Source organism: Symphalangus syndactylus, chromosome Y, assembly GCF_028878055.3.
Source record: "Symphalangus syndactylus isolate Jambi chromosome Y, NHGRI_mSymSyn1-v2.1_pri, whole genome shotgun sequence".
Lineage (NCBI taxonomy): Eukaryota > Metazoa > Chordata > Mammalia > Primates > Hylobatidae > Symphalangus > Symphalangus syndactylus.
In genome coordinates, this window is record NC_072448.2 from 9,209,265 (window position 1) to 9,281,353 (window position 72,089).

The 72,089-nt window shown below is 39.0% G+C and overlaps 1 protein-coding gene across 6 annotated transcripts; it reads left to right on the plus strand.

Annotated features, from left to right (window-relative positions):
- The first annotated feature begins 1,543 nt into the window (after window positions 1–1,543).
- Window positions 1,544–54,740, plus strand: ZFY (zinc finger protein Y-linked). Of its 6 annotated transcripts, XR_008655058.2 has the most exons (9): window positions 1,544–4,435; window positions 25,484–25,572; window positions 32,960–33,532; window positions 47,379–47,528; window positions 47,794–47,937; window positions 48,942–49,091; window positions 50,195–50,335; window positions 51,062–53,177; window positions 53,286–54,740. XR_008655058.2 is itself a non-coding variant. In XM_055269559.2 (8 exons), the coding sequence occupies exons 2-8, from the start codon at window positions 25,512–25,514 to the stop codon at window positions 52,243–52,245; spliced, it is 2,403 nt and encodes an 800-aa protein (XP_055125534.1). In that variant the 5' UTR covers window positions 1,544–4,435; window positions 25,484–25,511; the 3' UTR covers window positions 52,246–54,740. The 6 variants fall into 6 exon arrangements, 5 of the variants coding, with proteins under 5 accessions (XP_055125534.1, XP_055125533.1, XP_055125535.1 ...); XM_055269559.2 differs by having other exon boundaries at window positions 51,062–54,740; XM_055269558.2 differs by having other exon boundaries at window positions 1,544–4,111; window positions 51,062–54,740.
- Window positions 54,741–72,089: the final 17,349 nt, after the last annotated feature.

Sequence of the window (72,089 nt, forward strand, 5' to 3'; positions counted from 1 at the left end):
ACCCTTTCAAGGGAATTTCAAAACTATTTCCACGCCGGACGCAGTGGCTCATGCCTGTAATCCCTGCACTTTGGGAGGCTGACACGGGTGGATCACGAGTTCAGGAGATCAAGACTATCCTGGCTAACACGGTGAAACCCCATCTCTACTAAAAATACAAACAAACAAACAAACAAAAAAACATTAGCCGGGCGTGGTGGCAGGCACCTGTAGTTCCAGCTACTCAGGAGGCTGAGGCAGGAGAACGGCATGAACCCGGGAGGTGGAGCTTGCAGTGAGCCAAGATCGTGCCATGGCACTCCAGCCTGGGTGACAGAGTGAGACCCCATCTAAAACAACAACAACAAAAAACTATTTTCATATAACCATAAATACTGCCTTTTGCATTCTTATTTTTCCACAGGTTTTCCACACTGGAGTTTTCTGCAGGCTACATGACATGTGATAAGAAAACAGACTGAAAAAGGGAATACATCTATAAGGAGAAAATTGCTATCACTGTTTTTGGTTGGGAAAAACATTTGTATGAGCTAAACATGTTATTCTTTTCATAATCAGACATTCTTCTCATAAGTGTGGGTTCTCTACCATTCCTCAAAGGTGGTAATTTTTTGAAATATGTTATTGTGGATTCATGATTTTGGATATATCCAATGCATATAAGTGCATTGCAATAAAATGGTATTTTGATACCCATCATTAGCCAGTACAAGCCTCTTCAAACTGGATCACATTTTTTGACACACCCTAGTAATGATGTATTTTGTATGTGTGAAGATGCATTTTGAGCGACCAGAGGGTATTCTGGGCTGAAATGTGTCCTTCCCCAGATTATAACTCCAAGTACCTACAACTGTGCCTGCATTTGCAGAGAGGTAATTAAGGTAAAATGAGGTCATATGGGTGATCTCTAATCCAGTATGACTAGTGTCCTTACAAGAGAGTCAGACATAGACACAGAGCGAAGATCAGGTGAAGACAGTGATAAGCCTGCCATCACTAAAAGCCAACTAGAAAGGCCTTAGAATAAACCAAACCTGTCAATACTTTGATCTTGGACCTGGGGCTTCTGAAATTATAAGAAAATGAATTTCTGTTGGTTAAACCACTCAGTGTGGTATTTTCTTATGGCCTCCATAGCAGCCTAACACACTTAGTTCTATAAAACTTTTTGAGATGTTTTAGATACAATGCCTTTAAATTTTGGTTCCGTAAAGCTTTTTGAGACATTTTAGATAACATGCTTTTACATTTTGGTATATAAATTAATTCTGTACTATTGAAGTGTCTCTGTTTTCTCAAAAACTAGCATCATCTTTTTTTTGGTAAATTCCTTCGTAGTAATGGAAAGTAAAATTCTTTTTTTTTTTCTGCTTCATTTTCTTTTGGAAAAAGATACAAAGACCTTGTACTGTGTCTTGCTTATGCAATTGTAGCTACTTTATGCAATTGTAGCTACTTTATTAAAACCTTCATCTTTGTGAGCTGGTTAGTTACGTTCGAAGCTGAGACATATTAGCAACTGTGAACAACAGATACATTTTATCAGTAATAAAAGTTTATTTGCTTTGCAGCGAGTTATTTTGTATTCACCATATACTTTTGAAATATTATCTCATCATTGTCCCTATATAAATTTTCCCTCTGTTGTTTCTTTGAGAAAATAAAAAGATGTAATATAGTTGACTTCATCGGTAGAGTCATTTATAATCTTTCTTGGACAGTAATACTTTTCTTATATGACAACTACAATTAGACCATCCTATCCTTGTCTCTTAAAGAAAGTTAACATTATGAATGAAAAGTAATGTCAAAAGCTGTTTAGTTTCATTATCTAAACTACCTCTGATCTTTTCGATTAGGAAACATCTTTTTTCCTTTATATTCCTTAGCTGTTCTTTCTGAAATGCTTTACATATTGGTAATTTTCGTAATAATACTAGGATTTTTGATAAGCATGTATTACCAATAATGTTTACTTTGTTTTTTGTGTTCTGACCACGTTGCTTACAGTTGAATGAATGACATGCGACCCCATAACATTAAATGAAGGCCTTTGGAAAATATTTGATTTACAGCTGTAATTCCAGTGCTTTGGGAGGCCATGGCTGTTACATTGAACTGGAGAATTCAAGGCTAAGTGAGCTACGAAGGTGCCACTGCACTCCAGCCTGCGTGGCAGAGCCAGATACCATCTCTAAAAACTTGAACGTTATGAGTATTTTGAAATTATGTTAATTACGTATAAATTAGGCTAGTTCTTTACTGAAAAACATTGTAAAAATACTTTTCTTTCCACAAAACACATTGTCTTAACTTGATGAAAATTTCTCAAACAAGACTTTTTAAAAATTTATTTACTTAAATACAGGATCTTGCTCTGTCATAAACGCTGGAGTGTGGTACCACAATCATAGCCCAAATAGGCTTAAGCCTCCCCATAGCTGGGACTATAGGCGTGTACCACCACACCCAGCTCTTTTCAATTTTTTTGTACAGATGGATCGCCATGTTTTCCAGGCTTGTCTCCAACTATCAGCTGAGCACAAGCTGATTTCATCTGAGCCTTCCAAAGTGTTTTGGAATTACAGGGGTGAGCTGCCTCTCATTTATCATTTTTGAAACAAAATGTAACGACTTGAGAAAAAAAGGTCAAACCAATGGTTTGAAAAGAGAATTGCTATCCAGCACTTATCTCCTTGTATCAACTATGTACCATTGGTTTTCCTTTACTAAAGCATTTTATGATTTTTAGGTGTCTCAGTTAAGGACAAGATGATTTCTGTGAATTTTAAAAATAGGTATGCCAGAAAACTAAAATACCTGGCCTCTACATTTAGAGATTACTGGCTCTGGCTCGCAGGCTGCATGCAGTGGCTTGATCACAGCTGTCCGCCTGTATCTGCTGGCCTCAAGCGGTACTCCAGCCTTGGCCTCCCAAAGCGCTCAGAGGTGAGTGACCGCGATAGGAATGTTTAACTTTTTAGTAGCAACTTTTAAACACAGTTTGGGTCCCAAGTTTAATGGGAAATTAGAGTGCATAAAAACGTAAAGTAATGAAAACGCACAATACACGTTTTTGGAGTTCATCAGTACTATCTGTTTAATAAAATGCATTTTCCTCTCAGTCTGTAAAGCCTTTTTAAACTTTAAGAGGATAATGTTGTAAGAAGACAATCCCAAAACCAATTGTTAGTTTACATTTTTTAAAGGATGTGCATAATTCATTGTTCATGAGACAATTACACAAAACTAACATTTCAAGGATGCCAAAAGATGAAATACTGCCATAAAGATCATATACTAGACACTACAAATCTTGGTCAAAATACCTACGTTAACGTAAAAAAAAATCAAATGGCTTAGTAATTGATCTAGGATAATCCTCCCCTCCTCTTGCCTGTACACTGTGGCAAGTCCATTTACTTTTTTTTTTTAAAGCCAAAGCAGGAGACAGCAGGGAATGCTGTATCTATGTATCTGCTTTCCTCCCCAACCCTAGGAATAAAGTAAACACGTTTACTGCGGGCGGGAGTCTAAGGGCCTGCAAACAATGAGATCTGTCGCCTTGGCTAGGACTGGCGCCGGGAGGCGATAGATCTCGGGAGAGCCTGGGGCAGGGTGTGAGAGATTACGAATCCGAGGTCCACCGGAGATGTCAGGGGGTGGCCTGGCCCCGTGCGGGGCAGCTTGCCTGTACGCAACCGACTGAGGCAGTGGTGCGCGAGTAGTGGTGACGGTGACGGCGGGAGCGCGGAGGAAAGGAACGTTGTGACGGAAACTCCAGCTGCCGGAGACCCCACCGCAGTGAGGTCACTGGACTCCCCGGTCTCGGGGCGTGACCGGCGCCGACCCGGGGCACCGAAAGGCCCACCGGGCGGAGGTGGCCCAACTACCATCCCGCATTTTCCTGGGTCTCTCTCCCGGGCGGCGACGTGACGTGCTGACGGCGGGCCCGTGCCGGGGAGCTGGGCCGCTTTTTGTCAGCTCCGAGCTCGGCCCCTCCTCCCTCCCTCCGCCCGCCCTACCAGCCGGAGGCCGGCCCAGTGCTGCAGAGAAAGGCCGGCCTGCAACACCCGCCGCTGTCGCCGACCGCCCGCACATCCGTCGGGTGAGTCCCGTGTGCCCCCGCGGCCGCGGGGCCTAGTGCGCGCGCAGTAACTTGGTGGTGGCGTGGTCGGCGTCACGTAGGGCGCCCTCCCCGGCTAGGCCGGCCGTCGTGGCGCTCTGTGCCGAACAGGCCCCGAGGAGGCCGCAGTTAGGCCTAGGGATTATCCGGCTACCCTGAGCGGCTGCGGAGGTGCGCTCCGTAAGCGGGTAGGGGTGGGAAAAGTTCGCCCGGTTGTCCGGAAGCCGGTTGATGGACCTGGGGTCGACGCCACTGCAGACGCAGAGCACGGCACGGGGGCGAGGAGGCGAAGGCTGCAGGCGTGAGGTGAAGGCCGCAGGCCTGCTGGGCCTATTTTCGCTATGTAAATATCCGCGAGGGGAGGAGGGACGGGGGGGCAAGATGGCGGATGCTAGGCGCCTGCTGCTGGGGAGTATTTAGAGTGTTGTCGGGAGGCGGAGCCGCCATTTTGAAGGCGGTATCTGGAAAAAAATTCCGTTATGATCCTTGAGCCGGGGATGGGGAAAAGGGCGGCGGCGGTAGTCCAGCCTCCCGCGCGACGGCGTGTCTGCGCGACGGGGCGTGCTCTTTCCCTTGGCGGCCCTTGCCTGTGTCGCCTTATGCGCGCTTACGTTCCAGACGCCTGCGGCAGCGCCACCTTTCGGCCTTCCCCTCACAGCCCATCCTTGGCTGGGTGCAGTGTCGGCTACGCTTTAGGTGACATGCCGCAGGCGTCCGTTCGGGCGTGGGAGTCATTTCGCCCCTTAGCGCTCCCGGCTCTGTGCCCTTCCGAGAGTCGATAGCCACCCGTCTCGGCAGGTGGCAGTTCGGGCACCTGGGCTCACAAGAGCACATAAATTCCAGAAAATTTTATTTTCCCCGAATTAAAGTCATTATGTGGCTGTTCAGGGACCTTCAATGCGCTTGTTTTTCAACCATCATTGCCTCCTCGAGGATTTGAAAAATAGAAGTGGAATTTATTATGAAAAGAGTTGTTAGGCACTCGTCCAATAGACAATACAGTACAAATTATACAGCACGAGGGCAGAGGAGTAAAATTTCCCCAAGGCGACTTTTCCCATTTATGTGGAAACACTTTTTTGATGAGCTGTATTTAAACGAGCTAATTTTTAGTCTGTGTACTTTTTTTGAGTAAGAGATGGAAAATAGGCAGAAGAGGTATTTTTCTTTTTGAAAGACAATTCATGCATTACTTGGAGGTTCCATGATGACATTGAGATTTTATTTGAAATTTCTTATGCAGTTTCATTTTCAAAATACTTTTGTTAGCATTTTGTACAACTTTGCTGGCAAATTGGAGCACAGTAATGTGAGCGCTGGACAGTGCTAGGTGCTAAGAAAGATTTAAAAGGCTCTTAATGCAGAACGTGACTGCAAAAAGTTTGCTGGGGGCATTTCACAGGAAGGCGAGGTTTCGGTTTGCAAAATTGGGAAAGGATTCCTGAAGTAGATGGGGTTTAGCTAGGGTGAGGAAAGGGAGTAGGAGAAATCATTACAAGAATGGAATGTCTGTAGAAAATGCAAATATTTACGGTTTGGCTGGAGTGGATAATATAGATAGGAAAGGGATACAAATTTAGGCTGTAAAAGGTAGATTCTGAAATACGTTGGTGGCACACCTGAGTTTATGCTGAGCTCTGGCTGCAGCTGTTACAAAAGTTTAAAGGTTGAGAAGCATTGAGAGCTAATAGTAAATTGTTAAGTGTTTTCGGTACTGGATAGATGATCAAGAAGGTAGCTGTTTTTTGGCCAGGTGCGGTAACTCACCCCTGTAATCTCACCACTTTGGGAGGCTGAAACGCGCGGATCACCCGAGGTCAGGAGTTCGAATCCAGCTCGAGACCGATATGGGGAAACCCCGTCTCTCCTAAAAACACAAAAAAACTAGCAAAGCATGATGGCGCGCGCCTGTAATCCCAGGTACTTGGAAGGTGGAGGTTGCAGTGAGGCGATATCGCACCACTGCACTCCAGCCTGGGGAACGAGAGAGAGTCTGTCTCAAGAAAAAAAAAAAGAATGTAGCTATTTTTTGAATTAGTCTTTGCTAGATTGCGGCTTTATTTTTGCATCGAAAGTTTACCAAATAATCTTTTGCTCGTATTATATTTAAAATTGTAAGCAAAATTGTATTTACTGTGGTTGAAAAATACAGGAAATCAGTCTGAGAGGTATGTTTAGAAAAGCAGTTTTCAGAAATGCAGTAGCCTTCAGGTGGCTTTATGAAACTTTGCCCTTCTTCTTGGGGAAGGTAATCCTCTGATGAAAATAGTCTTCAGGTAAGCAAGCTTTAAAATTCGCTGTTCACTTTACGTGTGAGGGTCCTAGTTGCAGTAGTTTCAGAGAACATGTACAGCAGTACTTCTTTCCTAGATGTTTACTAAATAAAAGGCAGGTTTTGAGTTTTCCCAGACTGCAGCACATCAGAACTCTGATGATTCAAAGAAGTCTGAAGGGAACTAGAGATTGCTGTTTTACAAAAGTGTAGCAGTATATTGCAGGAGGTAGTCAAAGCAACATTTTTTTTTTTTTTAAACAGAGTCTCGCTCTGTTACCCAGGCTGGAGTGCAGTGGCGCGATCTCGGCTCACGGCAAGCTCCGCCTCCCGGGTTCACGCCATTTTCCTGCCTCAGCCTCCAAAGTAGCTGGGACTACAGGCGCCCGCCACCACACCCGGCTAATTTTTTTGTATTTTTAGTAGAAATGGGGTTTCACGGTGTTAGCCAGAATGGTCTCCCTCTCCTGACCTCGTGATGTACCCGCCTCGGCCCCACAAAGTGCGGGGATTACAGGCGTGAGCCACCGCGCCCGGCCGTCGAAGCAAATTTTTAATGCAATCTAGTTGTTGACTTGCTAAGGGTCAACATAAACTGTAGAGGTAGTTGCCTTATGTCTTGACAGCTGAAGAGCTGTAAAGAAGATAGAACTGTATCTTGTACAGTACAGCAGCTGTAGATGTTCTAGTACATCAGCAGTGGATGTGCAAAAAGAATATAGGCAAGTGCATAGTTTTAAAGGATTTATAAGGAAATTAAGTATAAAATATTTTTTTGCCTGATGGGATAGACCTTGATGATCTGCTAGCCATTTTTTTTTTTTTTTTTTTTTTTTTGAGGCAGAGTCTCCTTCTGTCACCCAGCCTGGTTTGCGTTGTTGGTATCAGCTCACTGCCACCTCCGCCTCCTGGGTTCAAGCGATTCTCCTGCCTCAGCCTTCCAAGTAGCTGGGACTACAGTTGTGTGCCACCGTACCCAGGTTTTTGTAGTTTTGGTAGAAATGGGGTTTCACCATGTTGGTCAGGCTGGTCTTGACCTCCTGACCTCAGATGATCCACTCGCCTTGGCTTCCTGAAGTGCTGGGATTACAGGCGTGAACCACTGTGCCCGACCTCTGCTAGCCAATTATCTTGGATAAATGAGTTGTTAGTTTTTAATTTATGTGTATTTTTCAAATAGATGCCCCTTAACTTTTTTTTAAAAAGCATACAGTGCTTTTTTATATATGTATATAAATGACTCTGACTTTGTTACATTTGTATTGTCACTAATTGATATCCTTTGAATTGTTGGATTTGTGCATTCTGGCAATTGCAAACCTTTTTAGATTCTTAAATTCTTCAACCCCTGCATATGACTTTCTTACTTAATTGAGAAAGATAGATGACCATATGATACAAATGTTTGATCTCATTCATTTCATACTTTTTCTTTATTTCTTCCTACACTTTCTTTTGCCGGTGGAAGAAGTGCTGCTTTCAAAGTCCGTTTTCTCTGCTGACCCTTTTCCCTACTCTCTGCCTGCCCCTCCCTTTCTATAAATATTCATAGGTATGCTTATTTTACAAAAACCTTATCTGTCTTCTCTTTAGTTTCACTAATACTTTTATTTCTATTCTTCCCGCTTCTAAATCTGGTATTTCTCAACATGTGAAGCTGTTCCACAGCAGGTAATTGGTGTGTCACATGAAAGTGTACTGCATTTCAGAAACTCTCTGTGCTTTGTCTGCTCTGGTTATTTTCCTAACCTAAATATGGAATTTAACTTGAGATTAATTACGTGTTTTATCCAAACTTCTTCCCTGGCATCACTATCTCTTATTCTCACTCATAAAATTTCTCATCTAGCATTTACAGTTACCTACTGAACATCTCCATCCTGACCTCTTATTAACAGTCCATATTCAATATTGCTGAAACCAAATTTATCTGGCACATAGTAGGTGCCTGGTAACGTGCAGTGAACCTCTTTTGCCCTAGAGTCCCTAAAATAATTCCTGATTTTTGCTTTCTTTCTTTTCCAAACACTACTGTTTTACCAGGCTTTCTTTCATCCCTGTCACTTAGAGCAGTGTAGATATCTTTAATTAACATTTAATCTGTTGTATTCTAAATGTAGGTTTATACTTTTGTTTTCATCCATAACTTTTGAAGCCCTTAATTATAGTAGATGGTTTTTATCTTGATTTGCTCCCCTAACAGAGTGATTTGGCAGGTAAACATTATTCCAAAAAAAATTATTTGAATAATTTAATGCAGAGATTTATATGGAGTTGAATGGTCCTCCAGTTGAAATTAAGGAGCCAAGTAATGTTCTTGAATTGTGTAAGTGTTAAGGTTCATTTTTTGAAGGCAGCAGATGAAAACAGGATTCTCAGGAACATGTTTCCGCCATTGCTTTCACAATTTACCTTGACTGAGAGCCCATTCTTTTTCTTACTAAATTGTTTTAAACATGGTATTTTCATAAATACGGCTTTCTTATTTAGCTATAAAATGAAATAAAGAAGAGTTACTAGATTATAACCAAATCCTGCTTTATTGAAAGAGGAATTTGAATCTAGGAGAGGCACAAAGGAATCTACGTCAGTGGCTTTAAAAAATTAATTAGTTAATATATTAAACATGTAAATTATAAAATCTTCTGTCCTCAGTAAGCAAGTACAATCTGTTGTAACAGATTGTAACAAATATTAGTCTTTCATACTTGTTTCATATCTTTTTTTATTTAAAGAAATGGAATTCTGCAGGTCATTTTAAAGAGTTGCCTTCAGTGCTTCCCAATCCTGCTGCTTTTTCCCTAGACTGGTTTCCTTGTGTATGTTTTAACTTTAGAAAGGTATCTTATAGTATGTGTCATTTTGTGTATTTTTTATCACTCAACAGTGAGGTTTTGAGTTTCTTTCATGTTACCCGTGGATCTGATATTTTAGTTAGCAAAAGTTGGTCTAGGAACCCGTGGGGATATTTGATACCTTTTCAGATGTCTGTGAGAGGAAAACAATTTTTTAAAAAATACCAAGAAGCTATTTACCTTTTTTACTCTTATTAGCCTGTGAATGTAGTGTACGGTAGAGTTTTCAGGAGTTTCAGATGTTTCAGAAAGTTGAATGCAGAAGCAGATAGAGGAATCCACCTGTTTTATTTTAAGCCAGGCATTAAAAATATTAACAAAAAAATTGTAATTTGGAAAGTGCTTTTAATACAGTGTTATTTATCTTAATATTAATGGTTTATTAGTTTCAAGTGAATAAACATAAACTTTTCCTAAAATTACTAGGCATTAACTTTTAAAATGGTATATATTGATAATAAAACTTCCTTAAACAAAAGCTCTTTGAGAACTCTCAAATTTTTTAATTGTAAAGGAGTCCTAAGGTGAAAAAGTTTGGGAAATCATTAATCTGAATTTATTTATATTCTATTATAGTTTATAAATATACTGTGGCCTGTTTATTCATTACAAGGAATCAGTTAGATTTTCAGTCTTTTGCAATTTTGAAACAATGTGCCCATGAACATCATTGTACATGATTAACTTCTCTTGGGTTTAAGTGAAATTGGTAATCTGAAGTGTATGTGCATTGTCAACTTTACTGGAATTACCAAATTTTTTCCACATTGGTTGTATCTAGTTGATAGTAAGTTTTCTATTAGAATGTTTCTCCATATCATTACCAATGATTTTTTTTTTTTTTTTGAGGCAAGAGTCTCTCTCTGTTGCCCAGGCTGGAGTGCAGTGGTACAATCTTGGCTCACTGCAACGTTTGCCTCCTGGATTCAAGCAGTTCTTGTGCATCAGCCTCCAGAATAGCTGGGACTACAGGCACGTGCCAGCACACCTGGCTTATTTATTTGTTTATTTAGTAGAGGCAGGGTTTTGTCATACTGGCCAGGCTGGTCTCGAACTCTTGACTTCAGGTGATCTGTCTGTCTTGGCCTCACAAAGTGCTGGGATTACAGGCGTGAGCCACCGTACCTGGCTCCAAAGATTTGACAGTTTAATTTTTGAGGGTTTTAGAGATGGAATAATACCCAGTTGTTTTAATTTTGCATTTATCATGTTTCTAGTGAGGTTGAGCTTCCCCACTTGCCCACCCTCTCCCAATATAAACTGTGTGTGTGTGTGTGTGTGTGTGTGTGTGTATCTCACTGTTTCATATGCTGGAGTGTGGTGGAGTGGTCACAACTCATTGCGGCCTTGACCTCTTGGGTTCAAGCAAACCCTTTGCTTCAGCCTCCTGAAGAGCTGGGCCCAGGTGCACCCGACTACACTGGTTAATTTTTTGATTGTTATTTTTCATAGACACCGGTCTTGAACTCCTGGGCTGAAGCACTCTTCCTGCTTTAGCTTCCCAGACTGTTGGAACTACAGGTGTGAGCCACCATGCCTGGCCTGGGGCTTCTTTTAACGTTCTTTTGGGTATATTTTGTTGAGTAGGATGCAGTTTGAGGTAATCCTTTTAGTGTTTTCATATACAGGTTGGAATTTTTGTGTCTGCAATACATTTTCCTGTTAAAAAGGACATAAAGATGCTGTCTTCTATTTGTTTTTAAAACTGATTTAAAGTTTTGTGTTTTACAAAAATATGTAGGGCATGAATCTTGGATATCTTTTGTATTTTTTACAGAATTGCAATTTATTTTTCTTCATATGGCTTTATTTCGTTTAGCTTTTCTCTCCATTGATATGTAATGCAGTTTATGTGGTATATCAGATTCCTTTATGTATTTATGCATTTTTAGTTTCTCTATTTTGTTTTCAGTGTTTTATTTGCTTCTCTGTTTGCTGTCTTTTAAAACTGACTTTATAATCAAATGTTGATATGTATATTTTGTTTAGAATTGTTTTAGCTTTCTTTTCTTTTTTAAAATTGAGATGGAGTCTTGCTCTGTTACTAGGCTGTAGTGTAGTGGCACTATCTAAACTCACTTCAGTCTCCACTTCCCAGGCTCAAGTGATCCTCCCATGTCAGCCTCCTGATTGTTTTAGTTGTTTTTCTTCTACTCATTTTAGGGTTTTTCAGTTTTCGTAGGCTGGGTACAGTGGCTCATGCTTGTAATCCCAGCAGTTTGGGAGGCTGAGGCTGGCAGGTCACCTGAGGTCTGGTGTTTGAGACCAGCCTGGCCAACATAGTAAAACACAGTCTCTACTAAAAATACAAAAATTAACCAGATGTGGTGGCAGGTGCCTGTAATCTCAGCTATGGGAGAGGCTGAGGCAGAAGAATTGCTTGAACCTGTTATGCAGAGAGGTTGCAGAGAGGTTGCAGTGAGCCGAGATCGTGTCACTGCATTCCAGTCTGGGCAACAGGGAGACTCCATCTCAAAAAAAAAAAAAAAAATCCTGGTAAAACTTTCAAGTTTTGTATATGTATCACATTTATAGAATATGTATATACACAGAGACACACATGGTTTTGGTGAATTTAGTACATAATCATAAATACTTCTTGTGTGCTAGCACTATTCTTTTTTGAGATGGAATCTCACTCTATCACCCAGGCTGGAGTGCCATGGCCCAATTTCGGGTCATTGCAACCTCCCGGGTTCAAACGATTCTTCTGCCCCAGCCTCCGAAGTAGCTGGGATTACAGGCACCTGCCATCATGCCTGGCGAATTTTTGTGTTTTTGTAGAGATGGGGTTTTACCATGTTGGCCAGCTGGTCTTGAACTCCTGACCTCAGGTGATCCGCCTGCCTTGGTCTCCCACAGTGCTGGGATTACAGGTGTGAGCCACCGCACCCGGCCACTAGCTCTGTTCTTGAGGTTTATTAATATATTAGCCCATTTAATCTATGTATCACTCCCTAAGGTAAAATGTTTTATACCTTTTTTTTTTTTTTAAATATGAGAGAGGGTCTTGCTCTTACCAGGCTGGAGTGCACTGATGCATGATTATGGCTCACTTCACTCTTGGACTTCTGGGTTCAAGTGATCCTCTTACTTCAGCCTCCCAAGTAGTTGGAACTACAGGCACAAACCACCGTGCACACCCAGCGAGTTTTTTATTTTTTATAGAAATGGGGACTGACTGTATTGCCCAGGCAGGCTCTGAACTCCTGGGTTGCAGTGATCCTCCCATCTCTGCCTTCCAAAGTGCTAGGATTACAAGTGTGAGTGAGCCACCTTCCCTAGCTTTATACTGTATTTCTGATAAGAAAGTCTATAGGCCATGATATTATATATACATATAATTAAGTGCTGGAGTAGGTTTTGAATTTGACCATCTAGGTCCACTGTCCATATATACACAATATGTGTGTGTGTGGAAATTTATGGGGTACAAGTACATACACATATTGCATGGCATATACATAGATGCATTTGTTATATATATAGAAATGTATACATAGAGATGGTAGAGTAGCTATCTCCTAAGTAACATACATTACACCCATTAAGTAATCTCTCATTATCCAACTCGCTTCCACCCCTTTACCCTTCTGAGTCTCTAGTGTCAAGTCCATCTGTACACATTAGTTAGCTCCCACTTATGAGATAACATGGCATTTGTCTTTCTGTACCTGGTGTATTTCACTTAAGATAATAGCCTTCAGTTTCACCCATGTTGCTGCAAAAGACATGATTTCATTCTTTTTTTAATAGCTGACTAGTATTCTGTTGTGTATATATACCACTGTTTTTTTTTTTTTTTCTTTTGAGACAGAGTCCCACTGTCTTGCACAGGCTGGAGTCCTGTGGCATGATCATAGCTCACTGCAGCCTTGACTTCCTGGGCTCAAGTGATCCTCCCACCTCAGCCTTCTGTGCAGCTTTGAGTATAGGTGTACACCACCATGTCCAGATAATTTTTATATATTTTTGTAGAGATGGGGTCTTACTATGTTGCTCAGACTGGTCTTGAATTCCTGAACTTAAGTGATCCTCCCACCTCAGCCTCCTTTGTAGCAGGGAGTATAGGACACTCACCATGACTGGCTAATTTTTTTTTTTCTTTTTTGAGACCGGGTCTCACTCTCACCCAGGCTGAAGTGCAGTGTTGCTCATTGCAACCTCCACCTCTCAGGTTCAAGCGATTCTCGTGCCTCAGCCTCCCAGGTTTAGTCCCAGCACCTGCAGCTGGGACTACAGGTGCACCTCACCATGCCTAGTTAGTTTTTGTATTTTTGGTAGAGATGAGTTTTCACCATGTTGGCAAGTCTGGTCTTGAACTCTTGGCCTCAAATGACCAGGCTGTCAGCCTCCCAAAGTGCTGAGATTACAGATATAAGCCACTGTGCCTGGGCCTAATTTTTGTATTTCCTTTTTTGTAGGGATAGGGGTGTCACTATGTTGCTCAGGTTGGTCTTGAACTCCTAAGCTCAAGCGATCCACCTTGGCCTCCAAAATTGTTGGGATTACAGGTGTGAGCCAACGTGCCTGGCTAATTTTTCTTCCCTTTTTTTTTTTTAATTTTTATTTTTTAAATATGGAACGCTGCATGAATTTGCAGTTTCTTTGTTTCCTTTTTTTGTTTGTTTTTTTTGGAGACAGGGCCTCTCTTCTGTTACCTAGGCTGTAGTGCCAGGGCTAGTTATTTATTTATTTTTTTTGAGACAGGGTCTCACTTCTGTTATCCAGGCTGGAGTGTGGTGCCTGATCATGGCTCACTGCAGCCTTCACTTCCTGGGCTCACATGATCCTTTCACCTCAGCCTCCCCAGTAGCTGGGACTGCAGGTGCACACCCCCATTCCTGTGTAAATTTTTTTTTTTTTTTAGTTTACTTTTTGGTAGAGGCAGGGTTTCACTATGTTACCCAAGCTGGCCTTGAACTCTTGGGTCCAGGTGATCCTCCTGTCTCAGCCTTCAAAAGTCTTGGGATTACAGACATGAGCCATGGCCTCCAGCTGTGCCACATTTTCTTTCTGCATTCATTCATTGATGAACACATAGGTTGTTTCCATGTGTTTGCTACAGTGAGTAGCTCTATGATAAATATAGTTCTTTGAGAAATCTCTTTACAGTTTTCCACTGGGGTTGTACTAACATACTATACCTACAATATGTTATATTGCTTTTTATAGAGATCTTGGAAGATTTTGGATAACTATACCAAGATGTTGTGTGACTTTTGTTGCCATTATGAATAACAGTTTCAAAAAGTTATACTTACCGGTTGTTGTAATTTATAATAGAAATCCTATTGACTTTCAGCAACCTTGCTGCAAATCCCATGATCATATTTCATAGATTCTGAGATGTATAAATCTTCATATTTTAGCACTTCTAAAATCAGAATGTATTTTACCATGGTTAGAGTCCTATAATCAGTTTTCCAATTTATAAGTTGTTCATTTTGTCATCACTTCAAATGAATTGCATCCATTTTTGGCACTAATCAGGTTGCTGATACGTGCCAAACAGTGTAACTGTAAATAAAATAAATTTCCTTTGGATAAATTGAAGCAGATATTTATTTATTTATTTATTTATTTATTTATTTATTTATTTATTTATTTGGAGAAGGAGTCTCACTCTGTTGCCCAGGCTGGAGTACAGTGGCGTGATCTCAGCTCACTGCAATGTCCGCTTCCTGGATTCAGGCTGTTCTCCTGCCTCAGCTTCCTGAGTGGCTAGGATTGCAGGCGTGCACCACCATGCCTGGTTAATTATATATATTTTATATATTTTTAGTAGAGACGGGTTTTCACTAGGCTGTTTTTGAACTCCTGACCTCGTGATCTGCCTGCCTCAGCCTCCCAAAGTGCTGGGATTACAGGCATGAGCCACTGTGCCTGGCTGAAGGAAATGGCCAGAGGCAGTTTTGATTGGCCCTTGGTTCAGTCAGAGGTTAATTGGTTATATGTTGAGTACAAATATGTTGTAATGTATTTATTACATATTTTCTAATTTTGGAGAGCAGTTCCTTACCATATATTAGCGTGATTCAGTTGAGGGAAAAAGATGAAACAGACTTTTGTCAAATGGTAAAGTACTAGCATCAGAACTTGCAAAGTAGTTGTCTTTGACTTGAAATAATATTCTAGAGATGATAATTTAGTATGCTTCATCATTACCACTGTTGTTATCAAGATGACTCTATTGTTAGAAAGATAAGGACATTGAACAGCAGTGAATAGAAAAGTGAGTGAGAGTAGCACTCTGAATTCAAATAAATTTTATCAATACCCTGAGCCAATTTCCTTTGGATGTTATTTTCCTTTCTATGTATGCGTAAGAGTGGTGTATGATTTTTAAAAACTGTGTGAATAAATCTAAAAGAACTTGAGTATATCAATTTACTTGGCAATGTTTGTTCTTAGTGGTATATAAAGGCTTATCCTACAATTGTGAGCATGTAGACATAGTGAGATTCAGCAGTAATAACGATGATTTTTTTACATTTTTTGTATAATTATATTATCTGGGAAGAGTGATGTTAGATTTCTTTTCCAGTGGTCCAGATTTTTTAAAAGAAGTGTTTCCAGTGTTATATCCTTAAATACTGATGTTAAAAAGTTTTCTTGGGAAGATATTCTTTAAGCTTCCTTCCATTCACAATTTGACAGTTTTTTTTTTTTAAATGAAAGGGAGTTGAATTTTTAAGATAACTTTGGTTACATCTGTTGATTTTCCCCTTTAATTTATTAATGTGCTTAATTGCATTAACAGAGTTTCTAACTTTAAACATTCTTTGAATCACCTGGATGTTTAATATTTACATTGCCTTATTGTAGTCCTATCTGCATAGTCTCATAGATGCTAATAGAATAGAAACAAAATTACAGTCCTGTAATTTTTTTTTTTTTCACAGTTTGATAAGGTTATGTTAAACTCATGTAATGAGGGTTTCTCTCTTTCTGGACACAGGTTGCCTACTAAAAAGGGATTCGTTGTTTCTTAGAAGTTAGATAGAATTTCCTTGTATATTTACTTGTTCTTGGAGTCTTTTTATGAATTTTTATTTATTTTTTTTTTTGAGGTGGAGTCTTGTTCTGTTGCCCAGGCTGCAGTCAGTGGTGCAGTCTTGGCTCACTGCCACCTTTGCCTCCCGGGTTCAAGCAATTCTCCTGCCTCAGCCTCCTGAGTAGCCAGGATTACAGGCATGGGCCACAATGCCCAGCTAATTTTGTATTTTTAGTAGACACGGGGTTTCTTCATGTTGGTCATGCTGGTGTTGAACTCCCGGCATCAGGTGATCTGTCCGCCTTGGTCTCCCCTTAAAGTGCTGGATTATAGATGTGAGCCACCATGCCTGGCCGTGAATATTTTTTTGACATTCGATATATTGAAAGTTTCTTTCATGGTGATATGTCTTTGGCTTTTCTTGAGTAGGTTCTTGTTGCTTATGAAGAATTTTTAATGTCCTAGAAATATATTTATAAATATGATATAAATATTTATAGTTTTATCTTATGACTTATAAAACATGTATAATTCTATCAGTTTGCTTCCTTTTTTCTGCTAACCTTTTTACATTTTGCCATTTTTCTTGCCAAATACGAATTCGATTATATTTTTTAAGCAATTTTTTTGTTGATGCTTTTTGTCTATCTTTTGTTTCCTTTTGCTTGAGTTTATTATGCCTTTTTTTTTCAGTTTTCTGTGTGTGTGTATGTAGGAGGCTTAGCACATTTGTATTTAATTTCACTTTTTACAATATATGCAATTAAAGCCGTTCCCCTCCACTCCCCTCTTTTGACTCAGCATTTCACTGCGTTGCCTAGGCTGAAGTGGAGTAGTATGATGTCGGCTTACTGCAACCTGTGCCTCCAGGTCCAAGCAATTCTTGTGCCTGAGCTTCCCAAGTAGTTGCATGCCATCAAACCCGGCTAATTTTTTATGTGTTTTTAGTAGAGATGAGGTTTAACCATATTGGCCAGGACCATGTTGTTCAGGCTGGTCTCGAACGCCTGACCTCAAGTGATCCTCCCACCTTAGCTTCCAAAGTGCTGGGATTAGAGGTGTGAGCCACTGCACCTGGCCTCTATAGGTATTTTACTTGTTACCCCTGAATTATTTAAGTTTTTCCCTATGTTTTCAAATGTATGTATTTATTGGGCTGTATTTTTTAGGTGCCTGTGTTTAGGACTATTACATATTATGTCACTATTTTCTTTTTAACATTAAGACATGATGTATTTCAACACTGATGGTGATTCTTGTCTTAAAATGTGTTTTGGTTAATTTCTGGCTTTTTTGTTTGTTAATATGCCTTTTTAAAAAATCTTTTTGTACCTCTTATAAAAATTATATAATTTTTTAAAAACTAAAGAGTATGTAATGGTTTTAATTTTAATCTCCTATTAACAAAGGCATGCAAGGAAGATTTTTTTTTTGAGAGCTGGGATCTCACTATGTTGCCCAGGCTGGTCTTGAACTCCTGGGCTCAAGCAATCCAACCACCTTGGCCTCCCAAAGTGCTGGGATTATAGACATGAGCCAACCTGGCTGGCCACAAGGAGGATTTTAAACATAACCTGTTGAGTGAGTATCATTTCCAGGTGTGTTTAATCTCTTATTTAGGAAATCTTTTTAAATCTCTTTCCATTGTATTTTATGTTATCTGTTTGCCAATATTTCATATGAGTTCCCATCTCTTTTCTGGCTTTTTATTGTACTGGATGATTTTATCTCACCATCTTTTTAAACAACAGCTTATAAATAAATTGTTTCTACTTAATGTCGTTTCAGTTATTTTGTTTTAATGTTAAACCCAGTTACTTGATTTCAGGCAGTAGAAAGATGATCAGTGTGTTTATTTTCTATTTAAACTTCTACTTGAAGACAGGGTTTGGTGGCCAGGAAAAAAAGGGAAGTTTAACATTTGCTTTATCATAAAAAGATTGGTTGAGTGGAGTAGCAGATAAGAAAAAAAAAGGTGAATTTTTAAAATAAGTAGGATATATTAAGTTAAAAATATGTGGGCCAAGCGCAGTGGCCCCCACCTGTTATTCCCAGCACTTTGGGAGTCTGAGACAGCTGGATCATCTGAGGTTGGAGTTTGAAACCACCCTGGCCAAACATGCTGGAACCCTAGCTCTACTAAAAAAAAAAAAAAAAAAAAAAAGTAGCTGAGCTTGGTGGCGGGCACCTGTAATCCCAGCTACTCGGGAGGCTGAGGCAAGAGAATTGCTTGGAACCTGGGGAGTGGAGGTTGCAGTGAGCCGAGATTGCACCCGTGCCAGTGCACTCCAGCCTGGGCAAAAACAGTGAGACTCCATCTCAAAAAAAAAAAAAAAAAATTGAGGAAAGTCAGATAGAAGTTAAAAGCATTACAGTGGTATCAAAGAAATGTGTATAACATGTCATATTAATGTTTTCTGAGTATTTTGATATGGAAGAAAATTGGACTATAGAAAATCAGGATAAAACTTTTAAAATATGATGCAAAGTAGCTTGAGATTTTATTTCTATAGATGAAATAAAAATTATGAATTTGTTTCATCTTCCAAAAATCAGATTTAATTGTAATCCTGTGTACTAATTATTTGAATGAACAGAATGAATTAAATGGTGGATTCAGTTTTGGCTGACAGAATTGTGTGATAGTACAGTAATGGTATTTTCGCTGAAATGCACTGCATGATAATAAAGAAAATATACTCAAGGGCTTTGTCAGTTTTCTAAGAGCTGTTGCAGGTCTTGATATTCACATAATTCTCCTTTGGAAAGAAATAACTTCCGAGCTTACAGTTGTGTTTTTCTTTCTACAGTTGTAATTTCTTTCTACAGTTATAAAGGGAGATCTATATTTAAGCCAATGGCCATGACTGTGATTGAACTTTTTTTTTCACTTTCACCAGTTTTTTATACATATATTGTAGGATTTACATTTTTCATCTTACAACATAATTGCTTTGTAATTACTTTGTATTGTTGTCATGTTGCTGTATTTGCCATTCAGACTGATTAACAAAGACAATGTGTTGAGTGGGAAGCAGTTACAGTTTATAAAGGGAGGACTTTGCATTTTTTAGTTGAGTAATCTCCAGTTTTTCTTATTCACCTATCTTGTTAAACTATTACTTATTTTTAAACATACAATGTAGACATTTAAAGGATGAGATTTTAAAATATATAAAAACAAAAGTTTTGATTTTTGTCTTTTTACATCCATTCCCTAAATGTGTTCAAGTACTACTTTAGAGACTAGTAACATGCTAAATATGTTTATTCTTAGGACTTTTGTTTTCCTCTCCAACCATAAAACTCTTGAGACTAAGATAATGAACATTCAGATAACTTAAAAGTAGACTAAATGAAGATATTGTGAAACAAGTGAAACTAGACAATAGGGAATTAAAAGATTAAAAAATAAGTAGTTGAAATTTATATGAGGAGTAAAATGGAATGAAGTCCCAGATTATGATACAGAGTACTGAGACAAACAATAGACTTGGTGGTTTGACACCATAAATGAAAGATGTTCTTTTGCCACAGTGTGTCATTGAGCAGACTTCTTAGCATTTTAAGCTTCAATTTCCTTAATTGGAAAATAGGATTGGTCATATCTACTAGTTATGGTGAATTAAATAGATGGTTTATACAAAGGGCTTAACAGATTTTTGCATCTAACAAATTATGCCACCTTTTAAAAAATGGGTGAAGTTAGAATAAATTAAAACAAACATGGACACAAGTTAAAAAGACTAACATTTGACTTTTATTTCTGACTTTATTAAAGAAGCCTATAGCAGGCTAACATCCAATGCTTTGAAGTAAATGTAATGAAACAATCTATCTTTCTCATAAATTCATATATTAAATCTAAGAGGACCTAAATTAAAGAATAGATATGGAGTAGAAAAGTTAATATTTTAAAGATGCTATTTCTTTTCAGATTTATCAGTATAGATTGATATAGTTCCAGTCAAAATCTGATAGGGTTGCTTCAAAAATTTAAATATATGACAGATAAATAGAAATATAACAATAGATCACATAACAATATAAACACACATAACATTACATCAGTGAGGTGAAACTTGATAGAGAGATGTATGAAATGCACAAGCAGACTTTCCAGAAAAAACACATTAGATATAAATGTTTATTTTTTTTCAATAAGGGGGTTAGAAGTTATTATTTTTTCTTTTTTTGAGACAGAGTCTTAAAAAGCTTCATAGCTTACTGCAGGCTTAAACTCCTAGGCTCAAGCAATCCTCTGTCCTCATCCTTCTTGATGGCTGGGACTACAGGGGCGTGCCACCACACCCAACTAATTTTTTTTTTTCTTTTTTTAGTATAGAAAAAGTTTCACTGTGTTGCCTGAGCTGGTATTGAACTCCTGGCCTCAAGCAATCCTCTTGCCTTTGCTGTTTCAAGTGTGAGCCACCATGCGCAGTCACATTTTTTTTTCCTTTTTTTGAGACAGTCTAGTTCTATTGCCCAGGCTAGAGTACAGTGACAAGATTATAGCTCACTGCAGCCTCAACTTCCTGGGCTCAAGCAGTTGTCCCACCTCAACCCCCCAGATAACTGACTACGGCCACCCACTATCATGATTGGTTAATTTTTATATTTTTCGTAAAGATGGGGTTTCACCATGTTGGACAGGCTGGTTTTAAATTCCTGGGTTCAGGCATTCCACCTGCCTTAGCCACCCAGAGTGCTAGGATTACTGGGGTGAGCCACGGCACCCAACTTGGCCAAAAAATTAAAGTCTGTGATGCTTATTAGTTTTTGGGAAATAGGTACTCTCACGTTACTTGTGAAAGTTAATAAATGTTTTTTTTTTTGAGACGGACTCTCGCTTTTTCACCCAGGCTGGAGTGCAGTGGCTCAATCTCGGCTCACTGCAAGCTCCGCCTTATTTTAGCAATATTGCTAGCTGTGATGGCTTACATTTGTAATCCCAGTACTTTGGAGGCAGAGGCAGGCAGTTACTTTGAGGCCAGGGTTGGAAGACCAGCTTGGTCAATCTATTGAGACCCTCATGTCTACAAAAAAAAAAAAAAAAAGTCAAGCATGTTGGTAAGTGCCTGTAGTCTCAGCTACTCTGGAGACTGAGATGAGAGGATTGCTTGAGTGTGGGAGGTCGAGGCAGTAGTGAGTCATGATCACACCAGTGCACTCTATCCTGGGTGACAGAGCAAGACCCTGTCTCAAAAAAGAAAAAACCCATATATATACATATACACACACACACATACACACACTTACACATACACACACACACACATATATATGTTTGTAGAATGCTTTTCTACTTTACATTGGTTTATTTCTCCTTTTTTGGTTTACTAGCTATTAGTTGTTTTCTCATCTTCATACCACTGTAGCTAGGACTGAAGGCATGCACCACCACATCTGGCTAATTTTGCAGTTTTTTATAGAGACAGCATCTTGCTCTGTCACCTAGGCTCGAGTGCAGTGGTGTAATCATAGCTCACTGTCATGGCTACATGACCTCTCAGGCTCAAATGATCCTCCCCTGCCTCAGCTTCCCAAGTAGCTGGGACCACAGGTGCACCATGACATCCAGCTAATTTTTAAATTTTTTTGTAGTGAAGGGATCCAACTATTTGCCTAGGTCTCTCAGAATGCTGGGATTACAGGATTAAGCCACTACACCTGGCCTAAATTATTTTTCAGAGTGGATCCTCTGGATCATTCCGCTTATTTGTCTTCCAATTCATCTGATCTCTAAGCTTGGTTCTTACTACAACGGCATGGGAAATTACTGTTAAATCATGGGAACTTATCTTTCACCTTACTTATCAAAATTGTGATAATATTATTACCATTAAGAGCATGGTTTCGTTCTGGTTATAGGAACAAATTGGCAGTTGTAACCCAAGAAAACTTACTAATGTAAAGGTGTGGTCATCTTTACAGTGAAGGGCAAAAAAACCTTTTTTGCCTCTGTCAGTTTTCGCCATGATAAAATAGGACAATAATCACTCAAATGTGTTGTTGAAGAATGATTGCTCACTATAGTGAAGATTGGATTGGTGGGCAGCCCTTATCATAGGCTCAAGTACATAGTAGGGATATGTATATGACGTAAAATTATACCTAACCCCCTTTCATTCAAGATTTTGAGTTTGTAGCTGTTGTGCTGAATAGAGTCCTAGAATACAGCAGTTAGTGGTTGGTTTCTCACTTGTTTGAGCTCTTTGCTTCTCTTTATTGCCTATTTCAGAATGATTAAACCAGAATTTAGCTATCTGTGGCATACATGTCTGGTTACATAAATGAGACACTAGTACTACCTCCCTAGGTCACTGATAGCGACATTTTCCTGCATTTATAAATATTTGTAAATATTAGCAGTTATTGACCCTGCTAATGACAGTTGACTAGGTATAGCTTCACTTTTTCAAGACCTTACCTCCTAGAAAACTCTAGGATGTTGAGTGCCAGGGTAAAAACATAAAGATTGTTTGAAGAATGACATGCTGTCCAGCTAGGTTGCAAAGTTGAGTAATAACAGTAAATAAGTCATGTGGTAACTTGGGCTAATAACGTGGAGGTCACTGAATATTGGAGAACTGCTCCTTAGTAAGGGAGTGATCAAAGCAGTGCTTCAAGAAGACTCATCTGGCTACAGATTGTAGGAATGCCTTGTTAGTTGGAATTACAAGACCCCCTTCTTATAATAGTTTTCCTAGTCATTTGTTTTGGAAGTGTTACAAAGGCCATTTCAGAAGCTATTTTCATTTCTAGGGATCAGAAAATAGGGAGCTTAGAGTGGTTGGTGATAATGGGAATACAAGCAGGGCAAACATGACAGAGAAATTGTGGAGAAGAAATTGACAAGATCTGAGAAACCAACTGTCAGGGAAGGAGGAAAAGGCCAGTGATTGTGTCAGGAGAAATCTGGGTTTTAATTTTTGAAGATGCTCAGTAAACGGTCTGATGGAGATGTTAGGTCCTTCTCAGTGTGTGGATTTTGGGGATCATCTTCATGTAAGTGGTCATTAAAAACTGTGGAAATAAATGAGAAAGTAATACAGATGAAAGCTGAATGCGAAACCTTGGGCAAGACTATAGTAGCCATCAGTTAAGAAGGTGAGAAGAGAACTAGGATATCATATAAAGAAAGAGGAAGGAGGGAGTTTCAAAATTAAAGGAACTGATCATATATCAGACTCTAACAGACAGGCTAAGGAAGATGAATACCTGAAACAGGAAAGTTATTCTACAAGTTGATCTTTTTTTTTTTTTTTTGAGATGGAGTCTTGCTCTGTTACCCAGGCTGGAGTGCAGTGGCGTGATCTTGGCTCACAGCAAGCTCCGTCTCCCGGGTTCACGCCATTCTCCTGCCTCAGCCTTCCGAGTAGCTGGGACTGCAGATGCCCGTCACAACGCCCGGCTAATTTTTTGTGTTTTTAGTAGAGACGGGGTTTCACTGTGTTCGCCCCAATGGTTTCGATCTCCTGACCTTGTGATCCACCCGCCTCAGCCTTCTAAAGTGCTGGGATTACAGGCATGAGCCACCATGCCTGGCCCACAAGTTGATCTTTTATTAGAACTAATGAAATTGCTGTTCTTAGGAAAATTAGAAGATCAATAATCCAACAAATCACATTTATTGTATCATTAATTGCCTTAATTTCATGTGGTTTTCTTTAATTATGCAGAGAAGATTAGTGTGCATTTATAATTTTATTATTAGATTTTTTTTAAGAGGGGAAAAATTAATAAAACCAGAGATCATCTAGGTAGAGGGAGCAGTGACAATTTATTTAGAGCAGGTGCTTTCTTTCTTTTTTTGTGGTTGACTAAATATTACTGTAGTCATCATGGCCTTTTTATATGAAGCAGTTTGAATGTCATAAAACACACTTTCTTTAAATTGAGTAGATCTGTCTCAGAGGTGTCACTTTGGAAATCCATTTGTTTCTCACTTGCATATTGCCTTAATTATCATATAGTTTAATATTTGAAAATTGACACACATAAGTGACCATAATACGTGCTAAAAATAGAGTAAGGGAGCTGGACATAGTGGCATGTGCTATTAGTCCTAGCTGTTTGGGAGGCTGAAGTAAGAGGATTACCTGAGCCTAGGAGTTGGAGGCTACAGTAAGCTATGATCATGTCACTGCACTCCAGTCTGGGTGACAAGATGAGACCCTGTCTCTAAGGAGAGAGAATGGGGAGGGCTTTTAAGCTACACAGAAATCTGAAGAGTGCTTATAATTATTAGGAATTTTGAGTTTTTTACCATTTTGTTAATTTACTGTAGAAAGACTGGAGACTGTATTAAATATAGAGATGTAATACAGTCTTGCAGCAAAAACCTACAGAATGTGTTAAAGTTGAGACTTAAAAGAATCATGGGGGCCAGACACAATAACATTCCTGTAATCCCAGTACTTTGTGAGGCTGAGGTGGGAGGATTGCTCAAGCTCAGGACTTTGACACCAGCTTGGGCAACATAGTTAGACCTTGTCTATACAAAAAAAATTTTAAAAATCAGCCAGGTTCGGTGGCACACGCTTGTAGTCTCAACTAGTTGGGTGAGGGGTGAGTGTTGCTTGAGCCTGGGAAGTTGAGGCTGCAGTGAACTGTGCCATTTACAGTTTAGTCTGTATGACAGAGCCAGAGACCCTGTTTACAAAAAAAAAAAAAAAATCATGGGGGTTACTGATAGAAGGCAAGAGGGAGTCATCTGGTGTGTAAGAAATGTTCTGTATCTTAATATAAATAAGGCAAATGCCAGTTAACACTTATGTACTTAATATAAATAATGCAAATTCCAGTTAACACTTACGTAAAAATTTGTCATGCTAAATACTTAAGCATTGTGAATTTTAGGTAAGATAATTGAACTTTTTAAAAAGTCTAAAAAAGCCAGGTATGGTGGCCTGTAGTCCTACCCACTCAGTAGTCTGAGGGGGGAAGAATTACTTGATCCCTGGAATACCAAGCTAGTGTGAGGAACGTAGCAAGACCCAGTGTCTTTAAAAAACAAAAAGAAACACTGTCCGTCTGTTTGATTTGATCTACCTGCCCTTTCCTGTCTTGTTGCAGCCCATGTATCACTGGAAATCAATTTGTTCCCTTTAATTTTACATGGATAGGTTATCGAAAAATAATTTCAGCATTTCAGAAATGTGAACATCATGACATTTTAATATGTGACATAAAAATTAATGTTTGGTATACTTTATTCCCTGGTTTAGGAGCTGTGACTAATGAGAATTAAAGGCCATGGATGAAGATGAATTTGAATTGCAGCCTCAAGAGCCAAACTCATTTTTTGATGGAATAGGTATTACTATTTCTTGGGTTGTTTCACTTCCCATCTGCCAGCTTTTGAATTACTTATCAAAATTGCAGAATATGATGTTAATTCATATTTAAGTACTTAGGTCCATACTTAGGTCCTGTCAGAATCTCATAGCCAACTCATAATCTTGTTAGTTAAGCCATCAATATCAAAATATTACTGTTACCCTTCAGTTATTCCAATTTTTCCAGTTATGCAACTAAGTCCTGCTAGTTCTCCCTTTGAAATGTTTTCTGTTTGTGCTAGTTATCTATTTTTCCATTGATAAATTTCAGCAAATTTACTAATCTAAAACAGGACAAATTTATCTCAGAGTTCTATGGGTCAGAAATGTGGCTCAACTGAATTCTGTGTGTAGAATTATACAAGATTAAAATTAAGATGTTGGCCAGGTATGGTGGCTCACATTTGTAATCTCATTGCTTTGGAAGGCTCAATTGTGAGGATTGCTCGAGATCGGGAATTAGAGACCATCCTGGGTGGTGGGCAACACAACGGAAACCTGTGTCTACAGAAAAAAAAATTTTTTTTAATTAGCTGAGCATGGTGGTGCATACCTCTAGTTCTAGCTGCTCTGGAGGCTGAGGTAGGAGGATTGCTTGACCAGAAGTTAAAGGCTGTGGTGAGCTATAATGGCACAGCTGTATCCTAGCCTGGGTAACAGAACAAGACAGTGTCTCAAAAAAAAAATAAATAAAAAATAATAGTCAAGCTATCTGCAGAGCTGGAGGCTCTTGACTTCCAGGAATATCCATACTTTAGCCAAATTTAGTTTCTTTTTGTTGTACAATGGAGATACTGTTGTTCCCTACAGTTCATCATCCAGGGCCATTTTTTGCTTCCAGAGCCTGCCCACATTTCCTCTCATGCTTTGCATGGTGGTTTCCTGAAGCAACAGTGAGTGGAGTCCGTCTGATGCTTTTAATCTTTCTGATCTTTGATAATTGCCCAATTTTAAGTTCATAATCTTAATTATACCTGAAAAATCTCTTTTGCCATATCATGTAACGTATTTTCAAGATTTACAAGGATTAGGGTATGGACATCTTTGTGGGACCATTCTCCCTGCCACCTTGCACCCTGGTTCTCAAATATGTCTCTGGCAAATGTAAAATAACATCCACCCTCTCTTAAGGTTCCCGGTCCAAAAAAAAAAAAAAAAAATGTTATCTGAAATTAATCAGCTCAGAAGTCCTAAGTATCATTTAAATCAGATGTTTATAATTCTCTGGGTATCAGTCATTAAGTGCAACTACTGGGACACAATTCCTCTTTATCTGCTTCCCAACCTACAGTGGTAGGACAGTTTGGGATATTCTAGTTCAAACAGGGTGACATGAAAGGTAAGAAAGAAATTTGTCTAAAGAAATTTTGAAATGCAGCTGGACAAACTCCCATTAGGTTTCAAGACCTGGGAATAATCCTTTTTGGCCTGTGGCTCTGCCCTTTGAGTCTTCCTTGCTATTTTCTTCAAAGATAGCAGGTATTTGCAGCTGAATAGTTTTATTTCCTGCTTCCTACCTCTGCAATTCTGGCAGTCCAACCGTCTTCGTTATATTAATTCTGTGTCCCTTTCAGTTTAAGCTAGCAGTGCTTCTTTTGAAAAAAATTTTGTGTGTGTCATGGGGATTTATTGTATTAGGCAAGAGGCTAATATATTTTTTTTCTGAGATTATCCTATGTCTGTTTTTGACTTCTGCTAAAATGATTGAAGTCCAGTATCCTTAGATTTCTTAGAAGTGCTGGGTATGTGTAAGTCACACTTTTACTTGCTTGAAAAAGACTTAGTTCTCTGGCCTTTTGATCTTTCCCTTTCCTTTCCCTCCACTTCCTTTCCTTTTTCTTTTTACCTTACCTTACCTTACTTTACTTTACCTTACCTTACCTTTCCTTACCCCTTGCCTTTTCTTTTCCTTTCTTCTATCTTTTTCTTTCACCTTGGCCTTTCCCTTTCTTTCCTTTTTCCTTAACTTTTACTTTTCTTATTTAATGATCGGGTGCCTGAAGGAATCTTTTGTTCTTTCTGAGGTTTCATGGAATAGTTGAGAATCACATACTGTTTTTTTCTCTCTCTCTAAATCAGCAGTCCCCACCCTTTTGAGTACCAGGGACTGGTTTCATGGAAGACAATTTTTCCAGGGACCTGGGAGTAGGGGGGTTTGAAGGATAGTTACTAGATGAATCAAGTGTATTACATTTATTGTGCATTTTATTTGATTATTACGTGTAATATATAATGAAACAATTATACAGTTCACCATAATTTAGAATCAGTGGGAGCCCTGAGCTTGTTTTCCTGAAACTGTACCATCCCATCTGGGGGTGATGGGAGGCAGTGACAGATCATCAGGCACTAGATTCTTATAAGGAACATGCAACCTAGATCTCTCACATGTGCAGTTTACAGTACGGTTTGCATTCCTATGAGAGTGTAATGTTGCTTGTGACCTGAGAGGAGGCGAGAGCTCAGGCAGTGATGCCGGTGATGGGAAGTGGCTGTAAATACAGACGAGGCTTTGCCCTGACAAGAATCTCCTTAATTTAACCTTCCCTTTCAGCTCCCGAGATGGACAGAAAACTTCTCATTTTGTCATGTTTTCCTATCTTTTTGTTTAATAAATCTTCCAACTATTCATTTTTCTCACTGAATTTTACTCTAAGCAGTAAGTAGAAACAAGACCACTTGTCCAACACTTTGCTGAACTCTTCTGAGCTAAAGAGTTCATTTTTACAAGTTGTTTTTTCCACGTAACCGAGGGAGACAATTTTGCTAAGTGGTCTGTCATAAGTTTTGCTTTCCACATAACCCAGGGAGACAATTTTGCTAAGTGGTCTGTCTTTTTATGTAACAAAGCTCTTCCTTCCTTCAGTTAGAAACTCACTTTTAAGCCCTTACAAGCAGTGTTACAAAACTCTAGATTTCTACTAGCAGTCATACATGACTTAGGTATTCTCTGAGTCCATGTAGGATTTCTCTGCCTTGATCCCTTCTCCCTCTGGATTCTCATTGGCAGAGTTGTTACTGGTTTTTTGTTGTTGTTTTTGAGATAGGGTCTCACTGTGTCACCAGGGCTGAAGGGCAGTGACATGATTATGGCTCCTCACTGCAGCCTCAACCTCCTGGGCTCAAGTGATTCACCCGCCTCAGCCTCCTGAGTAGCTAGAACTATAGGCACACACCACCATGCCTAGGGAATTTTTTTTAATAGAGATGAGATTTTGCTGTGCTGCTCAGGCTGATCTTGAATTCCTGAGCTCAGGCCATCCTCCCACCTCAGCCTCCCAAAGTGTTGCGATTACAGGCATGAGCCACTGTGCCTGGCCTGTTATTTTTAACATTCATGTTTTTACTTATTGGTTTATTTAAGGAAATCTAGGCTTTTTCCCACTTGACAGCATCTAAGCTTTTCATTCTCTAAAAAAATTTTTTTTTTTTTCATTTTCCTAAGAGCTGGAATTTCTCTTTATTCTTATGAGAAATTTTACAGCCTGCACCTATCCAACTGCAAAGCCACTTTACATTTTTAGGTATTTGTATAAGCAGCTCTCCACTTCTCGACACCAAAATCTGAAATTATTTCTGTTACTGCAAAGAAAATTACCACAAACTCAGAAGTTCAAAACAAATTTTATTGTCTCACAGTTTCTGTAGGTCAGAATTCTGTCATGGTACGGCTAGTTTCATAAGGTATTGCCAGAGTTTTGTTCCTTTCTGGTGAATCCAGTTTCATTGTTCTCTGCATGCATCCAATTTGAGGTTATTCAGGTCATTGGTTGAATGCAGTTTGTTTTAGCTATAGGACTCAAGTCGCCATTTCTGTGCTGGTTGTGAGCTAACAGGCTAGTCTTTGCTCCTTTTGACAAAATCTGTGTTGTTTCTCATGCTTTCCATGTGGCTGCTGTAGGCAAGGCTAATTCGATCCTTCTCATACATAAAATCTCTCCAATTTCTGATTCTGCTTCAACTTTCCAACTCCAGACATAAAAAGCCCTCTGCTTTAAGTTTTATCTGAGCAGATTGGGCTTAACAAATTACTCTTAAAGTTCATGACCTTAATTTTATCTGCACTGCCCATGTGGTGTAAGTCATAACATAATGTATTCGTAAGTTCCAGTGATTAGAGAATAAATATCTTGGGGATTTGGTTGGTGGGGGATATGGTGGGGTGTAGATTGTCTGGGGTGCTGAAAGAAGTCTGCTTATGACACTGCTTTTTCTTCATGCTAGTTCCTACCATATAGGCCCTATTATCTCCTTTTTTTTTAATTTCTTTTGAGACAGAGTCTCGCTCTGTTGCCCAGGCTAGAGTGCCACTCCCCGTCTAATTTTTTTGTATTTTCAGTAGAGACAGGGTTTCACCGTGGTCTTGATCTCCTGACCTTGTGATCTGCCCGCCTTGGCCTCCCAAAGTGCTGAGATTACAAGCGTGAGCCACCGCGCCCGGCCTTATTATCTCATTCTTTTTTTTTTTTTTTTTTTGAGACGGAGTCTCGCTCTGTCGCCCAGGCTGGAGTGCAGTGGCGCGATCTCGGCTCACTGCAAGCTCCGCCTCCCAGGTTCACACCATTCTCCTGCCTCAGCCTCTCCGAGTAGCTGGGACTACAGTCGCCTGCCACCACGCCTGGCTAATTTTTTTTGTATTTTTAGTAGAGACGGGGTTTCACCGTGGTCTCGATCTCCTGACCTCGTGATCCGCCCGCCTCGGCCTCCCAAAGTGCTGGGATTACAAGTGTGAGCCACCGCGCCCGGCCTATCTCATTCTTAACTGATAATATTAAGACTGTTTTCTCACTCTTGGTTTCTTTCTTTCACCTACCACAGTGGTAAAATATTCAATCCTGAAAAACATGTGGATCATACCTTTCCATTGCCCAGGAAATAAAGTATAAATCCCAGGACCTCTGGAATTGATCCTGTTCTAAGTCTTGTAGCCTTTTCACATATTCACAAAAGGAGCCTCTATATCAGGCAGATGCATCCTTACCTCATTTCCAAAACTGCAAAAAGAAAATTATACCTAAACAAGAGGGGAAAAAAAGTATTCTCAATTTCAGATTGCTCATGGTTCTAAATACATAATACTGTAATTAAACTAGATTTTATTTTTCTGTTTCATACTCTCGTAAGTTAAAATTTTATGATTTTATTAACTGAATTTTAAATGAACATTGCCATGTATTAGCAGTAGTAATTAACTTTACCAAGAAATGTAAGGAATTTTAAATATACCTTCTAAATTTTGTGTGTGTGCATGTATTTCCTAAGCAATTTAGGATATTCATTTAACTCACCATTAGGTACTTTCAGGTTGTTAATGGTAAATGCAAACCTATAATTCTTTCTTTCTCTGGAACATAGTGAAATATAATTATTTTGGGAGGCCACAGCAAGAGGGTTGCTCGTGGCCAGGTTTTTAACACCAGTCTGCACTACCCTTTCAAATTTTTTTTTTGAAAGAGAGGGACTAAGTTCTTAGGGAAAAACTCAGTATTTTTTAGTGTAATCTTGCCACAATCAAGCCTGAGTCAGGGCTAAATAGTAGATTGAAGGGCTATTAAATTTTAGCCTTGATTGTTAACACTTGAAATGGTATTTTTTTTAAATTTAAGGAAGTCATGTAATCTGCCCAAGCTTCCATTTTCATATGCGTAATAATAATGAAACATCTGATTACATTTTTTCAGGACACTTATCATGCATTCGCATTTGGTCACTATAGTCCTGTGAGGTGTGCATGACAGGTACCACTGACCTCATTTTACTGTTGAGGAAACTGAACTCAGAGGTTAGATGACTTGGTCCAAGGTCACAAAACTAAGAAGTATCTACACTTTGCCCTCTGATTTAGACCATTATAACCAGTGCTGTTGCCACTAAATGCTATCAAATTTATATCTGTGCAATGGGGATTACACCGTTCTATTGCTGTCTATTATTATGAACATAGAAAACAAATGAGTAGAAAACATTTTGTAGAAGATGTATAGAAATAAAAGCAAACATTCTTTCAGCATATAATTTAAGTAGGTTTTAACTACCTTAAAGACTTCCTGAAATGTCTATTGTTGCTTCGCCCTTGGTAGTCATTTTTGTTGAAGGAGCTGTGTGTTTATTTGAGGGCATTGCCAGAGGTACACAATCATTGAGTTGTGCACCCACTTGGACTCAGCTTACTCTGAGTTACAATCAGAAACACTAATCAGATAAATAGGTTTTTTTCTTTCCTTTTTTTTTTTTTTTTTTTTTTAAGGATAATCCAGTGAGGTAGTGGGAGTGGAGAAGGAAAAAGAGAAATCTTAACTGCTTGTGATACGTGAATAGCTTTTAATTTGTCATCCATGTTTGCTTTTCTCTGTGCACTAGTAGCCATAATGCCTGATTTGTTTCATATTAGGTTATATTTTTGTTAAAGATGTATGAATTCTCTTCCTATTTGTGGTGTTCATTTAGAATAATATTTACTGAGCATGATGTGCTGTGCAAGTTGTGTGATCTTGGTTAAGTCGTTTAATCTCAGTGGGCTTTAACTGGCTCTCACCCATCTACCTTCATTGCTTAACTGCACCCAGCACTAGAAAATGCTTGTATATGTTCTGAGGAACGACCTTGGGATTTGGGGTTAGTGGGAACAGGAGGAGGATAGATGGAGGTGGAATACCCTGGCAAAATTAGGGCAGACCCCACTCCAACCGTCCCCACCCTTCACCACCCAGCCCAGCTGCACTTTTATTCATTTTATCTATCCATAGAAATCTCCAAACCTAATGTCTTTCCTCTCTTTATTCCTCTCTTAATTTCTACCCTGATTCTTTTGTCTTAGATTCAAAGAATGACTTTCTAATTACCAAAGTTATAGTGGATATTGATGGGATATTGCATGAGGACAAAGTGGGAAGATTATAAGGGCTGAAAGAGAAAAAAGTAAGAGTAAAAAAGAAATATGTAGGTATAATGAAAAAAAGAAAAGTAATGTGCTAAGAAAGGAGATGATGGAAGAAAAATGAATGAAACATGTAATGAAGAAATAGTATGTTTGTTTTCTGAATTTGTTGCTTAACTTACATAAAAATCTGAAGATTTTATTTTAGTGGGATGAGAAATTTTTTATCTTGATGTTTTAAAAGTATTTCATGAATAGTTTTTTTCTGTCATTGCCCCAAGGTTTTTTTATTTCTCTGTTATTTTCTTGTTAGTTGATTAGGGTTGAGTAAAATAACTTTTCATGTTAAAAATTTCTGTTTGTTAAGTGAATCAAAAATGGATTCATATTGTCTCAATGTTTGAGGAACACCAAGGAGATTAAATAAAAACTATATTTAGTCATGTATACTTACCTGAGATTTGTCATTTTAATTTTTATTTTTTAAGGAGCTGATGCTACACACATGGATGGTGATCAGATTGTTGTGGAAGTACAAGAAGCAGTTTTTGTTTCTAATATTGTGGATTCAGACATAACTGTGCATAACTTTGTTCCTGATGACCCAGACTCAGTTGTAATCCAAGATGTTATTGAAGATGTTGTCATAGAGGAGGATGTTCAGTGCTCAGATATCTTAGAAGAGGCAGATGTATCTGAAAATGTCATCATTCCTGAGCAAGTGCTGGACTCAGATGTAACTGAAGAAGTTTCTTTACCACACTGCACAGTCCCAGATGATGTTTTAGCTTCTGACATTACTTCAACCTCAATGTCTATGCCAGAACATGTTTTAACGAGTGAATCCATGCATGTGTGTGACATTGGACATGTTGAACATGTGGTACATGATAGTGTAGTGGAAGCAGAAATCATTACTGATCCTCTGACCAGTGACATAGTTTCAGAAGAAGTATTGGTAGCAGACTGTGCCCCTGAAGCAATCATAGATGCCAGCGGGATCTCAGTGGACCAGCAAGATAATGACAAAGCCAACTGTGAGGACTACCTAATGATTTCGTGTAAGTCATGGGGTACAGTGATTTTAAGCAATGTTTTTGAAACCTGTACTTTCTAACATAAATAATGGTGAAATTTTATTGAGTTTAACTTCTGTAAAGTTAAAGTAGAAATCATAAACCTACATGCATTGTTGCTTAGTTTGCATCCCAGAAGATGAACCATAATTAAGTGACATGGTACAGAAGAGAGTTATTTCTATATTAGGATAGAAAAGAAAGATGAGGAGAATAAGAAATGAAAATAACAGAATTGAGTCTTACGAAATCATACAAAGTATGATTGGTCTGTTACTCACCTTCAGATTTATCCCTGAGACTTATAATCAGTTTTTTTAAAGTCTTTTTATTGTGTAGTCATTTCACTTTCCCATTTTTTTCTACCTTATTGTCCCTTTTCCCTTTAAAGTAATGATTTTTTTGTTGTTGTTTAATTCAATATTGGCTTTGGAGTTAAATCTAGTGAATTCCCTGAAATACAGTGGTCTCACCAACACCATCAACAGCTAATTTATTTAGGTTTCAAATGGATTTCAAATTTTACATCGTACTAGTTTTATGTTCTGTTCACTAATCCTCATGGGATGCTGGCTTTCTTGATTGTGTTTATAACTTTGTCAACCAGAACATGATTGGACATACTTTTGCTTATGCAGCAGCTGCTATAGTCATTCCGTTAGTAGAATCCCTGACTATGTGTCTCTAATATTTTAATTTCAATATCTAGGTATATTTTCTACGTTAATACGGTGACAACTTACAGAATCATTGTGTCATTTACCTGCTGATTTAAATAATTTAGTTATCCTAATTGACCAGTTCATTACTATGGTCTTTGGAATGAAGTTTTATAGTATAGATTTAGTTTAGAGCATTCCTATTAACATTAAATACCACCTACACTCCTCTTCCTATGTCTTCGAGCATAGCACAGCAAAAGAGTTGTACAGGCATTTTCATGGGCACAGGGAGAGTAGGCATTTACCTCTTATATGATCAAGTATACCATTATGGCCTAGTTTTCTGTTAATGATAATTTTCTACCTCCCTCTGAACCTGTTGAATGATTTTAAAGAGCCTCATTCAACTGATTTAATAAACATTTATTTCTGTGTGTAAAAACTTATTCTATGAAGTGTTTAAATATTTAAGATTAATAATTTACAGTTTTTGACCTTCAGTTTATAACCTGGTGTGCCAAAAAAAAGGGGGAATAAGGTGGTGTTTAGCTCTTTGAAAATGTAATAATCAATATTTTTATATGCTGAATTTATCTAGCTATTTCAATTTTTTTTTTTTTTTTGCTAGCTCTTGTTTCTTCTAGAAAAAATATCTCCTCTAATGCTGCATTTGTAATTAAAAATCCTGTAGGGCTGGTGGTAAGGGGATATATTTAGGGTTGACAGGTTTTTCATAAAGTATATAAAGGAAGTACGGTCTGATTTCATATTAATATAGTGAATACTTGAGATGTTGTCGTTGACAGTAAGCTTTAATGCTTTCCGTAATGTCACGAGAGATGGTAATATCTTTTTTTTTTTTTTTTTTTTGAGACGGAGTCTCGCTCTGTCACCCAGGCTGGAGTGCAGTGGCGCGGTCTCGGCTCACTGCAAGCTCCGCCTCCCGGGTTCACGCCATTCTCCTGCCTCAGCCTCTCTGAGTAGCTGGGACTACAGGCGCCCGCCACCACGCCCGGCTAATTTTTTGTATTTTTAGTAGAGACGGGGTTTCACCGTGGTCTCGATCTCCTGACCTCGTGATCCGCCCGCCTCGGCCTCCCAAAGTGCTGGGATTACAAGTGTGAAACACTGCCCCCGGCCGGTAATATCTTTTAAATTCTTTAATATAGTTATTTAATACATAAAGGTTTTAAAACATTACACTTTACAATTAAAAATATGTTACTGGATTTAAGAGCTTATTAATTTTTATGATTTTAGTGGCAGGTTTTTTCTCCTCTGAAAATCTCATTTAAAATGATGAGAGAGTCCTCTATGGTATCACAGTAGTATATCTGCACAAAAGTGCTCACTGTTACACCCTAAGTGCTATTGAGATCAACATGACTTTTTATATACTCTTTACAGTGTAGATGTTACCATTGGCTTTTAAGTTGATTATATCATCCTTAAGGACAGGTCCCCCTCAAACCTGTGCATATTTGGTATAAAATATTTGTTGAGTGAACAGTTACGTGAACTTTATAGCTGAACATTTGTGCATATCATGTCTCATCCAAAGGGCATCTAGTTAGTTGTTTTAGCAATCTACCTGGTGTTTCTAATAAATTATGACTTTGGTCATAATGAATATTCAGTAAAAATGTTCAGTGATTAAATGAATAAATGAAGCCCAATCCTCATATCTACAACAGAAAGCCTATGGATCAATACAGTTTGGTGATTTGTTTAATGATTCTAGTGGCTACTAGAGCAGAATAAGGCTGGTAAAATAGTTGTTTATTGTAATTATTTTATATTTTTTGTATATACACATTGCATATATTAATTTTGATTATCCTTCTGTTCTATAACTCATTATTAGACATATATATCTAAAATATATATATATATATATATATATATATATATATATATATATATATATATATATTAAGCTACCTACTAGTTTTGCTTTGCTTTGTAAAACCATTTGGCAAAATGGTACCAAATGCAAGAATTTTAAAAATGTGTATCTACAAGGATGATTTCTGAAAAGTGAATAAAGATATTTTAGGGAGATAGGTTGTTTTAAGTTTTGATAAATTTCTGAAACAGGTGTTTTTTCATAAGACCAAAACTAATGATTTTTATGTAGGGACTCTAAAATGTATTTAGAAAATCTTAAAGCACATGTGCAGTGTTTCAAAGGAGATAAGCTAATCAAAGGAGATAGAAATCAAACTGTTGGAATTTAAGAAAGAAGCTGAACAGAGAAATAACATTATCAAGGTAAAAGAGACTATAAAGGCAGCAATTAAAATAAATGTGGATTAGTATTAGTATGACTGGAGACCTTCTGATTGGGCTTTAGAAAATTGCCAAAATGAAATGCTGAAAAAACAGACATAAAAATGATTATGGACAAGATTAGCAGACATGAGAAACAGAAGGCAAAACTTACGTACAGAAAAGAAGAAAACAATTAATGTGACAGAAAGTTATGGAAGAAAGTTTCCTGAAATTGGGAATGATTAGAGTACAGCAATGAAAATGGCAGAGTAAACAACACTGAAAAACTTCTCTTTTATAAAAATAATGAGAACAATGGTTTAAAAAATTATCAGAGTAACGTTTTTCAGCACTCTGAAAACTAAATGATTATCGCAATAGAGGGGGGGTACTGGATATTGGTAAGATTGTGTCCTTTTAATTTGCTCTATTTACATCCACTCCTCCCAAGCTGTACATTAGCCTTAAAAACTGACATCTGACAAATGTAAAAAAAGGAGCAGTCAGGGAAGATATAGCGGCTCATGCCTGTAATCCTAGTGGTTTGGGAGGCTTGGCCAGGAGGATCATTTGGGGCCAGGAATTTGAGACCATCCTGATCAACATAGTGAGACCCTCTCTCTATAAAAAAATTAAAAAATTATCTGAGCATGGTGGTATGCACCTGTAGTCCCAACTACTTGAGGCTGAGGTGGGAGGATCCTTTGAACTCAGGAGATAACGATTGCAGTGAGTTATGATTATGCCACTGCACTTCAACCAAGAGCAACACTCTGACTCAAAAATTTTTTTTTCTTCTAAACAGCAGTCTGGCAGTTACTGAAGGAGGAAGAAAGGCCCATTTTCAGAGAACTGATATTATTTGACCTGTTGGTGGTGACCTGCAAGACCCACCCCCCCACCCCCCCTTTTTTTTTTCTGAGACAGAGTCTTGCCCTTTTACCCAGGCTGGACCCCAGTGCTGTGATCTCAGCTCACCGCAGCCTCCAACTCCTGGGTTCAAGCGATTCTTGTTCCTCAGCCTGCCGAGTAGCTGGGACTACAGGTGCTGCACCACCACACCCCAGCTAATTTTTTTTTTTTTTTTTTTGTATTTTTGGTAGAGATGGGGTTTCTCCATGTTGGCCTGTCTGGTCTCTTAACTCCTAGCCTCAAGTGATATATCCACCTCGGCCTCCCAAAGGGTTGGAATTACGGTATAAGCCACTGCACCCAAGACCTCACTTAGACTTTTATTGACTTAGACTCTGAACTTCTGTAGTATGAGCAGCCTTCTCCTTTGGGTTGTTGGTTGAAAATTGTAGAGACAACTGTTGAACATCAGTGGTTTTTGAGGCAATTGATACAGTTGGGGCAAACAATAGATACACTAAAGCTTAAAAGGAATGAAAAGTCCAGTAGTGGAATGAAAAGTCCAGAGGGCTTTGAAAAGCTGGGACATATTCCTGATAATCTTGAATGTGATAATGCCAGGTCTGTGGCCCTGCTAAGGAAAGGCTTGGCAAGGCCTTAGGCTCACACTTTGGGTAATCTTCAAGGGCTGCCCAAATAAATAAAAGCCAGTGTAGAACTATAAACAGCCTAAATGAATGTTTCAACATGCATGTGGAGCCAAAAGCTGCTGGTTCTACACATCGCTGTCAAGTCATAAGCTGAGTATGTATTTTATGTAATTAGATAGACTTTTAAATTGCTGCATATGACAAAACACACTCACACTTTATAGGATTAGTTTAGAAAACTCACAGTACTGTTGTTTACTAAGCAACAGTAACCAATCATAACACACATTAGGAAAATGAAGAATCTGATTTTCACAGTTGCCAAATTGTATTATTTTAAATGTTCAGTTTTCAACAACAACAAAAAATGAGACAGGCACAAAAGCAAAAAAAAGCACAGCCTATACGCAAGAAAAAGCACAGCCAACAGAAATTCATTCTAAGGAAGTTCAGACACAGTACTTACTAGAGTAGCTTATAAATAAGTTATATTACATTGTTCAAAGGCCTAATTAGGAAGTCATCTGTAAAGAAATAAAGGAAAGTAGGAGAATGATGTCTCATTAAGTGGAGAATATCAATAATCAGAAATTAAAAAGAACTAAATAGAATCTCTGGGGTTGAAAATTATGATAACTGAAATGAAGATTTCACCAGACGAACTCAAAAGTAGATGTAAACAGGCAGAAGAAAGAAGCAGCAAACTTCTAGGAACTTCAATTAAGATTATCTCATCTGACGAGAAAGAAAAAATAATGAAGAAAAATGAATATAGTCTTATATAATAATCCATGGAATGCCATGAAGTAAGCATACCAACATGTACTATACCAGAAGTGAGAGGGAAGAAAGAAATTGGCTTAAAGAATAGTTTAATAATAGCTGAAAACTTCACAAATTTGATGAAAAACTGTAATCTTCGTTTGTAAGAAGTTGCATGAATTACAAGGGATCCATGTCTAGACACAAGACATTTTATGTTGTCAAAAGACAGATACATTTTTTAAAGCAGTAAGGTAGAAGTCGCTTCTCACATCCAAGTCCTCCCTCCTTCCCTCCCTCCCTCCCTCCCTTTTTCCTTCCTTCCTTTCCTTCCCTTCCATCCATCCTTTTTTTTTTTTTGAGATGGAGTCTTTCTCTGTCGCCTGGGCTGTAATGCAGTGGTATGACTTCGGCTCACTGATGTTGTACAGCTACTGTGACAAAGTTTGGCAATTCCTGGAAAAGTTAAATTTACATGGGATTACCATATGACCTAGCAACTCTCTTCTGGATATACCCAAGAGAACTGAAAACATATGTCCACACAACAGTTCATATATTACACAAATGTTCATAGCATCATTATTCATAGTAGCCAAAGAGTAGCAACAACTTTAATATCTATCAGTTGATGAATTGATAAATTGAAAATTGTAGTTAAATTTACATAGGATTATCTGTCTAATGTATCTGTCTAATGAAATGGTATTTAATCATAAAAAGTAATGAAGCACTGATGAATGCCATAGCATGGATGAACTTTGAAAACATTGTGTTAAAGTGCAAGAAGTGGGTGCAGTATCTAGAATAGGAATATATGTAAAGTCAAAAAGTATATTGTTGCCTAGTGTTCATGGATAGTGTTGTGTGGAATAGGGAGTAGTAGCTAAATGATACAGCAATTTCTTGTGAGGGTGATAGAAATTTTCTGCAATTAGTGGTGATGCTTGGACAGCTCTGTGAATTTGCACAGCTCTCTGAAAACCCACTGGATTGTATGCTTTGCATCTATGCAACAGTAAGTCATATTATGTGAATTTCCTCTCAGTGCCAAAAACAAAATTGGAATCTTTTAAGGCAATTCATTTTCTGCTAAGAAATTGAGAGACTAATAAAACTTTTTTTTTTGAGACGGAGTCTTGCCCCATCACCCAGGCTGGAGTGCAGTGGCTCAATATCAGCTCACTGTAACCTGGTTCAAGCAATTATCCTGTCTCAGCTTTGCAAGTAGCTGGGACTACAGGTGCCTGCCACCATGCCTGGCTAATTTTTGTATTTTCAGTAGAGATGGAGTTTCACCTTGTTGGTCAGGCTTGAACTCCTGACCTCAGGTGATCTGCCCGCCTCGGCCTCCCAAAGTGCTGGGATGACAGGCATGAGCCACCACACTCAGTAAAACTATTAATAATCATCATTATATTAGTGAACTTAAGGATCAAGAATTATATGGTCATCCACATCAAAATACTCAATGCTATACACAGTGCAACAAAGCCTTAAGTTTCTGAGAAAAGTATAGCTTAAGAATTTTATACCCAGACAACTTATTCAAGTCAAAATTACAGGTAGACATTTTCAGACATCCAGGATTTCAGAAATTTTAGCACCCATGTGTGATGGAGTTGCTGCTTGGTACCATAAACCAAAAGATGAATTAGTAGAAAAAGACTCAAGAATGGAGAACTGATAAAATAATGAGTAGTAATTTTTGAATTAATTTAATGTAAAATTGGAGTAAACATTTATACAAATTAAGGTTATATAACATGGTGAATGTCCACAAAATATTAATGAAAATATTTGCCATGGCACGATATGCAAAATATGTCCATGTTTTCACTTTTTTTTTTTTTTTTTTTTTGAGACAGAGTCTTGCTGTGTCACCCAGGTGGGAGTGCAGTGGCAGGATCTTGGCTCACTGCAAGCTCCGCCTCCCAGGTTCACGCCATTGTCCTGCCTCAGCCTCCTGAGTAGGTGAGACTACAGGCGCCTGCCACCACGGCCGGCTAATTTTTTTTTGTATTTTTAGTAGAGACGGGTTTCACCATGTTAGCCAGGATGGTCTCAATCTCCCGACCTCGTGATCCTCCCGCCTCCGCCTCCCAAAGTGCTGGGATTACAGGCGTGAGCCACCGCGCCTGGCTGTTTTCACCTTTTATAGTAGGTGACAGTAGATAATATCTTTACAATATGATTCCTACCTATCATTTTTATCATATTTTTCTTAGAAGAGTATTTTAAAATCTGCCTTGAATTAATAGACATTTAATTGATCATCATTCATATATATAACAAATTGAATGTTAGTCGCTAAGGCTAGACAGTATTGTCAAGTCTTGAGATACATCAGTGCACAAAATAGAGATTCCTTTCCTTCATCATCATGGACTTCTAGTATGGGTGTACATACATAATATTATTTAAATGTATATTAGAATGTGTCTTGGGGAAGTAGAACAGCTTAATCAAAACAATTTTGAGTTTCAGAGATGGTCAGGGATGCCTTGCTGGAAGGATGACAGTTTGTCATAGACTTCAGTTTGAGCTGTGTCATAAACTTCAAAAAGGAAATGCATGTATTAATCTTAGTAGAGAGGACAGTGACAGTTTTCGTCAAATGCAGCAACTTAGGCAAGTCAGATGAGGACTCAGAATTGGTCATGTATGTCTTTGGTGAACAGATTCAGTGAACTCATGGAAAAAAGCTTGATGGAAGTATTAAATAAGTTTAGAGAAAGAATGTGCAATGAGAATCACTGGAGATATTAAACAGTTGCTTGCAAGAGAAGTGGGATCAAGAGAAGATGGAATTTTTGTTTGTTTTAGTGTTGTTTCAAGAGAAAAAGCTTATTTGTTTCCTGATGGGAGTGTTCCTTTACTGGGTGATAGATAAATTGATGGTTTAAGGGATAACTGCAAAAAAACAGAAAAAAGAAGGTATAATTCAGTGCTTATGTGGAGGGATTGTTTTTAAGTGGAAAAGAACACCGCTTGTCTGTGGCAATGTGCAGAAAATACAAAGTTTGTGAATTAGTTGTTGCCAGTAGGACAGATGTGGCAGACAGTGGATCATCTTTTCTGTTTGGGGTTCTTGGTAAGGTGGGAAATAAGATCAACAGGCAGGTAGTATTGGAATTTTGAGAAAAATATGGCAAATAGCGTCTACTCAAGATTCATATTTATATATTTAAAGATGACGCTATCTACATCATGCTTTTTTTTTCTATCTAGATTTAGCTGCATAGATGTAGATGCCGACATAAAATTATATCAGGCAGGTTTGTGGTTTTGCCAGCCAGGTATTATGAAATCAGACAGGGCAGGGGCACAGGAGTTGAAAAAATATGCAAGAGAATGGTTAGAATGGCCAGCCATGGAATTAAGCTGTTTTACTTGTTCAAATTGCTATAAAATTTTATTTAAAAGTAACATTTCAATTTTAATTTTAAACTTGTATTTGTCCTTTCTGTTCTCTTACTTGTATATATGCATTGACAAATATCTGAATAATATTTTTGTAAATTCTGTTGGTATTTCAGATGGTTTGTTTTTGAGCACTCTTTAATTTTTTTTAAGTAGTTTCTTAAATATTAAAGTGGATCATCTCAGGAAAAAGCTATCTTTTAGGGCAAAGTTGAAGAAGCATAAGGGAATAAGTAATAAAATAGTATTGCTTAAATTTGGGGCCCATGAGATATTGGGGGCAATAATACTGTAAAGATCAAAGCAGTTTGGGCAGATTTTGGTTGCTAGACTGCAATTTGTGTTTTGCTTGGTAGGAAAAGGAGTGCTAGAGACTAGGGCCAGAGGGTAAAGTAACTGGATCTTTCTTTTAAGAAGACAGAAAATTGATACCAATTTTCTTGATACCATTGATAACAATGTCAGGGTGTTTGGTTGGAAACTTTAGGTGAGAGAAATCAGGTAAACTGTTTTGTTTTTGAGGTTGGTGGTAAATGAACTTTAACAACCTGGTTTTGAAAGATGAGACAACTTGAATGGAGAGGCACAAGCCATGTGCTTGCATTGTAAGACTGCAAAGCAAAAGAATAGCAACGTTTTTATGATATTAATTTAGACAAAATGCGGTCCAGTGGAAATCCAATATCCAATTTTTTTCCTCAGCAAAACTGTAATTCTTTTTCTGAGGAAAACAAAGAGAAGTGAGATAACATGACTAGCTAAAAATTAAGCTATGAGTTATAAAGACAGACATCCTTCTTATTTCCTCACCTCTCCCTTTCGTAGCTGATTGGCTTGTGTTATTACAGCAGGTTTTACTAGCATTATTGGAATCTTTAACTTCCTAGCTAGTTTCATGCCCTCCCAATTACCTGTCCAGTTTTTTCTACTTAGGTTACTTTGTGAATTCTTTCTTGCCCCTGCCTTAAATTGTAATCTCACTGGGACTGTGTCTTTAGCTCATGATCTTCTTTACACTGCGGATGCTTACTGCATGATCTCAAGTGTTTGTTGGTTAACATTTTGCTGATGGCTTCCAAATTGGTGTTGATCTTCAGCTTTCAGAGTTGAATATTCTGTAGGTGGCTTCATATGTCATTCATTCCATATTCTCAGTTTATTCTTAAATATGACTCAACTCCAGCCTTTATCCAAATTTATACTACCTCCGTCCTCATTCAAGACTTCATTATCTGTCACCTAAATGTACTTGAAGCTGTAGTGCCCTGCTTCATTTCTTGATCTCTTCAAATCTGCTTTTTTGTAAGGCCAGCAGGATGCTTTGGCAAAAATACTGATCTTAGTGACTGGTGTTTTTAAAAGCAGAAATCATCAAATCTCTGATAAGAATCCCCAAGAGTAGGATATCTTGAAGTCTATTTTGTATACAAGTTAATTCCATACTGCAGATCCTGATTTTAATTAGATTGAGAAACTTGCAGTCTACCAGAATTAAGTTTGAGCCCCTCTGCCTGGTGCATAAAGTCCTCCATGACCTGGTTTTGGTTTACCTGTTGTCCACATTTCCCACTATGGCCTGATTTGCAGCAGTATTGAAGAACACACTCTCTTACTGTCCTTTCCCCCACCTGCTTTATCCTTTGCATAGAATAAGTGCCATTCTCTTTCAGTCTACATAATGAACCTTCACTTTTTTTTGTGGCAGCTGTTATTGCACTTTGCAACATTTGCCAAAACATTTCTGACTCCCCAGCCTGTTTTATAGTAATACTATCTTATGGACACTTTGAAAATTTATTAAAATATTATTTAATTGTATGAGAAAATGAATCAATTTTAATAAAAATAATTTACACCAATGTTAACATTAAAGATTGCACTAGAGAGTTCAAAATTATTATATTTTTATGTTTAAAGAAATTTTAGGCCAAGTGCAGTGGCCCGAGCCTGTAATCCCAGCACTTTGGCCAGTGGATCACTTGAAGTCAGGAAGTTCAAGACCAGCCTGGCCAATATGGCAAAACCCCATCTCTACTAAAAATGCAGAAATTAACAGCGCATGATGGCAATGCCTGTAATCCCAGCTATTTAGGAGGCTGAGGCAGGAGAGTCACTTGAACTTGGGAGTTGCCGTGAGCTGAGATAGTGCCAGTGCAGTCCAGCCTAGGTAGCTGAGACTTCTATCTCAAAAAAAAAAAAGAAAAAAGAAAATTTAACTTTTTCTTCTAAGTAATCTTTTAAATTTACTTTAAGAAATCAGCTAGTGTCTTTCTAAGTGACATTTTGTTTTGAAGACAAATGTGTATTAAAATGTGATTTGCCAATGTGTTACTGTATCCAAAATAGACAAAAAACTCTTTTCCCCATTGTTTTGGGTTCTTACATCTTGTGTTGAAGTAGTTAAGTTTTAGTAGCTTTTAGTAGTCCAATGTTTTAAGTTTTCATATCGTAGGTTAAGTAGTTAGATTTTATAATATCCATTTTTGTAACAAGGAGATGCTATTTGAAAGTAGTCTGTAATTTCTAGTAAGAAACCAAATTATATCGTCATTGTATTTTTGTTTTTTTAATGTTGGCTTTAGATAATTTTGATTAGACAAATATAGTTTCGGATCTTTTGAAGAACAAGATGGAGAATTTGAAAAGTATGCAGAGATTTCAAAATCTAAATTCTGTGTTTATAAGCCACTGTTGAAAGTTAAGACTAAGTATTTAAAACATGAAGTAGTCAAAACTATTACCATTGCCTTTTCTAAGTAATGCTCGTTGTAGTTGCATTGTGAATACATTCATCTGCTCTACACTAATGGAAAATGTCTTTTGTTATACTGTTTTTTATTTCTTAGAAAAAATTATTATTGCCTCTAACAATTTGAACTTACAGCATTCTTCAGACACCAGAGGTTGATGGTTGTTTCTTGTGAATTACATGGATCAAGATTTGAATTCTGGTTTTGCCAGTTACTAGATGTGTGACCTTAGATAAATCATTCAAGTTTTCTAAACTTCAGTTTGCTTTACTGTAAAATGTCGACAATATTATAGCACTTCCTTATGGAGTTATGAGTATTAAGTAATGCTTTCAGTAATCACTTAATAAAAAGTAACTACATTATTATGATCACATTTTAAAATAATCATCTGTTCACCTGTCTGCTTTTTCACTGAATTAGAAATTTCTTGGGTCCATTACTTTTTTTTTTTTTTTTGGAGACAGTCTTTCTCTGTTGCCCAGGCTTGTGTGCAGTGGTGAGATCTTAGCTCACTGCCACCTCTGCTTCCTGGGTTCAAACAATTCTTGTGCCTCAGCCTCCCAAAAAGCTGGCATTACAGGCATGTGTCATTATGCCCAGCTAATTTTTGTATTTTCAGTAGAAAACATGTTTTGCCATGTTGGCCAGGCTGGCCTCAAGCAATCCACTCACGTCTACCTCCCAAAACTCTGGGATTACAGGTGCGAGTCACCATACCTGGTCTTGGGCCAGTTCTTTTAAAGTTTGCACCTCTAATACTTGCCCAGAGTCTGATTGATAGTTGTGAATCATTGTTTAATTGACTTAAACATAAATATTTAGCCAAAAGGATTATGAAATATATGCAGCAGAGGAATACAAAAACAAAGCTAAAATGGGAAAGGGGAAATGAAAAAGCTTCTTGGGGTCCTGCTCCTCTGTGGTTGATCTCTTGCTGTGTCATACAGACCAGGTGGGCCCAGAACAGAGAGAACATTACTTAGTGTTTCTCTAATGGACTGAGCATTGAAAAATCCAACTTTTGTGATAAATTAAATTGTACTGTGTGCTATATGTTCATTAGTCTGTGCCACACTTTCTGTTGTGCTAAAGATAGTAGTCAGTGCCCACAGTGGTGTGTAATGTAAGGTTACATTATATGGGAGTTATATTTTTGGTATTTACTGCAATCCAGAATGTATTTTTTAAGACGTTATTTTTTACCTTTGTTAATTTTGAAGTCCCAACATAACACCACACTTGATTCCCTTGCCATGTAACACTTAAAAGTTTGTTGTAGATTCCCTGAGCCCACTGTTGGAAATCATATGTTCACTTTATTGGTAAGTAAGGATTCTTTTTTTTTTTTAAATACATAAACATGAAACATGAAACAGCTGCCTTAAAAAGAAGATACTTAAGTATACATCTTACTGTATTTGCCAGCAGTAGACCCAGACTCATTAGAACTCATGTATATGTTTTGTGTGTGTGTTTTTTAAAATGCATGCGTGTGTAGTGTTAGGTTTAAACAGATTAATATCAGAATGTACAATTATTTTTATATTTATTTATTTATTTTTTGAGACAGTTTCACTCTGTCATCCAAACTGGAGTACACTGGTGCAATGTTGACTCACTGCAACCTCTGCCTCCCAGGTTCAAGCGATTCTCCTGCCTCAGCCTCTTGAGTAGTGGGGACTACAGGCGCCTGCCACCATGACCACCGCATTTTTTTGCATTTTTAGTGGAGACAGAGGTTTCACTGTGTTGCCCAGGCTGGTCTCAAACTCCTGACCTCAGGTGATCCGCCTGCCTCGGCCTCCCAAAGTGCTGGGATTACAGACATGTGCCACCATGGCCAGCCAGAATTTATGTTTCTGACAACCATATTTTGATTTTTAAAAAGTTTATGTTTCTCATAGAACAGGTAAGACAATTGTATTCAGAAGTACTGAATGTTAGGTAATGCTCATAAAATATATTAGGACTAGTGTGTACTGAATTTACTAGTAGGACATTATTTCTCAGATCTTCAAGAACATTGGTAAGCTGGGTGCAGTGGCTCAAGCTTGTAATCCCAGCATTTTGTGAGGCTGAGGTGGTGGGAGGATTGCTTGAGCCCGAGAGTTGGAGATAAGCCAGAGAAAAATAGTGAGACCTTGTCTGTACAAAAAAATAAAAAATTAGCTGAGCATGGTGGCATGTGCCTTTTGTCCCAGCTACTCAGGTAGGCTGAGGCAGGAGGATCACTTGAGTTCTGGAGGTCAAAGGTGCAGTGAACTGTAATTGTGCCACTGTACTCTAGCATGAGACAGAAAACGAAAAGACCCCATCTCAAAAAATAAAACAGAGTACTTGTAATACTGTATGCTTTTACTTTATGATAAACAAAGATGACATATATTCTTTCATTAGTTTTCTTAAGTTTTAAAGCATCTACTGTTAATTGTTGATGATATATTTTCTGCCTTTTCAGTGGATGATGCTGGCAAAATAGAACATGATGGTTCCACTGGAGTGACCATCGATGCAGAATCAGAAATGGATCCTTGTAAAGTGGATGGCACTTGTCCTGAAGTCATCAAGGTATACATTTTTAAAGCTGATCCTGGAGAAGATGACTTAGGTAAGAGGAAGCTGTCAGCATTTTATACATCGTCATCCAAATGTTTCAACCAAATGGTGTCAAAAAAGTAAACAAGTTACTTTTTTTCATTGATATTTAACATTTAGTTTAGGTTATTTAGGTTGGAAAATTTGAACTCTTTTCCAAAGACAACTTTTAAGACATATTTTTGATTTAGTAATATAAAAATATACTAAAACGTGTAAGCAAAATATGTGAAAATGAACTCTCAAATAATTTTTGGAGCTTTCCTCTTCTCTGATAGGTGGAACTGTAGACATTGTGGAGAGTGAACCTGAAAGTGATCATGGAGTTGAACTACTTGATCAGAACAGCAGTATTCGTGTTCCCAGGGAAAAGATGGTTTATATGACTGTCAATGACTCTCAACGAGAAGATGAAGATTTAAGTATGTGGCTTTTCTAAAAAAAAATTTTACTTTAAGTTCTGGGATGCATGTGCTGAATGTGCAGGTTTGTTACATAGATATACGTGTGCCATAGTGGTTTGCTGCACCTATCAACCCATCATCTAGGCTTTTAAGCCCCCCATCCATTAGATATTTGTCCTAATGCTGTCCCTCCCCTTGCCCCCCACCCCACAATGGGCCCCAGTGTGTGATGTTCCCCTCCCTGTGTCCATGTGTCCTCATTGTTCAGCTCCCACTTACGAGTGAGAACATGTGGTGTTTGGTTTTCTGTTCTTGTGTTAGTTTCCTGAGGATGATGGTTTCCAGCTTCATCCATGTCCTTGCAAAGGACATGAGCTCATTCTTTTTTATGGCTGCATAGTATTCCATGATGTATATGTGCCAGTATGTGGCCTTTTTTGTGGGAGAGGATTTCGTGTTTCCCCCAGGTGTGTTTTTTTTTTTTTTTGAGGCAGAGTCTTATTCTGTCGCCAGGCTGGAGTGCAGTGGAGCAGTTTTCGCTCACTGCAGCTTCCACTGCCTGGGTTCAAGCAGTTCTCCTGCCTCAGCCTCCCAAGTAGCTGAGACTACAGGCATATGCCACCACACCCAGCTAATTTTTGTATTTTTAGTAGAGATGAGGGTTTCACCATGTTGGCCAGGATGGTCTGGATCTCTTGACCTCATGATCCACCCACCTTGGTCTCCCAAAGTGCTGGGATTACAGGTGTGAGCCACTGTGCCCTGCCCAAGCTGTTTTTTTTTTTTTAAATGCAACCAATATTCGAAAAAAATAAGCAGCACTGTTGTAGAGATTACTATGTTGCCATATTCCAAGAAAAGGTATCAGTGACTATGTTTTGATTGTTGCTTTATAAACTAATTATGGTGAAAGCCAAGAAATGAATAATTTAACCAATGTTAATTTTTTCCTACTAATGTATTTTTTCTGTGTGATCTCTGTAAACCAGTCACAAAATTTTTTTTGTTTATTTTGTGCTTAGCTGTTGCTGAAATTGCTGATGAAGTTTATATGGAAGTGATCGTAGGAGAGGAGGATGCTGCTGTTGCAGCAGCAGCTGCTGTGCATGAGCAGCAAATTGATGAGGATGAAATGAAAACCTTCGTGCCAATTGCATGGGCAGCAGCTTATGGTAACTTACATAGAAGCTAGAAGGATTGAGTGGTTTTTGAACATTAATTCACTGTTGAAAGTGGTTTCTGTTGGCCAGGCGCGGTGGCTCATGTCTGTAATCCCAGCACTTTGGGAGGCCGAGGCAGGTGGATCACGAGGTCAGGAGATCAAGACCATCCTGGCTAACACGGTGAAACCCATGTCTGCTAAAAAATATTAAAAAAAAAAATTAGCCGGGCGTGGTGGCAGGCGCCTGTAATCCTAGCTACTGAGGAGGCTGAGGCAGGAGGATGGCATGAACCTGGGAGGCGGAGCTTGCAGTAAGCCGAGATTGCACCACTGCACTACAGCCTGGGCAACAGAGTAAGACTCTGTCTCAAAAAAAAAAAAAAAAAGAAACTGGTTTCTGTGGTCTTAGGGTTTCATGATTTAAGCAAAAGTAGAGGAAGATTACATAGTCTCCCTGTTGCCTTTAATTTTAACATAAACTTCTTTTATTATGTAAGAAGTGTGACAGCTTTCAGTCTAACATTTTAAATCTTGGTTTATAGGTGACTCATAACTTTATAATTTTTGGGAGATAACAAAGCAGTCCAGTAGAGCAACATGCTGCTAGATACAGAAGCTAGGCACTTCCCATAGTCTTGCCATAAATATGCCCATAAAATACATTGTCTATAATTGGGGGCCAGGTGTAGTGGCTTATGCCTGTAATCCCAGCACTTTGGGAGTCTGAGGCAGGTGGATGACCTGAGGTCAGGAGTTCAAGATCAGCCTGGCCAATATGGTGAAACCTCCTCTCTACTAAAAATACAAAAAAATGAGATGGGTGTGATGGCGTTATTCCTGTAATCCCAGCTATTCAGGATGCTGAGGCAGGATAATTGCTTGAACCTGAGAGGAGGAGGTTGCAGTGAGCCAAGATGACACCTCTGTACTCCAGCCTGGGTGACAGAGCAAGGCTCTGTCTCAAAAAAAAAAAAAAAAAGAATAAAAATAAAAAATACAGTAAGGACTTTCTGTCATTCATGAGTGTCAGGACTTCTTGTTGTTAATAAAGAATTACTAATTCTTTAGAATTTATAATGTTGTGTAATTCTGTTTTTTCATGTACGTTGTTAGGTAATAATTCTGATGGAATTGAAAACCGGAATGGCACTGCAAGTGCCCTCTTGCACGTTGATGAGTCTGCTGGCCTTGGCAGACTGGCTAAACAGAAACCAAAGAAAAAGAGAAGACCTGATTCCAGGCAGTACCAAACAGGTGAGTTCCACAGGGGTGTTATGATGGAGTTTTAGCTAGTAGGCCACATGTATTTTTATGTATTGAATTTGAAAGAAAAAATTTCAACATTCATTGATATTCATGAATGATTTTCTTGGATAAGAAGAAACAGTTGTGCATCAAACATTCAGGAAAAAGAATTAAAATCCTCTGGTGATTTTAGTGAAAAGGAAAACAAATTTCTAAAATGTTGTCTAACTTTAAGTGAACAAAATTACATGGATCTACTTACACCAGCATAAAGCAGGTATAATTTACAGGTAAGTGGAAGAAGTACCTAGGTTATTTATAGGACAGATTACTATCCTATGTTGTTTTGAATGCTTCTTAGCATATTAAAATTTATTTATAGGTGCAGTTAAGCTTTACTGTTAGCATATATTTGGCTTGGAGTCAGTCATCAAAGCAGAAATGCTGGACTTGATTTTTATGAGTTATTTGCTACACATTTCTAAATTCATGTTCTTTTGTCACTGGTTGGTTGATTTTTTTTTTTTAACTGGAGGGGGTGAGATTGGTTCATACTTAACCAAACCAGTTCTGTCGATGAGGGCATTACTGTAACTCTTAACATTGAAAAGCAGTAAAAGGAATGTTAATAACTTAAAAGTATTTGCCCAGTAATGTTCACAACACAAGTTTTAAATTCATGAGGAAACCAGAAGTTTGATTAAGCACTCATACTGCTTTCTTTTCCTTTCTTAGCAATAATTATTGGCCCTGATGGTCATCCTTTGACTGTCTATCCTTGCATGATTTGTGGGAAGAAGTTTAAGTCGAGAGGTTTTTTGAAAAGACACATGAAAAACCATCCTGAACACCTTGCCAAGAAGAAGTACCACTGTACTGACTGTGATTACACTACCAACAAGAAGATAAGTTTACATAACCACCTGGAGAGCCACAAGCTGACCAGCAAGGCAGAGAAGGCCATCGAATGTGATGAGTGTGGGAAGCATTTTTCTCATGCGGGGGCTTTGTTTACTCACAAAATGGTGCACAAGGAAAAAGGGGCCAACAAAATGCACAAGTGTAAATTCTGTGAATACGAGACAGCTGAACAGGGGTTATTGAATCGCCACCTCTTGGCCGTCCACAGCAAGAACTTTCCTCATATCTGTGTGGAGTGTGGTAAAGGTTTCCGACACCCATCAGAACTCAAAAAGCACATGCGAATCCATACTGGCGAGAAGCCGTACCAATGCCAGTACTGTGAATATAGGTCTGCAGACTCTTCTAACTTGAAAACACATATAAAAACAAAGCATAGTAAAGAGATGCCATTCAAATGTGACATTTGTCTTCTGACTTTCTCAGATACCAAAGAAGTGCAGCAACATACTCTTGTCCACCAAGAAAGCAAAACACATCAGTGTTTACATTGCGACCACAAGAGTTCAAACTCAAGTGATTTGAAACGACATGTAATTTCAGTTCATACAAAAGACTATCCTCATAAGTGTGAGATGTGCGAGAAAGGCTTTCATAGGCCTTCAGAACTCAAGAAACATGTGGCTGTCCACAAAGGTAAAAAAATGCACCAATGTAGACATTGTGACTTTAAGATTGCAGACCCATTTGTTCTAAGTCGCCATATTCTCTCAGTTCACACAAAGGATCTTCCATTTAGGTGTAAGAGATGTAGAAAGGGATTTAGGCAACAAAATGAGCTTAAAAAGCACATGAAGACACACAGTGGCAGGAAAGTGTATCAGTGTGAGTACTGTGAGTATAGCACTACAGATGCCTCAGGCTTTAAACGGCACGTTATTTCCATTCATACAAAAGACTATCCTCATCGGTGTGAGTACTGCAAGAAAGGCTTCCGAAGACCTTCAGAAAAGAACCAGCACATAATGCGACATCATAAAGAAGTAGGCCTGCCCTAACAGTGTGTCTACAAGCTTGTAAAGATGTTGGCCTTGAAGCAGAAAATTCATTTTTTAAAGCCAGTCTTGTTCACATCCATTACTATACATTGAATTATGCTGTGTAAAAATAGAATTATTGTTTGTAGTCCACTTTTCTTTACATTTTATTCAATACAGTATCCTGAACCCTTTTCAGTTTCTTTAATAGATAAGGAAAAACAGCAACAAGCAAGTTGCTTGTAATAAAATAATTTGTGATTCTATACTGAATTTTCAGTCGTAAAAGCTTTACTATTTATTTACATATTTATTCATGTTGATGGTACTCTTCTAAGACAAAATCAGATTGATAAGTATAAAAGTAACATTTTTGACCCATTTCTTCCTACACAAATGTTTAACATTGGAGACATCTGCTAATATAAATGGGAGGTTTTACCGTCAAGTCCAATTAGCAAAACATGGTAATAATTTTTTGTCAATATTTTCAGATTACATGATAAAATTTTACATTTGAGCTTCTAGCACTGATTAATATAGGATATTGACCACATTTATGTTTATATTTCATTTTGTTCAGCAGACAAAATGTACTTCCCTTAACTTTCATTAATAGTGTTTACATTTTTTGTCAGCACAGCAAACTTAGAAAGTATTATTGAAAAGTTTTACTTATTTTTGTCTTCTGTTTTCTCTTTGTACTGCCTTGTCTTGCATTGTGTTCCAACACATGAGACTTACTGCACACTGAATTTTGGAGACTTTTAGAGGTAAATTGTGGACTCAGGATATTTTGAAACTTGGTGTTTAACTCTAAATCTTGTATATGCATCTTTGTTGCTTATTACATATTTACACACACAACCACAAATTTTTAAACTTATGATGAAAATTTACAATAACCTGAAAGATCCAGGGATGTATGAGAGCATTTTGTAACTTGTTATTCAGTTACTAAATTTGAGGTGAATATTTAAAAAGAAAAGAAGGACATTAGGAGAGTGAAAATCTTCTCTTCAAATAATCTTTGATAAAAATGGAAAGTAAGATGTTTCTAGATAGAATGTTTTCATACAATTTCAGCTTCATATCATAAATTTTTCTGGAAAGCTATTTCAGACATAGATTTCTTAGTATTTTTCTGAGAATCCTGTGAAGGAACTCTGTCTCTTTGCAAAGTAAGGAGGATTAAGGGAAAATGATGGTACCATGTAATGGAATGAGAGCTAATTCCACATTAGCAACTTTATCCTGCTTTTTATTTTACATTGAGTAAAGTTTTAAAAAGACAACAGTCAAGTTTATTTTGATTTGAAGATAAAAGTACATAATGAAAATCCATGGACTTATTTGGAATATATATCACTTTCCAAATTTTATTGTTTGAGAGTTAATAAGTTAATAAGTTATTAAGCAGTTAATAATTTATATGTATGGATATAATATAAAATGAATTCATATAATTAAAAAGAATTTGGTTAATAAGAATTTGGAGGATGGAAAATACATTTTTAGATTCCTTAATTTGGCTGTTGGTACCTGTGTATTTAGAATATTTTAGGGGATTAGAATTTTTTTTAACCCACATTACAGCTACCTTCCAGCTTTAGTATGGTGGTGCTTTATTCAACTTTTGCTGTCAGATTTTTATTTTCACCTTTTTCTGTGCCACCAATTCAAAAGTTATAGGATTAGGAAATATAAATATTTGGTGATTGGCAGCCTCTGAAATGTTAGATTAATTTGATCTAGTTCTAAAGTGCTTTAGTCATATATGAATTTAAACCTAGTACCAACCAAAACCATGTAATGGATTTTGAGAACGTGTTAGGCCTTCTTAGCCCTTACACATGTCCCTACCTGATTTTTACTGTCCTTCATTATCCCATTCTTGAAAAGTTCAGTTTGTATTTGAGAATCCTTTAAATCTCCGTCCAATTTGTTTTCTCCCTGAAGTAATATAAAAGGAAGTATTTAAGTGAAAGTTTAAGAGTTTTAAAGCATTCTTTAAAATTAATACAGATAGTTAGCTATTTATCTTTTAAAAATAAACTGAAAGGTAAAGAACATAACACTTTACATATTTCATATTTTTCATGTAGTCTGGAGTTATACACAGTTGTTTTGTTTTTAACCACAGTATTGAAACCTTTAAAAGGTAATTAAGCATTTGGTCAAGTAAATAAGATAGAACATTTGTATAAAGAAACGAAATTGTGTTTAATGTTATATACTGTTATTATTTGCAGGCTGGTTTTAATTCTTAATTTGATTAGCAAAGCTAAAAAAGTGAATGTTGAAGTTGAAAGTTTTAAAGAGGTACAAAATCTTACAAGGACATAAATTATTATTTGGTTGAAAAATAGCCTATTAAATATTGTATGTCCCTTCCTCTGTACAAATTGTAAAATACTTAAAATAACTATGGAGAATTCATATAGGAAATGTGATACTATTGTAAATGTGTATTTGAGAATATGCAAAAATAAAAACAATATTTTGCTGTTAATAAATGTTTACTTGTATATGATACCAATACTAAGTTAACTCTTTAAAACACGCAGTTTTAAGTCTTAATAAACATAAAACATAGTGGACTATTTTTATTTCCCCACTTAGTTCATTCTATACATCAGTGGAATACAAAATGCTTTTTATGTAAATATTGGTAACCTTATGAATTTAGAAGTAGTATTTCAGAGTACTTGTGCTAATTGGTAAGTCCTTTGCTTAATGTGTTCTTGAAAGTCACTTTTTGTTTTATCTTAATGAAAGATTGTTTGGTTAGCATCTGCACTTGCTGAAATAAATTTTCCTTGCATAAAGCTTTTTTTTTCTTTTTTTTTTTTTTTGGTTTTTGTTTTTGTTTTAACAACAAAGTCTCACTCATTTGCCCAGGCTCAAGTGCAGTGGTGTTCTGATCTCAGCTCACTGCAGCCTTGAACTCCTGGGTTCAAGCGATCCTTCCACCTCAGCCTATGCAGTAGTTGGGACTATGGGCATGTACTGTCATGCCTGGCTAATTTTTGATTTTTTATAGACATGGGGTTGGGTCTCATTATCTTGCCCAGGGTGGTCTCAAAGCCCTGGGCTCAAGGAGTCCTCACGCCTCAGCCTCCCAAAATGGTGCTATTACAGGCATAAGCCACCGCACCAGCCCTTAAGTGGTTTTTGAGGGCGCTAAGTCCGTAGCAGAAGAACCTGCCTTAGTTACACATTTGAGTGTTAACCTTTTTATGTTCAGTTTGGAGATCTTTAGTATATACATATACTGTAGGATGGGTATTATGACAAAAATTAGAAGCTTGGTAGAAGTTAACCAGGAGTCAAACATTTACAACAAAGAAGACAGACTCGTAAATTTTTGTGGAGCTAAAATTCACACGATAAAGGTCACTATCTTAAAATGTGTAAGTGGCATTTAGCACATTCATATGTTATGTTTCCATCACCTTTCTTTAGTTGCAAAACACCTTTGGTAAAGATTCTGCAGTTCTTCAACTCTGTAGGAATGTGTTTGTCTAATGGTTCAAACTGTAAATAAAGCCATTAAAATGTTAAAAAAAAATATGGTGAATGTCACTGGCCAGAGTCATAAGCCAGATAAGATCATGAATAACTTAGTTGTCTTAGGAAATCTAAAAACATACCAATCAGGCCTGTGATTTCACCTAAGATAATTTACTGACTGGTTTTCTGGCAATGTCAATGTCAATTTGATTTTTTTTTATTTTTATTATTTTTTAACTTCTCAGGAATTCTAGGATTTTTGTAAAGAAAAGCATTAAGCATTATGACCAATATCTTAAAGGTATGATATTTCAGAGCACTGGTTTTTGAAGCTGGGCCAGGTCAGCATCAGCATTACTTGAATCTTGTTAGATATATAAAATCTTGGGCTCATCCTGGAACTACTACATAAAAAAATTGTGCATAGGCACCAGCAGTCAGGTTGGTTTTATTGTGAAAAAAAATAATTTCCTATTTTAACCATTTTAAGTGTATACAATTAGTAGTACTAAGAATATTTACATTGTTGTGAATGGCCATCATTAAAAAGTCAGGGAACAACAGGTGCTGGAGAGGATGTGGAGAAATAGGAACACTTTTACACTGTTGGTGGGACTGTAAACTAGTTCAACCATTGTGGAAGTCAGTGCGGCGATTCCTTGGGGATGTAGAACTAGAAATACCATTTGACCCAGCCATCCCATTACTGGGTATATACCCAAAGGACTATAAATCATGCTGCTATAAAGACACATGCACACATATGTTTATTGCGGCACTATTCACAATAGCAAAGACTTGGAACCAACCCAAATGTCCAACAATGATAGACTGGATTAAGAAAATGTGGCACATATACACCATGGAATACTATGCAGCCATAAAACATGATGAGTTCATGTCCTTTGTAGGGACATAGATGAAACTGGAAAACATCATTCTCAGTAAACTATCGCAAGGACAAAAAACCAAACACTGCATGTTCTCACTCATAGGTGGGAATTGAACAATGAGAACTCATGGACACAGGAAGGGGAACATCACACTCCGGGGACGGTTGTGGGGTGGGTGGATGGGGGAGGGACAGCATTAGGAGATATACTTAATGCTAAATGATGAGTTAATGGGTGCAGCAAACCAACATGGCACATGGATACATATGTAACAAACCTGCACATTGTGCACATGTACCCTAAAACCTAAAGTATAATAATAAAAAAAACAAAAAAAAAAACCAAAAAACTTACCTTTCTCCACTGCTGCCCAGGCCCTGGTAATGTTTCTATGAATTTGACTACTTTATTAGAATCATACAGCATTTTTTTTGTGACTGGCTTATTTCACTTAGCAGCCTTGCCTCCTTAATTTTAGAGAAAAAGTTTTCAGCCTTTCACCATCAAATAAGGTGTTACTTGTGGGCTTTTAAAAATAATTGCTGGCTGGGAGTGGTGGCTCACACCTGTAATCCCAGCACTTTGGGAGGAGGCAGGTAGATCACCTGAGGTCAGGAGTTCAAACAGCCTGGCCAACCTGGTGAAAACCCGTCTCTACTAAAAATACAAAAACAACTGGGCATGGTGGCAGGTGCTTGTAACTCCAGCTACTCGGGAGGCCGAGGCAGGAGAATCACTTGAACCCAGGGAGCAGAGGTTGCAGTGAGCTGAGATCATGCCACTTCCCTCCAGCCTGGGTGAAAGAGGGAGACTCCGTCTCAAAAATAAAATTGCTCTGGGTAGTCATGGTGGCTCATACCTATAATCCCAGCACTCTAAGAGGCTGAGGCAGGTGGTTGGCTTGAGGTCAGGAGTTTGAGACTAGCCTGGCCAACATAATGAAACTATGTCTCTACTAAAAATACAAAAATTAGCTGGGTTTTCTGGCACATGTCTGTAATCCCAGCTGCTCAAGAGGCTGAAGCATGAGAATCACTTGAACCTGGGAGGAGGTCATTGCAGTAAGGTGAGGTTGCACCACTGCACTCCAGCCTGGGTTGTGGAGAACCTTTATGTCTAGCTCAGGGATTGTAAATACACCAATCAGCACCCTGTGTCTAGCTCAGGGTCTGTGAATGCACCAATTGACACTCTGTATCTAGCTACTCTGGTGGGGCCTTGGAGAACCTTTATGTCTCTAGCTCAGGGATTGTAAACACAACAATCATCACCCTGTGTCTAGCTCGAGGTTTTTGAGTGCACCAATTGACACTCTGTATCTAGCTGCTCTGGTGGGGCTTTGGAGAACCTTTGTGTCAATAATCTATCTAACTGTGTCCATACTCTGTATCTAACTGATCTGATGGGGACGTGGAGAACATTTATGTCTAGCTCAGGGATTGTAAACGCACCAATCAGCGCCCTGTCAAAACAGACCACTGGGCTCTACCAATCAGCAAGACGTGGGTGGGGCCAGATAAGAGAATAAAAGCAGGCAGCCCAAGCCAGCAGTGGCAACCCGCTCGGGTCCCCTTCCACACTGTGGAAGCTTTGTTCTTTCACTCTTTGCAATAAATTTTGCTACTGCTCACTCTTTGGGTCCACACTGCTTTTATGAGCTGTAAAACTCACCACGAAGGTCTGCAGCTTCACTGCTGAAGCCAGCGAGCCCACGAGCCCACCAGGAGGAATGAACAACTCCAGACGCCCCGCCTTAAGAGCTGTAACACTCACTATGAAGGTCTGCAGCTTCACTCCTGAGCCAGCGAGACCACGAACCCACCAGAAGGAAGAAACTCTGAACACATCTGAACATCAAAAGGAGCAAACTCCAGACGTGCCACCTTAAGAGCTGTAACACTCACCACGAGGGTCCGTGGCTTCATTCTTGAAGTTAGTGAGACCAAGAACCCACCAATTCCGGACACAGAACCAACGTGGGGAATGATGTGTGTGGAGCCGCAGGTCTCTTAGCATAGACTATGCTAGAGAGGTGCCCCACAGTTTAGTGATTGTGGTGGTCCGGGTTTGGGACTCAAACCCTCCATTAAAGCTAAGTGGTGTCTGAAATACTCCTGTGAGGGAGACGGTCTAATCGGTCCGAAGTGAAAGTAAAAGAGTGAGTGAATTGCGCTGTAACTGGGAGGAAATGGGAGGGAAGTTGTTGAAACCCATTCCATTAGAATGCATGTTAAAGAACTTTAAGAAAGGTTATGTGGGGGATTGTGGGATCAAGTTGACCACCAGAGGTTGAGAACTGTCTGTGAAATAGACTGGTCCTCTTTCAGTGTTGGATGGCCAGTGGAAGGAACTATAGATAGGGAAATAATAGGGTGGTGACTGAGGTTGGAGGACAGCGGGACTTCTAGGCCAATTTCTTTGTATTGACTCATGGCTGAATATAATTCAAACTTGACCTGTATGGCTGGAGCCCTGCCTGGCAGGTTACTGCAGAACACTGGTAGCTCAAGCTGAGCCAAAAGTGAAAGAGAATTCAGCTTCACTGTTAGCTACAAACAGAAAGGAAAACCCACAAGAAAAACCAGTTTTGCAGGAACCACCAGCGGAAATAGAAACCCCTCTTCCCTATGCACCAATTACAGCCAGACTCAGATGATGATACACCCCAGGCTAACCCCAAAAGGTGAAATCTGAGCCCTCGCCCCAGGAGGTCAAGGAGGACAGTCAAGATGATCAAGCAGGCTGCCTTCAATCTGGCTGCAACAGAGCTTTGCAGATGCCTCTCTGAGAAATGTGGGGACCCATCTACTATGACAAACAAGGCCAGGTGCAAGGGGGGCAACCAACTTTCATTTACCAGCCTTTTTCAACTACTGATCTCCTAAACTGGAAACACCATATTACCTCCTACATAGAGAAGCCCCAAGCCCTCACAGATCTGATGCAGTCTATTTTTCAGACACACAATCCAACTTGGCCAGATTGCAAACAGCTTCTCCTGACGCTGTTCAACACCAATGAATGCTGCAGGGTGACCGAGGTAGCCCACCACTGGCTAGAAAACAATGCACTGGAAGGCACCCTTAATGTCCTGGCATACGCGCAGGGCCAGTTCCCAGAAGCAGACCTCCACTGGACCCAAACGAGGAAGCCCAACTATAGCAACTGCAGAGGTACAAAGAGGCACTCCTGCAAGGTTTGAGAAAAGGAGAGAAAAAGACATTCAATATGGGAAATATTTCAGAGGTGCTTCAGAGGGCAGATGAAAGCTGTAGCCAGTTGTATGAGAGACTCTGTGAGGCCTTCTGGCTTTACACTCCATTTGACCCTGAGGCTACTGAGAACAAGTGCATGGTAAGTGGAGTGTTTGTAGGGCAAGCCCAGGGAGACATCAGGCGAAAGCTGCAAAAGCTAGAGGGTTTCACTGGCATGAATGTCACTCAGCTTTTAGAAGTAGCCACCAAGGTGTACACTAACTGTGAGGAGGAGACAAAAAGAGAGGCTGATTGGAGACTCAGGAAAAAGGCTAATTTGCTGGTGGCAGCACTTACGGAAAGGGGGGCAAATGTCCCAAGACGAAGTGAATGTAGGTGCAGACAAGGAAGAGGTCAAATCCGGCAAAGACCTGAGGATCAGGCAGGACTAGATAGTGGGGTGCAAGAAGAAAGGACACTGGAAGAATGAATGTCCAGAGGGCAATGAGGGAGAGGACAAAAGTCAAGGAGCTAGAAGGCTGCCAGCTAAGTGCTATCACACACAGAAGGAGCCAGACGCTGACCTTATCAGGCTAGCAGGGACTGAAGGATATGAAGACTAGGTCAAACAATGCTGCATCACCTTAGGCCCCCAGGACTCCATGGTCACAGTGGAAGTAGGGGCTTTATGGTAGACACTGAGGCTGAACACTCGGCAGTGATGTTGCCCATAACTTTAAGTTTGCCACCATCCTGAAGAAATGGTGTTAACTCTTGATGTCCCACAGGCGGAAGGATGGAGGCTGTATGCAGAAGGGTTGTCAAAGCTGGGGCTAGATGAGCTGTATGCGTGCCTAGTAAAATTCTTAGAGCGTGGGCTGAAGATAATGCCCTTACCCTGGCTGTGAACCAGATACCAGAGATAGTAGAACTAAAACCGGGGGAAACATTGGTTAGGTTTCATCATTATCCACTTCCCTGAGAAGCCATACATGGCATTTAAAGGCATTTGAAGTGGCAATTAGAACACAGGATCTTGGCCCGCTGACAGTCACTGTAGAACACTCTCCTTTTGCCAGTGCAGAAACTGGGGACTGATGAATATAGACTGGTGCAGGACCTACCTGTTGCAAACCAGGCCCCTGAGGATTCAGGAAATGGAAGCTGCACAGAGCCTACCAGCTGCAAAGCTCAGGAAAAGTGGAGCACATGAACTGGACACTCAAGCAGCTATTAAAGAAATATTGCCAAGAAACTCATCTAAGATGGGATCAGATCCTGCCCATGGTCCTCCTCTGAATCAGGTGCACTTGCACCAAACTGGGTATTCGCCCTATGAGATCTTGTTCAGCTGGCCACTCCCAATCATAGGTCAAATTAAGGGTGATCCCTGTGAGCTGGGGAATTGTCTGTAAGAAGGCAAATGCAGGCCTTAGGGAAAGCCATGCAAGAGGTCCATGGCTGGGTATGGGAAAGAACAGCCATAGGACTAACAAGATCAGGGAGAAGAAAAACAAGTTCTCAGTCTCCCCCTGAAATTCTCTCCCCACACCATCATTCTTTGTTCTGCTTGTATAACTATTTTTGTAACTACTTCTGCAAGTTTGCAAGGATTTCGTTAAGTCCTGTTTTTCCCATCTGTGTAGGATGGCAAAGGTCACAAGACATGCCTGAGTTACAAGACCTGTCACAGTTTGATTAACCGTGTTTGTTCTGCTTCTGTAAGCTCGCTTTCCCCACCCCACAAGTTTTGCACCACAGGCTAGCCAACACCCTTTGGTCGCATGAATAAAAGTCAAGCCCTATCTTTGTTCATTGCTCAGCCTCTGGATATTAATCTACTGAGCTGGTGGCCACCTAAATACAATCCTCCTGTTCCCCTCATTGGTCTCTCCAGTGTCCTGATTCCCACAACACTGACAATCAAGGTAACATAATCCTGTTGACTGACGGCATGTCCTAATTATAAACCTTTATTTCAGGGTATCCAACTATAAACCTCTATTGTCAGAGTATTCAACTGTTAAAAGACTTAAAAAATTCCAGGCAAACCAGGAAGAGCTGGCTTTACTTGCCAGCTTACACCATCTTATCCAAGTATCTGTTGCAGTATGCTAGGAATTAATGAAGGTTTTTATGAAAATTTCTACATCTCTTTGGCCTGATATAAGATATCCCATTGATCGCTATTTCCCTCTGGATCATGACATTTCTCTAATTGGCTACTTATTGGGGTGGGCAGGTAGTGGCCATTGGTCACTTAGTTTGGGTGCTCAGAATCTAAAATTCCCTATATTTCAGGAATTCCTCAAGTTATATGGCAGAGTGTATCACCTTTCATTGTAGAACCTCAACATACTAGCTTCCCTTACAGTTGGAGTGGTGGTACCTACCCAGGCTCTGCCAATCAGTGCTTGTACTGAAGGCTGAATTGGAAATAAGGGATACAGAGTCTAGGATTTTGACAAAGTTGTGCTGGTGAGGATGGAGACACCCCGCAGGCCTATTAGAGTTAGAGGGAACAGTGTGCCCAAAAGTTCTAGAGGCAGTATCAGAACTCAATGTCAATGTTTGTAACATTGTGTGTCTGTAATGGGAGCAGGGATCATTAAATTAACTCTCTACAATTATTCTGGACATTGTTCCTTGTTACTTCTCTTCCAGTCTTCATTCCCTCATCCTTCCCAAAGTTTATGTTTTGTTACAGCCCCTCTGCTAAATCAGATAGAGTTGGTTTTTGTTATTTAGAAATGTTTTCAATATATCCCCTTGACTCAGATATGGTCTCTACATGCAACCATGTGACATACACAAACTGGGTAATTTAAAAATTTAAGGCCGGGCGCGGTGGCTCACGCTTGTAATCCCAGCACTTTGGGAGGCCGAGGCGGGCGGATCACGAGGTCAGGAGATCGAGACCACGGTGAAACCCCGTCTCTACTAAAAATATAAAAAAAATTAGCCGGGCGTGGTGGCGGGCGCCTGTAGTCCCAGCTACTCGGAGAGGCTGAGGCAGGAGAATGGCGAGAACCCGGGAGGCGGAGCTTGCAGTGAGCCGAGATCGCGCCACTGCACTCCAGCCTGGGTGACAGAGCGAGACTCCGTCTCCAAAAAAAAAAAAAAAAAAAAAAAAAAAGAATTTAATAAATGGACTATTTACAAAAATGAGCAGATTTGTGGGAAACTAATGAGATATAATGCAACATCCAATGTTAGCAACATTGGGGAGTACTCATCAGTTCAGACTAGGGTGAAAGTGTTGGGAGGTTTTTTGCTTCATTTCTCAGCATTCCCACATGGTCCACCAACAATCCACCTTGACAGCTAGAGACAGAAGACTTAAGGAGTTTTGCTAGCATTTCATTGAGTAAGTTATCTCTCTGGAGGGGAGGATGGGAAGTTCATTAGTAGCCTTCATAAAAAATCAGTCTCCTAACTGAGGGTTTCTCTCCTATAATGCAACCCACCACAAGGTAGGTGAATACCTGGACCTCAGCATGATATGTGTGAATTGAGGTATTGTGTATGAATTCAAGAGATTGTGCAGGCTGCTGCTTTTTGCTGTGAATAGTAAACAATCTTTGTGTTTGACCAGGACACCAGTCTTGTTGGTCAGGATATGAATATAATCACCTTATCTGTTGTCAGGAAGGCAAAATCTCAGGTCCTCCACAGCTCCTGACTTCTCAGGATAAGCATAGCCAAGGAAGAAAACTGTACCGACAGGAGCTAAGCTCCCTTCACAAGAGAGAACCCAAGGCACTAAATACCACCTGCCTTTTATCCCTTCTAAACTGCCCATTGGCTGACTCCACGTGGAAACCAAAGGGAATGGGAGCACCTTACATAGTCTATAGAGGACACTTTCTCAGGCACACAGCAAGGTAGAGATAGGAGGAGAATTGATGAGGAGGAGCACCGTAAAGGCACTGAGCACAGTGAATAGTTTTATGGTTTGTATATTGCTTCTCTTGAACTGCTGCTCATGTTTCCCTTCATAAATATGGTCTGTTAAATATTAATGTTTTTGTGTTTGTTGAGATTTTCTTTGCATACTTTACCTGGTCCATTATTTGCCAGTGTTCTATAAACGTACTGGCTAATGGTATACTGGTTTGTTTATATGTCTCAAAACAAGAACTATAACAGTGGGTAATGAAAGCAGGTTGGGGGCACTGAGTAAAAGCATGATGGAATCAAAATAATACACAATAACAATATACAGGAGAATTGGCATTGCTATTGCCACAGGATTCTTAGGGTGTTGCTTTACCAACCAGAAACCTCTGTGGCTGGTGATGCATCTGCTTGAGTTTTTCTTGGGCCTGCTGGGCTTGTTCTGCTCACTTGGTGAAGCAACCAGCCTGGATTCCATGCCTGCCAAGGGCAAGTCAGATATGTAGCAATGAGAGGTGTGTGAGTGAGGTCTGGCCACTGTGCACTGCCAGGCAGGCCAACTGCAGTGGGGTGGGCAACTCCAAGTGATAGCATAGGTGCTGGCTCTGTGTGAGGCTGCAGCTGGACCAGGCATACTGCAAGTGGCTTCCACTATGGGCACCAGCTAATGCAGTTGTGCCCAGAAGCTTGGAGATGCTAGGAACCATAGAGCCTCAAAGAAGTGGTCACAACCCTGGCTTGGGGAGGTCCCAGGTGTGGGCTCCCTGAAAGTCAACAACTCTTTTCTTCGTCTTGTCACTCACAAGGTGTCAAGTGGAGGGTATGTCTCAGCCTTGTTTGTGTTACAGCTCTTTCAGTCCCACCATTCTGTGGTCCTGAGTTCTGGTCCTGCATCCAAGAAGAATGACGTATATGGAAAACTGGAGCATGAGCAAGGCAAAGAGGGGGTTCATTGAGCAGCAGAACAGCTCTCAGGAGACCTGCAGTGGGTAGCTCCTTTCTGCAGGCTGGTTGTCCCAGTGAGTGTCTACTTTTCAGCAGAAAGGAGACTTGCAATGGGTAGCTCCTTTCTGCAAGCAGGTTGTCCCAACAAGTCAAGGAGACCTGAATTGGGTCACTGCTTCCCACAGCTGGTAGTCCCACAGTCTGTGTAAATCTGGCTGTCTGAGGTTTTTATGGACTTCAGAAGGCGGGAAGTGTGTGCTGACTCATCCAAGGGCAGCCATGTGCAGGCCTGGAAAAAGCACCATAAGTTTTCACTCAGGGCCAAGGACTTCACCTGGAACTGGCAGCCTTCAGGATGGCTTGAAGCAGAGCCTCTCCAGGGAACCAACCCTTTATGCCCAGCAGCCCATCTGCCTATTGTTGCCAACAACTTGCCATCCATAGTGTCCAGGCTGTTCATGCCAAGGAATGCTGGCAGGCTTGTGCCAAATGACGCTCAGTACCCCCTCAGCGCCACTCCTGTGGTTATGGGTGCCCATAGTCTGGAGGGGGATGAGGCAGCAGGGGGCTGGTGTGTCAGCACCACCCTGAGCATGTGCAACCTCCTGGCTGGGTTGTGATAGCACCTGGGCTTGGCTACAATGTTGCTCCACACTTGGAGCAACCAGGAGTTGGGAAAGGCCAGGCAGCAGCACCAAGCACTTTCAAGCCTGCAGAGGCAAGGGGGCTTCCTGGGCTTCCAAAAGCATAGGGATACCTAAGTCTGCAGCCACTGCTGGGCAGCTGCAGCTAAGCACGGGGCTCCCGCCCCACCAACTTGAAAGGGGACAGGGCTCCTGCCTGTTCCCAGCTCCTGAGGGCTCCTGAACATGCAGCTCTGGCCACGCCTCCCCTGCTGCAACTGGCATCCCCAGAGTGGCTGCTACAAATAGGTTACCACCATCGTTATGAGTCATAATGCTCTTGGCTGCAAGTATTACAGATCATAACTTGGCTGGGCATGGTGCCTCATATCTATAATCTGCTTTGGGAGGGCCAATGCAAGAGTATTGCTTGAGGCCAGGAGCTTGAAACCAGCCTGGGCAACATATAATAGTAATACCCTGAGTCTATACACATTTGAAAAATAAAAGCACACTCACACACTCAAAATGGAAGACATGACTCAACAGACCAAACAATAAGAAAACTTTTAATAGGAACTCCAGATGTAGTTATCTTCAAGGTTAGTTGCATATTTGGTATTTGTTGAATCAACATATTGGGAACAAGACATTTATAGCAGTTCCACATGTCTCATCCAAATTTGGCAACTGGGAGAAAAAAGATAAATAACGTTTTCCTATGGCTGTCTCTTAAAGAAGAAGAAAGTTTTTCTCAAAGTCCTTCTGTAAGGCTGCTCATCATGTATCAATGGCTAGTGTTGGATCACACAGTTTTCCTGGAAATACTGTTAACATAACTAACCATTACCAACCCCAACAAGTTAATAACATTATGCACAACTAGGTTGACTCCCATAACAAGAGACGGAGTTAGCTTTTCCTTCAAAAAAGCAAAGCAAAACAAAATATACACACATGATGTGCAGTGAAGGTGTTGGTACTTCAACAAATTTAAAGTATCTTTGGTACAAAGAATAAGTATGTAGTGGGTAGATAACCACCATCCTTCACTACAGAGGTTACTAGACTAAAACAGTGCTAAAGTATTATAATGAAAAACGTTTGATTGCTTTTTTGTCTTTAAGTTACATATAGGTGTTAAAGTATTAAGGGTAATCACTACAGGAATAGACAGAGAATGCAAAATGTTCTAACAAGTAGAAGGGAAATATGGTACCAAAAAAACCCAAAACAAAATATACGAACTTTCAAAACAAATTAAATAGCAGTTAGTAAAGCTGTCATAAAGGAAGTAAAGAAATAGCAGATGAAAAGAAAATATGAAATAAAATATATAACAAATATTTTAATTATTTTAGCCAAATATTTTAATAATTGCAATGAATATAAGTAGACTCTATCTATTAAAGGCCAAAAATTATAAAATTAGATAAAATTCTAGCTATACAATATTGGCAAGAAAAATACATAAGTTAATGATACAAAAAAGCAGAAAGTAAAAGGATAGAAAATATATGGTAAAAAAATATTGGGCAGCCACTGCCAAAATACTTTGAATGAAAGACTTTAATGCAAAATACTTATTACATAATGACTGAAACAACAACTTCCAGTGTGATAAATGGTAGCATGCTTACATACATAGCTGCACTTTGATTTGTCATAGAAAATGTTTTAGATGTTTAGTATCATTATTGATTAGGAAAATAAAATTATAAGTATTACAATTTTTTTCAGTTTGTTTGTATGAACCTGGATCCAAATATGACTGCACTATGTATATTTCTTAAATTGCTCCTTCATCTTCTTTCTTCCTCACCTCTCTCCTGCTCCTTCCTCCTAGCTGGAGTTTATATGTTGAAGAAACAAGATAACTTGATGGGCATACTTTCCACAGTCTGGATTCTACCGATTTTATCCCCTATGTGATGTTGAACTTGTTTCTCTGGTACTGGTATTTCCCAACAGCTGTAATAGAATCTGAAGGCTTTGATCAGATTCAGATTTGACTTTCTGGCAAACACTACATCTTAAGTGGTAATATGCTTTTTTATGGAGGCACATTATATACCTAGCTGTCTTGCTTGTGATTGTGCCAACTATTGATGTTCAAAGCTAAAATTCAGTTAATTCTTCAAGGCTTGAAAATAGCGATATAGAATTTTATGATTATGATTTGCAATTCTTAATATTTTTTGAATGAGGATTCTTGAATTCTCATTTTGTCATGGGCCCCACAAATAAAGTAGCTGGTCCTGGGTATGGACACCACGTAGGAGATATGTGGAAAACAAAGACAGAAATCTAGATTTGTTTACAGTGTGGTTGAGCTAATGTTGGTTCCCACCAAAGGAATACAAACTACTATGAAAATTTCAGAACACTTCCTTTAGTTTTTTCCTCTACATATCTGGATTTGTTACATTGTTAAGTTTTTACTAGATGTTTTTCTATCACCTTAACAGTGTTTTTAAAAATCATGTTAGTTTCCTGATATAAAATCCTTAAGTCAAGGATATTTATTAGTTTAGTATTTTATGGCTGCAACAAAATACCAGACACTCCCACAAGTCACCTGGTCACCCGGAGTGCTTTTCAGTGGGAGGAGCAAATGCCGTTTTTCTTGTCAGATAAAAAACTCAGTCTCTCATTTATCTATGAAAACAGTAGTTCAGTTCATCACACAAATGCACACAGAAAAACCAAATCAAGATAAATTTTAGGAGAAAAAGCAATAGAGAATTCCCTTTAGAATGTATCTCTGAACTAGAATTACAATCCTTAGACAACAACTTCCTAGCAGAAAATCAGCTCAGAATCAATCAAGCACCATCAACCAAAGGGAGGTCTGGGACTCAGGAGACTTATCAGTTCCACCAAAGGAGAACTGGAAATCAGGTAGTTTTCAGTGGGCCCCACTAGTACCTTAGCTCCAAGTTCAGTTAACTCCTTCTCGGCCCTGAGTCTTCTCTGGGGCTCCCGTATTTGAGCACCAAATTATTGTTGGTGAAAAGAGTTAAACTGTGTAAAATATTTCAAGAGATTTATTTTGAGCCAAATGTGAGTGGCCATAACCTGTCACACAGCCCTCAGGAGGTTCTGAGAACATGTGCCCAAGGTGAGCAGGGTACAGTCTGGTTTTATATATTTAGGGGAGGCATGAGGTATCAATCAAATACATTTAAGAAATGCATTGGTTTAGTTAAGAAAGGCAGGACAACTGAAAGCAGGGGGTTTATAGGTAAATTTAAACGTTTTCTGGTTGACAATTGGTTATGTTTGTCTAAAGACCTGGTAGAAAGGAAATGCTTAGGTTAAAATAAAGGATTGTGGAGACCAAGTTTTAGTGTGCAGAGGAAGCTCTCAGATAGCAGACTTCAGAGAGAGCAGGTTGTAAAATATTTGTTATCAGATTTAAACGAATGCCTGGCTCTTAGTTGATTCTCTCCTGGATCTGGAAAGGAAGGAAGGAAAAAAAAGGGGAAAGTGGATTCTCTATAGAATGTGGATTTTTCCCACAAGAGACTTTAGCAGGGAAATTTCAAGGTATGGCTTGGGAGGCTGAAGTGGGCAGATCGTGAGGTCAGGAGATTGAGAGCATCCTGGCTAACATGGTGAAACCCCCATCTCTACTAAAAATACAAAAAATTAGCTGGGCATAGTGGTGCCCCTGTAGCCCCAGCTCTTTGTGAGGCTGAGGCAGGAGAATTGCTTGATCCTGGGAGGTGGAGGTTGCACTGAGCCAAGATGGTGCCATTGCACTCCAGCTTGAGCAACAGAGCTAGATTCCATCTAAAAAAAGAAAAAAGTATGGCAAGCAAATATATTTCGGTATAAAATATTTTGATTTTCTTCCTTGTTATGCCAGAGTCACAGTGGAGAGTGAGTCACTGTATAGTGTTAAATAAAATCCATCTGATGATAATTTATGGTTTGTAGAGCATGACTCCTTAGACCCCTTAGATAGGAATTTAGGCAAGATAAAACAATTAGAGCTGAGTTCTCACCTAGAAGACAAAAGGAGGCATATTCTGGGCTGGATGGTCCCTGAGTTGTGCAAGGAACAGTCTTTGAGGTAGCAGAGTCTTCAGCAGCATATGCCACGTTCTTATAATGAGTGACTGCAGGATGGTGTCAGCTATGACCGCTGTTTTAAGCGGCTGTAGTTCTGCTCTTTTATAGTCACGGCATCCTCTGTTGAGGACTGATAGTGGAAGAATGTGCTTGTTTATGTCCCCATATCTGGATGGATGCAAACCTAAAAAAAAGAAAAACACCTTTGTTTATTAAACAAAACATCTTTGTTCAGAGAGTACCGTATGAAATAGAAAATGAAGTCCTTTTTAAAAGATGGAGTAAGTTATATCAAGGGTGCTATACACAACCATGCAACTTAGATTCCCACAGTTTTCACATTAGAAGAGCTAGAATCATTTTGTTCAAATTTCTCTTTTTGCATTTGACTGCCAGGCCAAGAGATGTGTTGTCTCAGTGAGGAATTTGAAGAACACCCAAAAGCCAATTGGGATGATGATGTTACAAACTGGTTAAATGAAACCCTGTCAAGTCATTGATTTACATACCTGCTGTCACTTTTTAATCATTTGTAGCTTTAGTTGTACATTAGTTAGAATTTTAACTACTACTAACCTTAACCCATAGAGAAAACCTAAGAAACACAGTTTTTAACTATGTGAATCCTGAATATCTGAGACAGGGCTCAGTTAATTTGGAAAACTTATTTTGCCAAGATTCTTCTGTTCCATTGGTCTATGTATCTGTATTGGTACCAGTACCATGATGTTTTGCTTACTGTAACCTTGTAGTACAGTTTGAAGTCAGGTAGAGTGATGCCTCCAGCTTTGTTCCTTTTGGTTAGGATTGTCTTGGCTATGTAGGCTCTTTTTTGGTTCCATATACAATTTAAAGTAGTTTTTTCTAATTCTGTGAAGAAAGTCAATGGCAGTTTGATGATAGCATTGAATCTATAAATTACTTTGGGCCGTAGGAACATTTTCTGCATCTATTGAGATAATCATGTGTTTTCTGTCATTGGCTCTGTTTATGTGATGGATTACATTTATTGATTTGCATATGTTGAACCAGCCTTGCATCCCAGGGATGAAGCAGACTTGATTGTGGTGCATAAGATTTTTCATGTGCTGCTGAATTTGGTTTGCCAGTATTTTATTGAGAATTTTCACATCAATGTTCATCATTCCGTGGTCATAGATATTGGCCTGAAATTTTCCTTTTTTGTTGTGTCTCTGCCAGATTTTGGTATCAGGATGATGCTGGCCTCATAAATAATTTTTCCATTGTTTGTGTCCTCTCTTATTTTCTTGAGCAGTGGTTTGTAGTTTTCCCTGAAGAGATTCTTCACATCCCTTGTAAGTTGAATTCCCAGGTATTTTATTCTCTTTGCAGCAATTGTGAATGGGAGTTCACTCATGATTTTGTTCTGTTTGTCTATTATAGGTGTACAGGATTGGTTGTGATTTTTGCACTTTGGTTTTGTATTCTGAGACTTTGCTGAAGTTGCTTATCAGCTTAAGGAGATTTTGGGCTGAGATGATGGAGTTTCTAAATATACAATATGTCATCTGCAAACAGACAAAATTTGACTTCTTCTTTTCTTAGCTGAGTACACTTTCTTTCTTTCTCTTGCCTGATTGCCCTGGCCAGAACTTCCAATACTGTGTTGAAGAGGAGTGGTGAGAGAAGGCCTTCTTGTCTTGTGCCAGTTTTCAAAGGGAATGCTTCCAGTTTTTGCCCATTCATGGCTATGGATATGTGATAAATAGCTCTTACTATTTTGAGATACGTTCCATCAAAACCTAGTTTACTGAGAGTTTTCTTTTTAGCATGAAGGAGATTGTGTTTTTCAAAAGGTCAATGAAGTGCTATATTATCCTTGGCAAAAATTTTGTCAATAAGAGGAGAAAGAGAAGGAAAAAATATAGTTGGCAGGGATTTTAATAACAGTGAAATTTAGTAGATGGAGTAGCTATTATTGACAGAATAGAGGCCTCACAAAAATAAACATACATAGCCTAAATATTAACTTTTTGTTCATTTGTTTTTGAGGTGGAGTTTTACTCCATTGCCCAGGCTGGAGTGCAGTGGTGCAATCTTGTCTCATTGTAGCCTTGCCTCTTGGGCTGAAGCAATTATCCTGCTTCAGCCTCCTGAGTAGCTGGGATGAGTACAGGGATGAGCCATCATGCTCAACTTATTTTTGTATTTTTTACTAGAGGTGGCGTTTTGTCATTTTTGTCAGGCTGATCTTCAACTTTTAACCTCAAGTGATCCACCTGCCTTGGACTCCCAAAGTGCTGGGTTATAGGCATGAGCCACCAAACTGGGCCTAACTATCTATTTTTAGGTTGACTTTTGACTATAGAGCTCTTTTTGTTTGTTTGTTTTGAGATGAAGTCTTACTCTTGTCACCCAGGCTGGAGGGCAATGGTGCAATCTCGGCTCACTGCAATCTCTGTCTCCTAGGTTCAACACATTCTCCTGCCTCAGCCTGCTGAGTAGCTAGGATTACAGGTGCCCACCAGCAAACCTGGCTAATTTTTGTAGTTTTAGTAGAGACGGGGTTTCACCATGTTGGCCAGGCTGGTCTAAAACTCCTGACCTCGGGTGATCCCCTGGACCTTTCCAAGTGCTGGGATTACAGGCGTGAGCCACTGTGCCCAGGCTTTTTTTTTCTTTTTAAACAGACTTCATGAAAAGTCTTTTTATCAGATTTTGGTTGAGCAAGTACCAAACATTCCTATTTGTTGGCTTTTTGA

Excerpts from the sequence above, each read along its gene's own strand:
- ZFY (XM_055269559.2), top strand. The coding sequence starts at position 25,512 with ATGGATGAAGATGAATTTGAATTGCAGCCTCAAGAGCCAAACTCATTT. Across the intron at positions 33,533-47,378 it reads GGACTACCTAATGATTTCGT|TGGATGATGCTGGCAAAATA; the intron begins GTAAGTCATGGG and ends CTGCCTTTTCAG. Across the intron at positions 49,092-50,194 it reads TGCATGGGCAGCAGCTTATG|GTAATAATTCTGATGGAATT; the intron begins GTAACTTACATA and ends GTACGTTGTTAG.